Source organism: Papio anubis, chromosome 18 (genome assembly GCF_008728515.1).
Source record: "Papio anubis isolate 15944 chromosome 18, Panubis1.0, whole genome shotgun sequence".
In the NCBI taxonomy this organism is placed as follows: Eukaryota; Metazoa; Chordata; class Mammalia; order Primates; family Cercopithecidae; genus Papio; species Papio anubis.
Genome location: NC_044993.1, coordinates 44,026,512 through 44,098,600, shown reverse-complemented (window position 1 = coordinate 44,098,600; position 72,089 = coordinate 44,026,512). Strand labels below are relative to the sequence as shown.

Sequence of the window (72,089 nt, the reverse complement as noted above, 5' to 3'; positions counted from 1 at the left end):
CTTTAACAGCAGTGGGAGTGGACAAGGTTACAGTACAGGGCCCATCCTATATGGGTCCTAGAGAAATTAGATTTTACTTTAAACAGAGTCACTAGATTTAAAGGGGTGTCAGGCTTATAGACATTTTCATTTATTTAATTATGAACACTTTGGATGGCTACTTTTATAGCCTGCATTTGCTTTTTTTAAGGTTAATTCCTTTAGTTTCTGGAGGTCACCTTTAATTTGACCTATGATTTGGGGGTGACCAACCGAACAAAATCTTATAGGGCAAATATCTAGTTTGTTTGGTGTGGGTGCACCTGACTCGGAGGAGGACCATAGGCAAAAACCTGATTTGATCTTAAATGAATTTCCTGGCAATAATTTTTTTCAGTAGCTGCTCGAGTGTCCAGTTCATGCGTTCCACCTTTTCTTGAACTTTGTGGCCGATAGTTTGTGTGTAACTTCTATTTTATTTTTAACAGTCTTGTTAAATCTTGCAATATTTCAGCTACAAATGCTGGCCTATTGTCTGACTTTAAAGTTAGAGATAGTCTAAACCTGGGGATAAGGTCTTTTAACAGTACTTTAGTCACTTCTTGTACTTTTTCTGTCCTGGTGGAGAAAACTTTAACTTAAATTGAAAAGGTGCAAACAAGCACTAACATGTACCGACAGCCTCCAGCCTGGGGCAGTTCTGTAAAGTCTATAAACACATTTTCACAAGGTATGGCTCTTTTTCCTGTTTAAGTTTTTCAGAGGAGGGGTTCTTCCCCTCCAACCCACACTCCCCCTTTGTAACTCTATCTAGTGGCTTAGCTTTCAGTGAGAAATTGGAATCCAGATACAGCAGAATCTTGCTGCTTTTAACTTCTAATGTGACCATGGGCTCCTGGGAGCCTAATGAAAAGGTGCCTAGTCTGCCTTAGTCTTTACATTCTTCAGTTCCTGTCAGCCTGATCAGATCAGTATTTGGTTCCTCCAAGGTGAGGCAGCTGATGGCCTCTTTGTCTTGCGGCCTTGGCCATTTCCTTTATTGCCCTTTGAACATTTACGTTCTAGTGTCCTTTCCTTTTGCATCTCGCACATTGATCTCTCTCTAGCCTTGTCCAGCTCTTGAGTCCTTGCTTGAGTTCTTTCACATGTACATCCACGTCCACATCCTCTCATATTGCTAATTTTTCTTTTTATAAGAGCTGTTGCTAATAGATTGGCTTTTTTTCTTAAGTCTTTAATTTCCTCTTTGTCTCTTCCCTTCTGAGTTCTCCTGCTCTTACAGCCAGCTGGTGGGGCTGGGCAAGGGCACCGGCCCTGCCCCCGTGCACTGCTGTCTCTCTTGTTTTCTTCTGATTCTCTTTTTTCACACTTAGTTTTAGTCTTTCTTTTTCTTTTGCTCTTCCCCAGTTTTGTTCCTTGGTCACAGTTAACATACACTTTGGTGGCCACTTTTATAGACTCAGATACGTCTGCAAACACTGAAGCTGATGCTTGAAGTTACTCTGGGTCTTTTTCCCCCTTTTTCCATAGAGGTATAACAGGCCCTTTTCTTAATGTAATTTTTCCATGCAGCTTGGAGGGTTAAATAGGCATACTGAGAGTCAGTGTAAATGCTTTACAGAATCTTACCTATTTGCTTTTTTCTATCAACTCTTAGCCTCTGCAGAAGTGCTTCTCAGTACGTCTGCAAACACTGAAGCTGAGTTGAATTCTCTGGGTCTTTTTCCCCCTTTTTCCTAGAGGTTAACAGGCCCTTTTCTTAATGTAATTTTTCCATGCACTTGGAGGGTTAAATAGGCATACTGAGAGTCAGTGTAAATGTTTACAGTCTTACCTTTACTGAGTTCTAAGGCCCAAATTAAATCAATGAACTCAGCTTAACGACAGTGTCCAGGGTTAACATAGCATATTCTGCACATCTCTCTCCTTGTGGGTTGATGAAGCTGTTCCCGTCCAAGTATAGCTCCTAGTCTACTGATGCCCAAGGCTGGTCCTGGAGGTCAGGTGTGCTAGAGTAAACTTGAGTCCAACACCTCTACACAGTTATGCTCCACAGGGCTCTAGCTGTCAGGAGCAAGGTGGTGGGTTCAGGGTGTTTCCAGTTTAGTAGACCAGTGGTTGAAAAGGACTGATAGATGAAAGTCTGTTGCCCCACAGCATGTGGGCTTGGTCATTATAATAGACAGGTCCTCGCATCTCCCTGAGAGACAGGTCAAGCAAGGACAGATCTGAGATGGCCCACTTGACTATCTTAACTTCCTTCCTTGGCCTATCGAGGCTCCGTTCCTCCTCTTCAAGGCAAGACCTGGGGCGTGTTAGCTCCTGAATCTCGTTTCTGAGGGGACTGTTGGCCTCAGTAAAGGGGGGTAGGCTGGGACATATGGAGACAGAATTTCTATTATCTCTGGTGACTCCTGCAAAACTAGCTTCTCTTGCTGTTTCTGGGACTCCCTTTTTTTTTAACCCTGTCTACTGGTGAAGCTGCTCTTTTACGTTTGGCTTTTTTATGCAATTAGCTGTCAAACAGGGCTAAATTTATGCTGGTTTTGTCTATATTATATTTAACCATGAGGCAATATAAAGGAATTTAATCTAGGTACACTGACTGTCCTCCAACCCCTGTTACCACCTTAAATACATGGCCAATTGTTCTCTATCTGTAGTTCCTTGGTGGGCCATCCAACACCAAAAGAGGGCAATTCTAATTCACCCAGAGTTCTTAACCTCTAGGGGGTTAACTTAACTCTATAATCTCCAGCAAAACCTTTCTTAAGGTTCTGTAATATGCATTTTAATAGAGTAGAGTTTTGATGATTTGATGACTTTCCTTTTTTCTTTTTGAAATTTTTTTTAACACAGTTCCTAGCAGAGTGGGCTTACTTTGTGTCTGACCTATTTTTCTCCTAAGACAAAACAGCATTCACCCTACAAGAAGGAAAGGGTAAAAGGCCACTCACTCATCTAATTCACACTAAATCAAAATCAAAACTAAAACCAAAGCGTTGTTAAAGGCACACCTGTTCGTCAAGCAATTTAAGCCAAACCAAAATCAGGAGCAAGACCAAAGTGGCAATAAAGGCACACCTGTTTATCAAGCAATTTAAGCCGAGTCAAAATCAGAACCAAAACGAAAGTGCCAATAAAGGCACGCCTGTTTATCAAGCAATTCAAGTCAAGTCAAAATCAAAACTAAAACCAAAGTATCCAGCAGTTCAAGTCAAGTACAAAACAAAAACCAAAGTGCCGGCACAGGCACACCGTGGGTAATCAGGCCATGCTTTCACTCAAATGGAGAGGGCAAATTCCAAAGACCAGTCTTACCAAATTTCAGATGTCCGGACTTAAAGTGCCAGTTCCTTCCCGGTGTTCAGCCACTGTGTCGATCCTCCGCGGGGGTCTGCTGTGCACTGCTCTGAGGAGGCCTTCCACCAGGGCAAATGCCTACCCAGGAGCGCTCTCAGGATCCGCATAGCTCAAGCTGGCCGGAGTCCCCCCGCAGGGATGCGCTATAGGGCAGGCATAAGCTGCCTAAGGGGCTGCCTCGATCGTGCGTTAATCCCCTCGCTTTCCGGTCAGGGAACCATGAAATATAGCAGGACAAGCGGCAGACAAAACTCCTCAGACACCGGATTAAAGGAGGAAGAGGTTTTTATTCGGCCGGGAGTGTCAGCAGACTTGCATCTTAAGAGCCCAGGCTCTCTGAAAAAGAAATTCTTGGCCTTTTTAAAGGTTTACAACTTTAAGGGGTCCACGTGAAAGGGTTGTGATAAATCGAGCAAGCGTGGGAAATGTGACTGGGGGCTACATACATCAGCTAACAGAACAAAAAGTTTTACAACTCTTTTTTCATACTGTGTCTGGAATTTACAGATAACACAAGTAGTTTAGGTCAGGGGTTGATGTTATTATTACTCCTTTATTTTTTTAACTCCTAGGGCCGGGTGGTGGTGCCAAGGTTGTCTGGCTATTTATCTTTTGTTTCTTTCTAACTTTTTGCTTTCTCTCTTTCCTCCTGTCTTGTGAACTAGGCAAGGGGAGAGGAGGAGGGCAGCAGGAGTAGTAGTGGTGTCCTTCCTTCAGGGCACCTTCCATGAAGGCAGGAAAGGATAACAGGAACCGCATAGATGCAAGGAAGATTATGGATTTTATGGTGGAAGGTTGATGGAGTTTCCGTCTTTTCTGGTTTCGCTATAAGGTAGAAGATGTGAGCACTCATTGGATAGTCAGTTTTATGCTCTGTCTCCTGCACTTGCTACTGGGCCTCAATAAATGCTGACTGAAAGAATCAGTGAATGTATAAGACTGGGGGTATGTATCACAGGTTGACCTCTTTGCGGGGAGACTGAAAGAACAGAGATCAGTGTTCAGGACTTTACTGGAGAGTGCTGTGGGAATTAACACCTGTGTAAGAAAAGGGAAGGAAGCAGGATTGGGCAGGGGGAGAAGTTGAGCTGGAATCCTTTAAGCTGGGAAGATGCTTCAGAGCTGTCCTGAGTAGACGATGGGGGACCATTTGGTTCTTGCACCCCGGCTTCCCCTAAGGGCCCTGCACCAGCGCGGAGGGCGAGGGAGCACCGCTCTACTAGCTCTGCCTATCGGGCCTCTTGTAGTGCCTGGTCCTGCTCGGGGTATGAGTCGCACACCACCTGGCAAGTGACCTGCATCTCATGGTGGCTGTCCGGGCCGCCCACGCTCAACAGCAGGGGGATGAGCACCACCACTATCAGCAGCATCACCACGCCAGCGGCGGCGGCTAGCAACGTCTTCCGGCTCGCTCGGAACCCGGGGAGCTCCAGGCCGCCCGGCGGCACCCGTCTGCACAACGTTGCCGGTGGGCGGAGGTTGCAGAATAGGCGCCCGCGCTCACTGGCGGCCGTGCGGAGCTGCGAGCATGGCGCCAGGCCTCGGGCGCCACGCTGTCCAGGATGAAATGTCAAGCCCAGCCACCGGGCTCCGGCTTGGAGCTGCGAGCATGGCGCCAGGCCTCGGGCGCCACGCTGTCCAGGATGAAACGTCAAGCCCAGCCACCGGGCTCCGGCTTCCCGTCTCCACCCCAGCACCTCTAGCCTCCTGGCTCTCCGGCTCCACCCTCTGGCTTCAGGTGGCTAGGAGGTAGCAAGGGGCAGGGCTGCCGGCTCCTCGAGGTTGGGGGGCGCAGAGGGGGCGGGGCCACGGAGTCCCGAGGTGAGAGGGGCCGAGAAGGGCGGGCCGAGATGGAAGGGACAGAGAGGGGCGGGACCACGGAGACGCGAGGTGGGAGGGGCAAAAGGGGGCGGGGCTGAAAGCGCCGCGAGGTGGGAGGGGCAGTGAGGGCCGGGGCTGCGAAGCCCTGCGCCGGAGCCTGAGAGGGAGAGGGAGGCTGAGGAAGCCAGAGACTGAGACTCGGAAATGGGGAGGCAACTAGAACCAGAGAAACAGGAGGGGTTCTTCCAGGGAAGGGCAGAGTAGCGACCAAAGAGCGAACGGAAGAGAGGACCACCAGGAGAACTGGAGAGCGCCCAGGGGTTTGGGAAAGGAGAGGCCACGAGGGTCGGTCACGAGAAACACTGAGAGGGACAAAGGGAGGAGCCAGCGGCCTGACCCGCAGCTGATGGAAGCGAGGGATGGCGCCCGGGTCTGCAGCGGGCAGAGAAAGTGATTCAGGGGAGGACAGGGTGGACATCAAAAAGGTAGGATAAGGAAGAGGGCTGTGAGGGGAAAGAAGATAGGAACAAAGTTCGTGGGCCCCGCAGACCCCCGTCTGGGAGATCCAGGGATGGAACAAAAGCATGTCGGGGCGCCCAGCGGAGCCTGCGTACTGAGAGAAGCTGCCTCGGCATTTCTGGCTCCCACTGTTCCCGAGACCCGCCTTCTCCCAGGAGGGGCAGAACCTTCAACCCTCTCACGCCTCTGCCCCTCCCTCACAGAGCTCCAGCCAGGCTGCTTTCTCCTGGGGCCCTTTTCCTTCCTCCATCTTCCTCTGATCCATCCCCTTATCTCTGCCTCTAGACCAGGGAGAAACGGGGATCCTAAGAAGGTGGGCAACCACATGTTATTTCTCCATGCTAACAGGTACAAATATGTCCCTGGGCCATGGTCCCCTTCTCTAGCCTCCAGGATTGTTACATATATATGATTGTTACATATAATTCTGCCTAGCACCTAATTGATTTTACTTTTTTGCCCGTTCCCAGCAAATTTTTGGAATTGTGACATATACCTGAGCCAAGAAACTAGTTCATGTGACATCTCTGCCTGGGCCCCACCCAGAGGGTACATTGTAACATATCTCTTGGCTCATCACATAGGTGATGTGACACTACTTCTTCCCTGCCTTGGCCCTGCCTTCTGTGGAAATTCTGCTATGTCACTGGGCTCATCACATTGATTATATGACTCCTCTCACGCCTGGGCCTTGCTACTATGGGGTATTGTGACATATCCCTGAGCCCAGAACCCAGGTATGTGACTCTTCTTTGCTGCCTGGGCCTTGCCTATAGTGGGCATTGTGACTTATCACTGGACTTAGCATCCCGATGATGTGACGCTTCTTTAAGGCCCTGCTTAAAAGGAAAATTGTGACATATTCTAGACCTGGCACCCAGGTTGTGTGACTTTACTGCCTGGTGCATGCCTACAGGTGGGATTGCAACATATAACTAGTTACAGCTTACAGGCATGCTGATGACTTTCATACATGAACCCAGCCAATAAAACAGATTTTGACCATCCTAGCCAGACTTAGAGAAGCAGGAAATGTCCTCAGTAATGTGACTGTTCTTTTCTCTCTCACCTATTTCCAGCCAACAGGGCGCATTGTGACATTTCTTTGGGCCAATCCCCTAGGTGATGGGACTCTCCTCTCCTGCCTAGGTTGTTTCCCCTGTGGGAATTTTAAAATATCACTGAGTCCTGAAACCAGGTGATGTGCCTCTTCTGTCTAGGCCCTGCTTACAGGGAGCATTGTGACATATTTCTGAGACCATCAACTAGGTGATGTGACCCTCCTCTTTTGCATTGGCCTTGTCCACAGAAAGAATTTGACATATTGCTGAGACCTGTACAAGGTGATTTGATTTTACTGTCAGGGCCCTGTCCACAGGGAAAATATTGACATATCCCTGGCCCAGAATTAAAGTGATTTGATTCTCTTGCCTGGTTCCTGCCCACAAGTGAAATTGTGACATACCTAGCCACAGCTCAAAGCATGATAATGACTGTCATACATGGACCAAGCTAATGGGGAATATTTTGACTCTGAGCTAGGCTATGGCAATGGGTAAAGTCCTAAGTTTCCTATTTGTAAAGAGGTCAAAGAGGATTAAGATACTTATGCATATCCTGTAAAGCCTTTGGGTGATACAGAGAGCATAATAATAAAGAGAAGCTCACAGGTGAGATTGTGACTCTTATAGGAACACATAGCTGACAATTAAGATTGTCAACCTCACATGTAGACAGAACCCACTGTTGAGGTCCTTAATCTTAAATGCATATGCAGTCCACAGTTGGAATTGTGACTTTCATATGTGGATCTGGTCACAGGTCAGATGCTGAATCGTTTTTATTGCCCAGGGTTAAAGGCCTGATAATGACTCTCATTCCTGGACTTAGCCAATAGAAGAGATGTTGACACTTGTAGCTAGACTTAGGGCAAATGGGCAAAGTCCTGGGATTTCTACTTGTGCTAAGTTTACAGAGGACTATGACACCCTCAAATGTGGTATAATAAGGGCCTACCCCAAAGTTGAGATTGTAACTCTTGTATGCACATCCAGCCAAAAGTTACAATTGTCACCCTCAAAAATAGAGCCAACTGGTGACATCCTGAATTTGACTCACACATGCAGCCCACACTTGGAACTGTGACTATCGTATATGGATCTGGTCACAAGTGAAGCAGTGACTTATTTCTAAACCCAGCTCACAGGCAGTGTTGACTCTCATACCTGGAACCAGCTGATAGCAGAGATGTTCTTTCTCATGCCTGGGCTTCCATACCAGCAGGAAGGTCTGAGTGCGCATTTCCATTTCCAGGCATTTCCAGCCCTTGGGCTGTGCAGAGAGTACCATAACAGGACCCAGGACTCAGCCTGTTGAGGTTCTAAATTTTATATGCAGAGGCAGTTGAAAGTTCGTATTGTGACTTTTGTACTTGGATTTGGTCTACAGAAAGGATGATGACTCACAGACAAATATTCATCACACCTGTAATGCTATTACACCCCATGCCAGGACACAGTCTGTAGGTGGGCTTGGAACTTTCACACGGGAATCAAGTTTACCACTGAGACTGTGACTTGCATACTGGGAACCAACTCACAGGAGGTCTTTACTCTCATACCTGGGGTTGGGACATGTGTGGGGTGGTAAATTTTATCCCTAAACTTTCCTGCAGGTGTGATTGTAACATATATCTTTGCGCAGCAACTGATAATTTGATTATATTTCCTGGGTACAGACAATAAATAGGACTGTGGAGTATACTCGGGCCAAGCACCTTGATGATGTGACTCTCGTGTCCCGGCCCTTAAGAAGAATTTTGACATATTTCTGGGCCCATAAACAACATGATGGCCCTCACTTATTCTGCCTTGGCCTTACTTTCAGTGAGTATTGTGGCATATTGCTGGGGCCTGCACCCAAATGATGTGACTTTCCTGCCTGGACCTTGCCTACAGTGAACATTGTTACATATCTCTCAGTGCATCATCTAGGTGCTGTGACAATACACTCCTGCCTGGGCACTTCCCACATAAAACATTGTGACATATCACTTGGCATGGCACCCAAGTGGTGTGACTTTTTGCCAGGGTCCTGTCCACAGGGAGAATGCCGACCTGTCTCTGGCTCAGCACTCAGGTGATATGACTCCCCTCCCTGGTCCATGCCCACAGACGGCATTGTGACATACCTAGGCCCAGCTCACTGGCATGATGATGACTCTCATACATGAACCCAGCCAAAAGGAACAATTTTCATTCTCCTTGATAGATTTAGGGACATGGGTCATGTCCAGGGTCTCATTCTTAGTCACAAATGCAGAATATTGTGACACTAATACGTATTTATAAAGCCCTTTGGTAGTACAGGATGTCATAAAAAGGTGCAACATGTAGGTGAGACTGTGACTCTCATAAGCACACCCAACCAACAATTAGAATTTTCACCCTCACACCTGGACAGAGCCTACCGATGAGGTCTTGAACCTCACAGGCAGTCACAGTCCACAGTTGGAAATTTGACTGCCATATATGGATCTGTCCACAGGTTGGTTGGTGAGTCATTTTTTGAACTCTGTTCACAGGCATGGTGATGACTCTCCTACCTAGACTTAGCCAACAGAAGAGATGTTTAGTGTCACAACTTGGTTTACAGCAACAGGTATGGTCCTCAATTTCTCACTTGTACAAATGTTACAGAAAATTATGACACAGTATAATGCCCTTGGTTTGTAGAGAGAGTGTTATAATAGGGCCTACCCCAAAGTGGAGATTGTGACTTTTCTATGGACAGCCTGCAGATAGTTAAAATTGTCATCCTTACACATGAACAGAGCTGACTATTAAGGTCCTGAATCTCACTTACTAATGTAGTCCACAGTTTAAATTGTGACTGTTATATGTGCATCTGGCAACAGGTGGTATAGTGACTCATTTCTAGACTTTAATTCCAGGCCTGTTGATGACTCTCTTACCAGCACTCATCCAATGAGAGAGGTGTTGACTCTAGTGTCTGGGCTTAGGGCAATGGGTAAGATCAAATAACCAAAAAGAACTGTGAGTTTCTGGCATACCATATAAAACGCTCGGGTGATACAGCACATAGGTGAGATTGTGCCTCTTGTATGCACACCAGATGACAGTAAGAATTGTCACCCTGCCACATGGACACAGCCCACTGTTGAGGTTCTGAGTTTCACATCAGAAGCCAGTTGAAAGTTAAAATTATGACTCCTATTTGTGAATTCGAACCACAAGTAGGATGGTGACTGATGAACCAAGATTCAGCATCTCTGTGAGACTGTGATTCCACTTGTGGGACATTGTCTACAGATGGGGTTGGAGCTCTCATGTGTGGATTTGGGTCACTGTTAATATTATGACTCACACCCTTGGACCCAACTCACAGGAGGTGTTGACTTTAATACCCGGAGCCAGGAAATGTATGGTATTGTAAATCTTATCCCTAGACCTTCTGCAGTTGTGATTGTGAAATATACACTCTCACAGCACCTGATTAATTTTTCTCTCCTGCCTGGACCCAGCCTACAGTGGGGATTGTATCATATACCTGGGAAAATAACCTTGGGGATGTGATTCTCCTGCCTGAGTTATGTCCTTAGGGTAAATTATGACATATGCCTGGGCCAATCACCTAGGTGATGTGACTCTATTTTTCCACCTGATCACTGCTTTTAGGGAGATTGTGACATGTCCCTGGGGTCTATCCCCATAGGGGCCATTGTGATGTATCTCTGGGCTCATCAACTAGGTGATGTGGTTGTACTCTTTACCTGGGCCTGCTCCCATTGATAATTGTGGAGTATAAATGGGCTCATCACCTAAGTGATCACTGGGCCCATTACCTAAGCCTGAGCCATGTTTACAGAGAAGATTGTGACATATTGCTGGGCCAAGAACCTAGATGATGTGACTCATTTTTCCTGCCTGAGCCCTTGCCTACAAAAGAAACTGTGACATATCACTGGGCCAAGCACTTAGGTTTTGTGGCCCTTCTGCCTGAGCCCAGCCTTAAGTGGACCTTGTGACATATCACTAGTCTTAGCACTCAGGTGATGTGAACCCTCCCTCTAGGCCCTGCCCATAGCAGGAATATTGACATATTCCCGGACCAACATTCATGGGTGACTCCCCTGCCTGGTCCCTGCCAGCAGGTGAGATTGTGACATATACTTAAGCTCAGCTCACAGGCATGATGATGACTCTTATACATGGACCCAGCCAATACGAGAAATTTTGACCATCCTAGTTAGGCTTATGAAAATGGGTAGTGTCCAGCATATATCCTCAGTTGTTTACTTGAACAAAGGTCACAGAAAGGCTGGGCATGGTGGCTGACACCTGTAATCCCAGCACTTTGGGAGGCTGAGGCAGGTCTGGTGAGCCTGGTGTCATGGCTCACACCGGTAATCCCAGCTACTCGGGAGGCTGAGGCAGGAGAATTGCTTGAACCCAGGAGGTGGAGGTTGCAGTGAACTGAGATTTCGTCATTGCATCCCAGCCTGGCTGATAAGAGCGAAACTCCTTCTAAATAAATAAATAAATAAATAAATAAATAAATAAATAAAGTCACAGAGGATTACAACACCCAGGCATATTTTACAAACTTCTTGGGTGGTACAGAAAGTGTCATAACAGGGACCAGCACACAGGTGAGACTGACTCTCATAGGCACACACAGCCGACAGTAAGAATTGTCACTTTGTCATGGACACATACTACTGTGACAGATTCCTACGGTTTGCACCCAAATGATGTGACTCTTCTGTCTGAATCCTGCCCTCAGGGGACATTCTGACATATCTGGGGGCCCATTATCTAGTTAATGTTACTCTCCTTTTGTGCCTTGTCCTTGTCCACAAGTGTGACATATCACTGGGTCCAGCAGCAAGGTAATGTGACTCTTCTTCATGAGCCCTATTCACAGGGTGAATTCTTACATATACCTTGCCCCAGATCACAGGCATGATGATGACTTTTATACATAAACCCAGCCAATAAGAGAGATTTTTATTATTATAGATAGCCTTATGGGCATGGGTAAGGTTTTGGGGATCCAACCTGTAGAATGGTAACAGAGGATTGTTACATTTATGCCTATTGCATAGACCCCTTGGGTAGTACATAGACTGTCATAACAGGATCCATAACACATGTGAGATTGTACCTCTTATAGGCACACCATACTGACAGTTAAAATTGTCACCCTCAGTTGGGTGTGTTGTCTCACACCTGAAATCCCAGCACTTTGGGAGGCCGAGGTGGGCGGATCACTTGAGGTCAGGAGTTCAAGAGTACACTGACCAACATGGTGAAACCCTGTCTACACTAAAAATACAAAAATTAGCTGGGCGTGGTGGTGGGCTCCTGTAATCCTAGTTACTTGGGAGGCTGAGGCAGGAGAATTGCTTGAACTCGGGAGGCGGAGGTTGCAGTGAGCCAAGATCACACCACTGCACTCCTGCCTGGGTGACAGAGCGAGACTCTTTCAAAAAAAAAAAATTTATCTCCATCACATATGGAAAAAGCATAATAATGGGGTTCTGAATCTCACATATGGACACAATCCACAGTTTAAATTGTCTGTTATATGTAGATCTGGCCACAGGTTGGATAGTGACTCATTTTGGGACCCAGCTTACAGGCATGGTGATTACTCTTATACCAGGTCCCCACCAACAGAAGAGATGTTAACTCTTGTAGCTATGCTAAGGACAAATAAGGTCCTGAGTTTTTTACTGGTACTAAAGTCACAGAGCATTAAAACACTAACACATGTCATGTAATGTCCATGGGTGGTAAAGAGAATATCATAATGGGACCCAACACAAAGTTGGGATTATATCTGTTATATATACACCCAGCCAACAGTTAGAACATTTACCCTAACACATGAACATGTCTCACCGGTGAGGCCCTCAATCTGACTCACAGATGAGGTCTACAGTTGAAGTTGAGACTGTCATATGTGGATCCACTCACAGATGGGATGGTGACTCATTTCTGGATGTAGCTCACAGGCATGGTGATGACTGTCATGCCTAAACCCAGCCAATAAATAAATGTTGACTCTCATGCCTGGGCTTAGGGCAATGGGTAAGATTGTGGGTCCACAATAGCTTGAAGATCTCAGAGATCTTGCTCAATGCATAACATATGCTCAAGCATAACATATGAAGCCCTCAGGTAAAACAGAGGGTGTTATAACAAAGCCCAGTACAGAGGTGAGATTGTGACCCTCATATGCAGACTCAGCAAATAAATGGTATCTCAGACCAGATTTCAGCACACCTGTAGGATGTGACTCCTGTACCAGGACACAGTCACAGGTGGGATTGTGGCTCTCATGCACAGATTCAGACCACTGTTGAGATTGTTACTGGTGTACTTGAGCCCAACTTACAGGAGGTATTGACTCTCATACCTTGAGCTGGGACATGTGTGGGATTACGAATCTCATCCTTGGACTTTCTGCAGGTGTGATTGTTACATATACCTTTGTCTAGCACCTAACTGACTTGACTATCCTGCCTGGGTACAGCTCACAAATTGGAGTGTAAAATATAACTGAGCCAAGGACCTAGGTAATGTGATTCTCTTGCCTGGGCCCTGTCCTCAGGGAGGATTTTGACATATCTCTGGGCCCATCACCTAGGTGATGTGACTATCCTCTTCTGCCTACAGGGAAGTTGTGACGTATCAGAGGGCCTGTCACCTAGGTGAAGAGATTCTCCTCTTTTTCCTGGACCCTGAACCAAGTGAGGATTTTGGCATCTTACTGGGGCCTGCACCCAACTGATACAACTCTCCTGCCTGAGCCATGCCAAGAAGAGGCATTGTGACATATCTATGGCCCATCACCTAGGTGATGTGACTCCCCTCTTCTGCCTGGATCCTGTACAAAATGTGGATTGTGACATATTGCTTGGCCCAACACCTAGGTGATGTCTAAGACCAGGTTTCAGCACACCTGTAGGATGTGACTCCTTTGCCAGAACACAGTCACAGGTGAAAATGTGGCTCTAATGCATGGATTAGGATTATTGTTGAGATTGTTACTGGTGTACTTGGGTCTAACTCACACTCATATACACACTCAGCCAACAGTGACACTCACATGAGTCAGAGTCAGCGACTCTCTACCTCGGCCCTGCCCATAGCAGGCATTGTGACACATTGCTGAACCTAGCACTCAGCTGATGTGACAAACCTGCCAGGCCCTGCACACAGGAGGCATATTGACATATTCCTTGTCCAGCATTTAGTTATGTGACTCTCCTGCCTAGTTCATGCCCACAGGTTAAATTTTGAAATGTGCTTATGTTCAGTTCACTGGCATGATGATGATTTTTATACATGGACCTGGCCAAAAAGAGAGATTTTGACTCTCATAGCTAGACTTAGAGCAACATGTATGGTCTCCTACTTGTAGAAAGGTCACAGAGAATTTTGACACTCATGCATATCCTCTAAAGCCCTTGGGTGTTACAGAGTGTCACAACAGGGCACAGCACAGCTGTGAGATTGTGAATTTTTAAGGCAAAACCAGCCAACTGTAAGAAATGTCACCCACTCACATGGACACAACCCACTTTTGAAGTTCTGAATCTCACATCCAGAAATTGTCTGATGATGGAATTGTGACTCTCAGATGTGGATTCTGTCTACAGGTAGAATGGTGACTCTCTGACCAAGATTCAGCAGTTATGAAGCAGTGCCTCTCTTATCAGGACACTGCTCACAGGTGGAATTGAAGCTCTCATGCACAAATACAGTCCAGCATTAAGACTGTGAATCACATACTTGGACCCAACTCACAGAAATAGAGAACTCTCATACCTGGAGCTGGAATGTATATGGTATTGTAAATATCATCCCTGGACCTCCTCCAAGGTGTGTTTGTAAAATACAAAATTTTCAGTACCTGGGAAATTACTCTTTTGCCTGGGCCCAGTCCAGAGTTGGAAATGTGACGTATACTTGAGCCAAGCACCTAGGTGATATGACTCTCTTTCTTGGGCCCTGTCTTTAAAGGGGATTGTGACATATCTCTGAGTTAATCACTTAGAAATGTGACTTACCTCTTCTATCTGAGACCTGTCTACTGACAGCATTGTAACATATTTTTGGCCCTCTCACTTGCGTAATGTGATTCTCCTCTTCCCCTTTTGCCCTGCCCTAAGTATGGATTTTGACATATTGCTGGGCCCATTATCCAGGTGATATGACTGTTCTCACCTGCCTGGGCCTTGCTTACAAAGAAGATTGTGAGAAATCGCTGGGCTCAGCACTGAGGTAATGTTACTCTCTCTTTCTGACTGAGCCTTGCCTACAGAAAAGATTAACACATATCACTGGGCCAATCACCTACATAATGTTACTCAGCTGCCTGGGTTCTGCATACGGTGGGCATTGTGACATATCCCTGGCCCAGAACCAAAGTGATGTGACTCACCTTCCTGGTTTCTGTCCACTGATGGAATTATGACATATACTTAGGCCTAGCTCACAAGCCTGATGATAACGCTCATACGTGAACCCAGCCAATCAGAGACTTTTAATCTCTTAGTTAGGCTTATAACAACAGGTGTGCTCCTGGTTATCTTACTAGTCCCCTGGGTATCTTACTACTAGAAAGGTCATAGAAAATTACGGGACTCACGCATGTCCTATAAAGCCCTTGGGTGGTAGAGATGTTGTAACAGGCAACTGGGATTGTCACTCTCAAACATGGGCACAGCCCACTTCTGAGGTTCTGAAGCTCACACTTGGTGGCAGGCAAAAGTTGAAATGATGACTCTCATACCGGAATTTGATTTACAGGTAAAATAGTAACTGTTGGACAAAATTTTAGCACTCCTGTTAGGCTGTATCTGTCCTACTAAGACTCTGTGTGCAGGTGGAGTTGAGGCTGTCATGTACAGATCCTTTCCACTGTTGAGATTGTGAATTGCATGCATAAACATAACTCACAGGAGGTGTTGACTCCCATACCTGCAGCTGGGACATGTATGGGATTAGAAATTTTATTCCTGGATTTTCCTGCAGGTGTGATTTTGACATATACCTTTGCCTAGCACCTGATTGATTTTACTTTTCTGCCTGGGCCCAGCCTACAGTTGGGATTGTGACATATACATGGGCTGAGTACGTGGGTGATGTAACATTCCTGCCTCGGTCCTGCCTTCAGGAGAAATTGTTAAATATATCTGGGCCAAGGTGTTAAATATCACTTGGTGATGTGACTCTTCCCTTCTTTCTAGGCCTAGCTTACAGAAAGCATTGTGACATATCTCTAGGCTCATCACCTAGGAGATGTGACTCTACACTCTTGGCTGGGTTTTGCCCCTTTGAGGATTGTGATATATTACTGAACCCATCAACTGGGTGATATGACTTTCCTCTCTTGCCTAAACCGTAATTAAAGGGGGCATTGTGACATTTTGCTGTGCCCAGCATCTAGGTGATGTGAGTCCCCTTTTCTCTCTGGGCCCTGCCTATAAAAGGAATTATGACATATCACTGGGCGAAGCAGCCAGGTGATGTAACTCTCCCCCCGGCCCTGCCCACAGGGGAAAAATGGACATTTTTCTTTCCTGGCATTCAGGTGATGTGAACTTCTGCATGGTCCCACCCCACATGTGAGACTGTGACATATACCTAAGCCCAACTCACCAGCATGGTGATGACTCTCATACCTGGAGAAAGACAATATAAAACTTTTTGACTCTTCTACCTTGGCTTAAGGAAATGGGAAATTTACTTGGTCTTTTACATGTAGAAAGGTCACAGATTACAACACTCATGCATATTTTATAAAGTTCCTGAGTGGCAGAGAGAGTGTCCTAACAGGGCTCAGCACATAGGCGGGATTATGACTCTCATAGGCACTCACAACCAATGGTAAGAATTGTCACTTTGCCACATGGACACAGCCCACTCATTGCTGAGGTTCTGCATCTCACACCCAGAGGCAGTGAAAAGTTGGAATTGTGACTCTCGTATGTGAATCTGTTCCACACACAAAAAAAGATGACGATCAGACAAATACTCAGCACACATGTAAGGCTGTTACTCTCCTACCAGGAGAAAGTCTGCAGGTGGTCTTGGGGCTCTCATGCATGAGTCCAGTTCACCATTGAGATTTTGACTTGAATACTTGTACCCAACTCACAGGTGTTAACTCTCATATCTGGTATTGGGACCAATGTGGGATTGTGAATCTAATCTCTGGACATTCCTGCAGGTGTGATTGTAACATATACCTTTGCCCAGCTCCTGATATTTGACTATTTTGCGCAAATAAAGCTCACAAATGGGACAGTGATATATATTTGGGCTACACAAGTTGGTAATGTGACTCTCCTGTCTTTGTCCTATTCTTAGGAGAAATTTTGAGTTATCTCTGGGCCTATCATGTGGGTGACGTTACCATCTTTTTCTGCTTGGGCCCTGCCCACAGGAAAAATTGTGATATACCTTTAAGCCCATCATCTTGGGCTTAAAGGTTGACTCTCATACCTGAAGCTAAGGAATATGTATGATTGTGAATTTTATTCCTAGACCTTCCCGCAGGTGTAATTGTGGCATATGCTTTCACCCAGCACCTAATTTATTTTATTATTTTGCTGTGATGACATGACTCTTCCTTTCTGCTGGGCCTTGCTTCCAGTAGGAAATGTAACATTGCTGGACCCTGCACTCAAAGGATGTGACATTCCTGCCTGAGCCCTGCCTACAGTGGGCATTGTGATATATTCCTGGGTCCAACATTTGAGTGATGTGATTATTCTCTTCTGCCCACAGAAGGTGTTGAAATATATGCTAAGCCCAGCACCCAGGTGATGTGACTTTCCTGCCATGGCACTGCCCGCAAGAATACTGACATACCCCTGGCCCTGAATTCAGGTGATGTGACTCTTCTGTCTGGTCCAGAGGTGAAATTGTTACATATACCTAGGCCCAGCTAGCAGACATGATGATGACTCTCATGCATGAATCCGGCAAATACAACAGACTTTTTACTCTCATAGCTAGACTTAGGAACATGGGTAAGGTTCTGGGTCTTCCTCTTATATAAAGGTCACAGGAGATTATGACATAAATATTTTATAAAGCCCTTGAATGGTACAGGAAGTGTCATAACAGGGTCCAACACAGGTGAAATTGTGACTCTCATAGGCAAATCCGGCCAACAACTGGGATTGTCATCTTCACACATAGACACAGCCCACTGGTGAGGTCTTAAACCTCACATGTGAATGCAGATCACAGTTAGGATTGTGACTGTCATATGTGGATTTGGCCACAGGTCGAACAGTAAGTCATTTTTTGATTCAACTCACAAGCACAGTGTTGTCTCTTATACCTGGACCCAGTTAATAAAAATGATGTTGGTTCTTATTGTTAGGCTTGGAGCAATGGGTATGATTCTGGGTTTTCTACTGGTACAAAGGTCACAGAAAATTACAACACTGATGCAAACTATACAATGCCCTAGGGGGATACACAGAGTGTCATAACACAGCCCATTATGAACTTGAGGTTGTTATTCTCATATGCACAACCAGCTGACAGAATTGTCACCCTCACACATGAACAGATCCCACTGGTGAGATTCTAAATTTGACTTGTGGATGCAGTCCACAGTTGAAATTATGACTGTCCTATGTGGGTCTGACCACAAGTAGAATTGTGACTTATTTCTGGACCCAGATCACGGGCATGGTGATGACTCTAATACCTGGAGCAGCCAATAAAAAAGATGCTGACTGTGATTCCTGGGCGTAGGGTAATGGCTAAAGTCATAACAACATAAAGTTCTCAGTGTAGAATTCCACTCTCAAGCATATTGTGTGAAGTTCTCAGATGGCACACACAGTGTCATAACAGGGCCAAAAACACAGAGAAAACTGTGACTCTCATATGCATACATAGCCCAAAGGAAGGATAGTCACTCTGCCATGTGAACACAGCCCACTGTTGAGGTTCTGAATCTCCTACCCAGAGGCAAAGAAAAGCTGAAATTTTGACATGCATACATGCATCTTGTCAGGAGTAGAATAGTGGCTCTCTGAGACCAAAATTTAGCACCATGGTAAGGCTGTGCCTATCTTACAGGGACACCGTTTGCAGGTGGGGATGAAGCGCTCATGCACGGATCCTGTCCAGTGTTAAGACTGTGTCTCATGTACTTGGATGGAACTCATCAGAGGTGTTGACTCTCATACCTGAAGCTAAGGAATGTACATGATTGTGAATTTTATTCCTAGACCTTCCTGCAGGTGTAATTGTGGCATATGCTTTTACCCAGCACCTAATTTATTTTGCTATTTTGCTTGGGTCCAGCCAGCAGCTGGAATTGTGACATATACCTTGATCAAGTATCTAGGTGATGTAACTCTCCAGCCTGGACCTTGCTCACGGAGTGCATTGTGACATATCTTTGGGCTTATCACCTATGTGATGTGACTCTACTTTCCTGCCTGATCCTGACCTCCATTGAGAATTGTGACATATTGCTAGGCCCAGTACCTTGGTTATGTGATTCTTCTTTGGTGCTTGTGCCTGCATTTAGAAGGGATAGTGACATATTTCTAGGCCAAGAACCTAGGTGAAGGGACTCTTCTGCTTTGGCCCTGCCTTCAGGAAAAATTGTGACATAACTCTGGGTCTATCACCTAGGTAATGTGACTCTCATGTCCTGCCTGGGCCAGCCCAAAGGGGTCACTGTGACATATCTCTAAGAACATCACAGAGGTGATGTGACTTCTCTCTTTTTCCAAGGCCCTGATCCCAGTAGGAATTGTGACATAACACTGGTTCCATAACGTAGGTCACTCATGTAATTCACCTATCCTGTCTGGGATCTGCTTACAAGGAAGATTGTGACATATGGCTACGCCCATCACCCAAGCAATGTGATTTTCCTTTCTTTCCTGTGCCCTGCCCGCAGTGAAGATTGTGACAAATCTTTGGGCCAATCATCTGTGTGATATGACTTTTTTCTCTTGTCTGGGCCTTGCTAAAAGGGAGCATTGTGACATATCGCTAGGTTCAGCATCTAGGTAATGTGACTCTTCTTGCTGCCTGGGTCCTACTTACAGAAGGAATTGTGACATACTGCTAAACCAAGAACTCAGATGATGTGACTCTCCTGCCTGTGCTCTGCCTATAGTGGGCATTGTGATATAGCACTAGGCCTAGCAACCAAGTGATGTGACTCTACTGTCTTTTTCCTGCCCACAGGTGAAATTATGACATATATGTAGGCCCAGAAGACAGGCACAATGATGACTCTCATACCTGGACACAACCATTAGGAGATATTTTGACTCTTATAACCAGGCTTAGGGCCACAGGTGACGTCATGCATCTCCTACTTGGATAAAGTTCGCAGAGAATTACAACACTCAGGCCTATTGTATAAAGCCCTAGACTGATACTGAGAGTTTTGTAACAGGCCCCAGCTAACAGATGAGATTATGACTCTCGTATGCAGACCCAGCTGACACAATCTTAATTCTTACACATTAATAGAGCCTACTAATGAAGCAATTAATCTCACACACAAAAACAGTTGCAAGTTGGAATTGCTACTCTTATATGTGGATCTGGTCCACAGGTGGCTTGGTGCCTCTCGAGTGATAATTCAGCAGACTTGTGAGGCAGTGACTCCCCTACTGGAACACAATCTTTAGGTGGGATTGGGGCTCTTCCACACAGATCTTGCCCATTGTTGAGACTGTGACTCCTGTACTTGAACCCAACTCACAGGAGGATTGCCTCTTATACCTGAAGCTGAGACTTGTGTGGGACTGTGAAACTCATTTGTGTACATTCCTGGGTGTGTGATTGAAACAAATACCTTTGCCCAGAATCTGAGTGATTTGACTCTCCTTCTGAGACCCGGCTCACAGATAAAGTTGTGACACGTACCTGGATCAATCACCTAAGTAATGTGATACTTTTCCCTAGGACCTGCCTACTAAAGGCATTTTTATTTGTATCACTGGGACCAGCATTCACCCATGTATGTGACTCCTCTACCTGGACTCTGCCTATAAAAGGCATTGTGACTTACCTCCAGGTCCATCACACAGGTAATGTGACTTCCTTCTACTGCCTTGGCCCTGCATTTAGAGTGCATTGTGACAGACAGCTATGCACTGACCCCAGGTAATGTGACCCTCCTGCCTGGGTTCTTTCTACTGGAAGCATTGTAACATATCACTCAGCCCAGCACCTAGGTGATGTGATTCTGCTCTCTTGCCTGGTCTCTGCCCACTGAAGTGGTGGTGACCTATCACTGAGCCAAGCACTAAGGTAATGTCACTCTCCTGTCTTGTCTCTGCCCATGAAGGCCATTGTGACATATGTCTAGGCCAATCACCTAGGTGAAGTGAGCCTCCTCTCCTGCCTAAGCTCTGCCTACAGGGGAGATTTTGATAAACTGGACTCAGAACCTTCTGCCAGGGTCCTGCCCACAAGGGGGATTATTACATATCACTGGACCAGCACATAGGTGATGTGCCTTTCCTGCTCTCTCTCTGCCCACAGGTGGATATTGTGCCATATACCTGGGCACAAATCACAGGTACTATGATGATTTTATTATTATTATTATTATTATATTATTATTATTATTTTGAGACAGTCTCACTCTGTTGCCCAGGATGGAGTGCAGTGGATTTACCCTGGATCACCACAACCTCCACCTCTGAGGGTTCAAGTGATTTTTGTGCCTCAGACTCCTGAGTAGAAGGTATTACAGGCATGCAACACCACACCCGGCTAATTTTTGTATTTTTTTTTTTTTTTTTTTTTTACTAGAGATTGGGTTTCACAATGTTGGCTGGGCTGGTCTTGAACTCCTGACCTCAAGTGATCTGCCCACCTGGGTCTCCCAAAGTGCTGGGATTACAGGCGTGGGCCACTGTGGCTGGCCAATGGTGACACATACCTGGAGCCAAGACATGTACGGGATGATGAATCTTATCAATGGAACTTTCCACGAGTGTTATTGTGAATATACATACATTTGTCCAACATGTGAGTGATTTGACTCTTCAGACTGGGTCTAGTTGACAAGCAAAATTGTGACATATGCCTGGGCCAAGAACTTAGGAGATGTAACTCCTGTGAATGGGCCCTGCTGTCAGAAAGATAGTAACATCACACTGAATCCAGCACCTAGGTGATGTGATTCTTTTCTTCTACACGGCCTTGCCAACAGTAGGAATTGTGACATATTGCTTTCCCCAGCACACAGAGGATGTGAAAAGAAACCAACTGGCACCCTGAAGCTCCTGCTACATCTGGAACCGAGTCAGAAGATGACTCAAAATGGTACTGAGAACAAGAGGCCTAGGGGGTCAGCTATGGATCTTGTGCAGCCTTCTATCCCATGACTACCCTTCCTACCCTCCCCACTTCATCCATCTCAGCCCTGCCACGGAGCCGCTGTCTTTTTTTTTTGCTCTTCTTGCCTAGGCTGGAGTGCAATGGCATGATCTTGGCTGACTGCAACCTCCACCTCCCGGGTTCAAGTGATTCTCCTGCCTTAGCCTCCCAAGTAGCTGGGACTACACGTGCACCACCGTGCCCAGCTAATTTTTGTATTTTTAGTAGAGAATGGGTTTCATCATATTGGTCAGGCTGGTCTCAAACTCCTGACCTCAGGTGATCCTCCCGCCTCGGCTTTCCAAAGTGCTGGGATTACAGATGTGAGCCACCGTGCCTGGCCATCCATCATTTTTTAGAAGGACCACAGCCTGATTTCCAGGAGTGCAGCGCAGTCATCCTAGCCAATGCACATGTGGGAAGCACAGGAAGGTTCTCACATCACAGTGACCACCAACATCACCAGGTGGATGGGTCCTTGAGGTTGGGTAAAGCATAAGCCCTCCGTGGCAGTACGTCTCTATGGAGGCTCCATTTTGACCTCTCAAGGAGGTCGACAGGATGGCCTCGAAAGCCAGGATTCACTGAAGACCGACCAAAATGAAGAATGCTCAGGCAGAATCCAGGGGAACAAGCAGGGGATCACAGCCTCAGGCCTACCGGGACAGTGTGCAGATGAGTCTCCCCAAAAGTCATGACCACTGTGATCTCTAGGAGAGGGCTGCCTGTGTGCCCGTGGGCTGCTCTCTGACCCCAGGGTCATTCTCACAGAGAGCAGAACTCTGGCAGCCTCAGGGGCTGCCTGGGTGCTTCTGTGCCACTGCTGTATGTCTTTGTATGTGTCTTTCTTTTCGCTTTCTCCGTTTCTCTCTCTCTTTCTCTCTGTTTTTGTCTGTGTGTGTGTGTGTATCCGTGTGCATGTGTGTTGGGACAAATGTGACCTGTGTGCTGGGGCGGATGCTTGCATGTCGGCCAGTCTTCGGTGAGCCTCTTTCAGCACCTCTCTTTCGGCATCTCTGCCTGGGTCATTTGGCCTGTTGTCAGTCATTTTTCCAGCAGTTAACGTTGGGGTTTGTGAAGGCCTGGGCGACGTGAGGAGCTGCTTCTGACCGGCAGGGGTTGAAATCTCCTCCCCATCCTGAGCAGCCTCTTTTTTAGGATCAAGAGGAGCACACCACACCCAAGGACAAGAACCTCACAGGAGCTCATCGTTCTCCTGCAGGAGACTTCTACTGCAGCAGCCTGACTTCTAGAAGTGGAGCGCGAGTCGGCCTAGCCAATGCGCATGTGCAAGGGGCAAGCGCGGGTCACCGGGACCCCTACCGTCGTCCGGGAGATGAATCCCTGAGGCTTGGTGAAACAGGTAAAGCAGGAGGCGGCAGCGGCAGTGCGTCGGTGTCGAGGATCCTGCCTGACCTCTCCAGGGGGTTGACAGGATGTTCCTCCGATGCCAGGAAAATGCCAGGATTTGTGGAGGGCCCACAGCTACGAAGAAATCTCAGGTGGAGTCCTGGGGAACCAATGGGGGATCCCAGCCTCAGGCCTGCCGGGACGGTGTGCAGGTGAGTCTCCCCACAAGTCGAGGCCCCTGTCACATGGGCCACGTGGGGAGCTGCCTCAGACCCAGAGGGGTTAAATCTCCTCCCCATCCTGAGCGACCTCTTCTCTGGGATCAATACTGGCACACCACACCTAAGGACAAAAGCCTCACAGGAGCTCATTGTCCTCCCACAGGAGGGATGCAGACCAACGTCAAAGAAGATGGTTCTAGATGGTCCTTACTTCTCCCATCCTCTCCTCTCATTGAGAAATGTTGCCACACCCACACCATGACACAGGCTTGGAGAGAAAGCTGGGAACAGGATGTGGACTGGCCACTCCTTCTTCCCAGATGCCCATGGTGGTGGCATTATCCTTTATCCAGCCTGAGCTCTGGCCACTGCTCGGTCCTCCCTCTCACTCTGTCTGCCATGTATCTGAGGGGCCTATTTCTTCCTTCCTCTGGCTCAGTGTCTTCAACAAATAACACTTTTGAGTCCATCAGGTTGAAACATTTTCGAGTTCCGTTTAATGATTGTTTCCCTCTCCAAACATATTTCTATAGATTGGGTAGGCATGACCATCCTGGAGCACTGGTCTTCCATACCCATTTCAGATAAGGAAGCTCGTTTGGTCTCCATGTCCCAACTGATGGCTGCATGTTTCATCTAGGATGAACTGTCAGTGGCTGGCCTTTGCCTTATTTGAAAGGGGGTGTTATTGCCTTTCATCAGGACTTCCTGTCTCATTCTTGAGGGACATCCACTTCCTCTGCTCCTGGGTGGGACTGCCTCCCAACACACAATCTTTTGGCTGCAACAGACGTCAGGGAGCCAAAGGGACTGGGTTTTGGCTGGGTACAGGGGTGGTTGCCTCAGGGATACATAGTTGTTGCATTGCCCAGGGTAGGGTGTACTTTGCACAAATCTCTCTGCTCCTCTGGCAGGCATCCCTGAATGTGGCTTGGATTCTGGCACAGGCCCTCTCCTGGTTCCCAGGTGTGCTTTGCTTTTACTTTGCTTTCTTGGGGAGGTCTCCAATGTTCCCCCCAACCCCCCCGGGGTGCATGCCTGGACATCATTGACAGTCTCGCTATTACCCCATAGCCACGGGGACACATGCTCACTCCAACTTTTCTTGGGGGATGCCAGTGCCACGTGTGGTCACATTTCCTCCACCTCTGACTCGCCCCCTTCCCTGTTTGCACCTGTCTGGGAAAGGAGTGTAGGGATGCAGGAGCCCAGGGGCTTTGCGGACCAGAGCAGGCCACTGCTCCGCCCAGAGAGTAGGAGGGAAGAAGTGGACTCATGGGTCAGTGAATTTTCAGGTGACATCATGCCTTCAGTTACATGGAATCTTTCTGTGCCTCATCGAGAACCTCCCCGCCTCAGCGTATTATAACCCCATCCCTGCTGACCCAGTGGGGTCCAAAATTGGATCCGTGGAGGAGTCCGCAGATCCCAGCTGGTGCCCTAAAGCTCCTACTTCACTAGGAACCAAACCAGAAAACGGCTCAAGGTGGTTCTCAGGACCGGACTCTTAGTTGTCCGGTTCTGGGTCTTGCACAGTCTCCTTTCCCTTCTCCTCCTTAAACCCCCTCCCCCCCTTCCCCCGCCCCACTTGGGACACCATATCTCTCGCTGCCGCAGCACCGCTGCCATTTTTTAAGGAGATTGTAGCCTGATTTTCAGGAGTCGTGCGCGAGTCGGCCTAGCCAGTGCGCATGTGCCAGCCGGTTCTCACGTCACAGTGACCCCCACCTTTGCCCGGGGGATGGGTCCATGAGGCTTGTCGAAGCAGGAGCCCTCCATCATAGTGCGTCGTTTTATCCAGTCTCCATACTGACCTCGGATGTGATCTGTTTTCTGGGATCTTCCAACATAGGGCATGGTGACATATTTCTAAGTCAAGCACACAAGTGCTGTGACTCTCCTGAGTCCTGCCCACTAGGAGAATTGTGACTTGTCCGTTCCCTCAGTACCTATATCTTGTTAGTCACCTTGTTACCTAGGCCCAGCCCACAAGGGCAATTGTGACATTTCACTGCACTGAGCACCCAGGTGATGTTATTCTTTTGCCTAGGTTCTGAAAGAATGTTTTGTTTTGTTTTTTTGTTTTTTGTTTTTTGTTTTTGAGACGGAGTCTGGCTCTGTTGCCCAGGCTGGAGAGCAGTGGTGCCATCTTGGCTCACTGCAAGCTCCGCCTCCTAGGTTCACGCCATTCTCCTGCCTCAGCGTCCCGAGTAGCTGGGACTACAGGCACCTGCCACCACACCCGGCTAATTTTTTTTTGTATTTTTAGTAGAGACGAGGTTTCACAGTCTTAGCTAGGATGGTCTCGATCTCCTGACCTCGTGATCCACCCGCCTCGGCCTCCCAAAGTGTTGAGATTACAGGCGTGAGCCACCGCACCCAGCCTCTGAAAGAATTTTGACATATCCCTGGTTCAGCACCCAGGTAATGCAACATGTTTTTCGGTCCACAACCGCAGGTGTGATTTTGACATGCACCTTTGCCTAGCACCTGAATAATTTGCCTCTTTTGCCTGAGATAATCTCACGTACAGAATTTTGACATATACCTGGCAAAAGCACCTAGGTGTTGTAACTCTTCTGCCTTTGTGCTGTCCTTAATGGAAATTGTGATACATTGCTGGACCTGTCACTTGGTGATGTGACTATCTCTTTTCCCTGGGCACTGCCCACGGTGGGGATTGTACATATTCCTGGGCCCTGCACCCACGTGGTGTGAATCTCCTGCCTGGGCCCTGCCCACAGGAGGCATTGTGCCATATATCTGGGCCCATCTCTTAGGTTGTGTAACTCTCCTCTTGTGCCCGAGTGCTGCCCTTAGGTGGGATTGTGACATATGCCTGGACCAAGCACCTGAGTGATGTGACACTTTTGTCTGAGCCCTGCCCTAAGGGAATATTTTTACACATTGCTGAACTCAGCACCAAGATGATGTGACTCCTCTCCTGCCTGATCCTGACCATATGGGAAGTTGTGACATATCCATAGGCCCAGCACCTAGGTAAGGTGATTTTCCTCTTCTGCCTGGGCCCTACCCACAGAGGGTATTGTAACATTTTTCACCTGGCCCAGCACCAAAGGGATGTGACTCTTCTACCTGAACCTTTCCCACAGGGGATATTGCTATGTATTCCTGTCTCAGCACTCAGGTGATGTGACTCTTCTGCCTGGTCACTGCTCACAGGTGAGATTGTGACCTATGTTTGGATCCAGCTCACAGGCATGATGATGAATCTTACACCTGAACCTAGCCAAGAGGAAAGATATTGACACTTGTTCCTCCAAATGGAGAATCAAGTAAGATTGTGGGTCTATGCCAGAATGAAGGTCCCAGAGCTAACTGCAACTCTTATCCATATCGTACAGAGTCCTCCAGTGTCATAACAGGGTCCAGTGCACAGGTCATGAGTCTCACAACTGGAGAGAGTCAAAAGTTAGAATTATGACTCTAATATGTAAGTGCAGTCCACAGGTTGGCTAGTGGCTTTCAGACCAGAATTAAACACACCTGTTAGGCAGTGATTTTTCTACCAAGACACAGTTTGCAGTGTGATTGGGGCTCTCATGCACTAATTAAGTCGACCATTAAGATTGTGACTCGTGTATTTGGACCCAACTCACAGGAGATGTTGACTTTCATACCTGAAGCTGAGACATATGACACATTATGAATCTCATTTTTGGATTTTCTCAAAGGTGTGATTGTGACGTATACCTTTGCCAAACATCTGAGTGATTTGTCTCTCATCTGTGGGCCCAGCATGCATGTAGATTGGATTGTTACATACAACTCAGCCAAGCACTTAGGTGATGTCAGTGTTCTGCTAGGACAGGGCCCTGCTCTGAGAGAGGATTTTAACATATTGCTGGACTCAGCACTTAGATGATGTGGCTCTTCCTCCTGGTGCCTGCCTGCTCAAAGCTAACATTGTGACATGCATCTGAGCCCAAAGCACATAATAAGGTAATGACTCTCATACCTGGACAAAGACAATGAGAGAAATTTAGAGTCTTGTAGCTAGGCTTAGAACAACGTGTAAAGTCCAGGGTCTTCTAGTTGTACAAAGCTCACAGAAAATTATGACACTCACGGATGTTATATAAAGCACTTGGGTTGTACAGAGAGTGTTATAACAGGACTCAACACAGAGATAAGATTGTTACACTCCTATGTACACCCAGCTGACAGGACTGTCTCCTTCACACATGGACAGAGCCCACTGGGGGATCCTGAATCTTATTTGTAGATACAATCTACAGCTAGAATTACACCTGTCATATGTGGATCCAACCACAAACCAAATGGTGACTCATTTCTGAACCCAGCTCACAGGCATGGTAATGAGTCTCATACCTGGACCCAGTCAAAAAAAGAAATATTGACTCATGCCAGCACTTGAGGGAAGGACTAGTATCATGGGTTTATAGCATCACAAAAATCTCAGAGCAGATTGAAACTCTGAAACATACCCTAGCAAACTCTCTGTGGTACAGAGTATATTAACATGGCCTAACACACAGGTGAGATAGTTACCCTTATATGTACACCCAGCTAACAGAAAGAATTGTCACCTTCTCACATAAACGTGGCCCACTGCCGATGTTCTGAATTTCACATCTGAAGGAAGTTGAAAGGTGGAATTGTGACTCTTACGTGTTGATCTGATCTACAGGCAGAACAGTGACTCTCAAGCCAAGATTCAGCACAACTGTAAGAATATGGCTACCTACTGGGATACTGTTCCCAGGTGGAGTTGAGGCTGTCATTCATGGATCTTGTCCACCATTGAGATTCCATCTTACATACTTGGACTCAACTCACAAAAGTTGTTGACCCTCATATCTGAAGTCTGGAAATGTGCAGGATTGTGAATCTCATTCCTAGACCTTTCTGCAGGTGTGATAATGAAATCTATCTTTGCAAAACATCTGATTGATTTTACTATCTTGTGGAAACCTAGCTATCAATTGGGAGTTAAGATTCTGACATATACCTAGGCCAAGTCCCTGGGTGATGTGACCCTCTTGCCTAGGCTTTTCCCACAGGGGACTTTGTGAGATGTCTCTGGGCCCATCACCTAAGTGATGTGACTCTACTTTCCTGCCTATGTCCTGCCTCCATTGAGGATTTTGACATATCCCTGAGCCTACCACTTTGGGATATGACTCTCTTCTATTGACCGGGCCTTGTTAAGAGAGAAAATTGTGACATATTACTGATCCCAACACCTAGATAGTGTGACTCTTTGCTGCTGCCTGTGCCCTGACTACATAAAAAATTTTGAAATACTACTGTGCCAAGCACCCAGATAATGTGACTCTCCTGCCCGTGCCCTGCCTACACTGGACATTCTGACATATCGCTGAGCTAGCATCCAGGTGATGTAACTTTTTTGGGGGACCTGTCAACACAAAGGTTTGTGAAAAATCTCTAACCCAGCACCCAGGTGATGAGACCCTCTTGTCTTGTTCTGCCTACAGGTAGAATTGTAACCTATACCTAGGCCCAGCACACAGGCATGATAATGTCTCTCAGATGTGGAGCCACCCAATTGGAGATATTTTGACTCTCATAGATAGGTTTAGGGCAATAGGTAGGATTCTGAGTCTCCTACTTTTAGGAAGGTTACAGAAGGCTCTGACACACACACATACATTATGAAGCCCTTGGGTGGTACAGGGAGTGTCATAATACAAACCAGAACACAGGTGATATTGTGACTCTCATAAGCACAATCTATAGAAAATTAGGATTGTCACCATCATATATAAACAGAGCCCACTGGTGAGCTCCTGAGTCTCACATGCAGATTAAGTCTACAGTTGGAATTGTGACTGTCATATATAAATCTGGTCATAGGTAGGATGGTGACTCACTTCTGGACCCAGCTCACAGGCACAATAATGACTCTAATACCTGAATCCAACCAATAGAAGAGATGTTGACTTTAGTAGCTAGGCTTAGGGTAACAGGTTTCTTACTTGTACAAAGGTCACAGAGTCCTACAACACTCAAGCATATTGTACAATGCCCTCAGGTGCTAAAAAGAGTTTCATACCAAGGTCAATCACACAGATAAAATTTGGACTCTTGTCTGCATACTCGGCTAACAGTAAGGATTATCACCCTCCCACATGAACGCAGCTCATTGTTGCAGTTCTGAATCTAACACCTGGAGGAAATTGAAAGTTGGAACTGTGACTCACATACATGGATCCAGGCCACAAGTAAGATGGTGAGTTTGGATCAAGATTAAATGCCCCTGTGAGGCTGTCTTTCCTTTTAAAGCACTGTTTGCACATGAGGTTGGGGCTGTCTTGTACAGATCCAGTTTACTGTTGAGATTTTGACTCGTGTACATGGACAGAACTCACAAGAGGTATTGACTGTCATACTTGGAGCCAGCCCATTTGCAGTATTTTGAATCTCATTTCTGGACCTTTCTGTGGGTGTAATTTTGACATACACTTTTGCCCAGTACCTGATTATTTTTACTCTTGTTCCTGGGTCTAGCATAGTATTGGGATTGTGACATATACCTAGGCCAAGCACATAGGTGATATGACTTTTTTGCCTGGGCCATTCTGTCAGAGGGAATTTTGAACTATTTATACAGCAATCACCTAGTTGATGTAACCTTCCTCTCCTGCCTGGGTTCAGCCCACAAGGGGGATTGTGACATATTTCTGGGCCCATCGCATAGGTCATATGACTGCTGTCTTACCTTGGACCTGCTTACCTGAGGGATTGTGACATATTACTGGGCCCAGCACTTAGTAGATGTGACTGTTCTTCTTTGCCTGGACCCTGCCTACAGAAGGGATTGAGACAAATCAATGGGCCAAGCACCCATGTGATGTGACTCTCCTGCCTAAGCAATGCCTATAATTGAGATTGTAAATATACCTGGGCCAAGCATCCAGGTAATGTAACTCTCCTGCCTAGATCCTTCCAGCAGAGGGCAGTGTGACATATCCCCATGCCCCTTACCTAGGTCATGTGACTCCTCTTTTTACTGGGCTCTGTACACAGGATAATTTGTGACATATTGCTGGGCTCACGCCCAAGTAATGTGACTCTCCTGCCTTGGCCCTGCCCACAGAGGGCATTGTGACATATCAGTGGACTCAGCAGCTAGGTGATGTGACTTTCCTGCCAGGGTTTTTCTCACAAAAGGATATTGACATATCTCTGGCTCAGTATTCAGGTGATGCGGCTCTCCTTCCTGGACCCTGACCACAGGTAGTATAGTGACATATACTTAGGTTCAGCTCACAGGCATGATGATGACTATAATATATGGACACAACCAATAAAAGAGATTTTTGATTTTTTTTTCTTTTTTTTTTTGAGATGGAGTCTTGCTCTGTCACCAGGCTGGAGTGCAATGGCATGATCTCGGCTCACTGCAACCTGCATCTCCTGGGTTCAAGCGGTTCTCCTGCCTCAGCCTCCCAAGTAGCTGGGACTACAGGCATGCGGCACCATACCCAGCTAATTTTTGTATTTTTAGTGTAGATGGGGTTTCACCATGTTGGCCAGGAGGGTCTCAATCTCTTGACCTCGTGATCAGCCTGCCTTGGCTGTGAGCCACCACACCCAGCCTGAGATGTTTGACTGTTATAGCTAGGCTTATGATGATGTGTGTTTCCGGTCTCCTACTTTTAAAAAGGTCACAAAGTATTAGAAATTTTATGCATATTCTATAATGTATAAGATTTCTAATGCTCTTTGATGGTAGAGAGAGTGTCATTACATGGCCCAGTGCACAGGTTATATTGTGCCTCTCATAGGCATACCCAGCCAACAGTTGAAATCATCAACCTGACACATGGAGAGAGCCTACTCTTAAGGTCTTGAATCTCACTCATGAATGCATGAATTTTGACTGTCATGTGTGGATCTGGCCGCAGGTGAAATGACAACTCATTGCTGGACCTAGCTCACAGGCATGGTAATGACTTTCATACCTGAACCAGACAAAAGGAGAGATGTTGAATCTCATCTCTGGGCTTACAGCAATGAGTAAGATCATAGGTTTATACAAGCACAAAGGTCTCAGAGTGGATTGCAAGTCTTACACATATAAAGTCCATAGATGGTACAGAAAAAAAAGTAATGAAGCCCAGTACACTGTAGTGATTTTGACTCTCATATGCATACACTACCCAAAGTAAAGATTGTCACATTCCCACATGGGAACATTCCACAATTGAGATCATTAATCTCTTACCCTACAACAATCAAAAGTTGGTATTTTTACTCTTATATGTGGATCTGGCCTTCAGGTGAAATGATTAGTGTCTGACCAAGATTTAGCACCTATGTTAGGCTGTGACTTCCCTTCCCCTTCTTTCTTTCTTCCTTCCTTCCTTCCTTCCTTCCTTCCTTCCTTCCTTCCTTCCTTCCACAGGGTCTTGCTCTGTCATCCAGGCCTAATGCAGTGGCACAGTCAGGGCCCACTACAGCCTTGACCTCCTAGGCTCACTCGATCCTCTCATCACAGCCCCTCAAGCATTTGGGACTAAAGGGGCCCAACACCACAGCCGGCTATTTTTTTTTTTGGATTTTAGTAGAGAAGAGGTCTCGCTGTGTTGCACTGCCTGGATTTTCTTTCCTTAAAACTGACGTGCAATGGCTGCAGATTGGAGTATAAATTCAAAACAATTAGAATCCATTCTCCCTGGTGGCCATCCTCATCATGTGCCATTGAACAAACTCTTTTGAAACTATATTCTAACCTTTTTGATTATTTTAGGTTGACCAGGGCCTGGCCTGGAACACCCCACCTGGGCTTAAATACATCTTGAGCGCCCTGCTCATCAGAGGAGGTGGATGGACAGCAGGGCCCAGCATAGGTGGAGACACACGTGGGTTAGCTCTCCTGAGGCTGGCTCCTCCTCACAAGGGCAGTCACACAGGTGCCCCTGAATGCGCTGGAAGCCTTCCCTACCCACCACGGCTTTTACAAGCACAAGTTTGCTTCTGCTTGTTCTGTGCCCCGGGAAGAAAACTCATCTTTAGGGTGGTCTCCAACAGGAGAGGAAGATAAGGTTCCTCAGAACCTCAGGAACAGAGATTGCAGATTAAGTGTGCCCTTTTTAAGGATGGCATTCATGGAAAGGCCCTGACTAATTTTGGAAGAATACACAAAAATAGCCCATTCTAGTCTCCTTCAGCCTCTTCAAGATCACATCTCCTGCCACTCGGGACCGGCGTGGGCGTGGCCTGCAGCCCTATCCAATCAGTACTGGCGTGGGAACTGTCCAATCAGGCGCGCAGCCAGAGACGAGGGGTCGGCTTCCGGGATCTGGCGGGCGTGTGTCTCTCGCAGGAACGTGGCGTTCTGTTTTCTCCGCTCACTGTACTGGGCTCTGAGAGGCCCGGGTGACTTTCTGGCAGCCTCTCTCTCCCTGTGACCTGCAGGTGCTGGGAGTGCCACAGCTAAGACACCAGGACACTTCGGAAGTTGGAAAATGGTGAGTGTGCGGGACAGGGTGTCCTGAGAAGGGGCAGGGAGCTGGTTGGAACCGGCGGGAACCGGCTGTGGCGGGATCTGGGACTCCCCGCGGTGGGCTCTGGAGCCTGAAGCCCCGAGTTTCACTGGTGCAGCTCAGACCTCAGTCCCCTGTGGCGCAGGATGGGGCTGGGCCGGCTGCCTGGAGCTCCCAGGTTCCGTCCTGTCTGCGTGGCACCTTCGTTTGGGTCCAGAGCCCTCTCGGGGCAGCTCTGCACCGCAGCCCCGTGTCTCAGATTGTGGGGGCACGACGAGACCGTCATAGGGGAGTCCCCCGACTCGGGGTGCAGGGTCGTTGGTGAGAGATGAGGTCCATGGGGTTATCAGTCTGTTTTTTCTTCTGTTAAAAATTAAAAGGAGTCACTGTTAAAACGCTAGAGTTTGAGCAAACAGCAATTTGTGAATGGAGACACCCAGACATTGTTAGTGGTTTGTGGGTTCAGGGTAGGGTGGGGGTACTTGAAAGAAAGGCTTTTTATAATGTGCACTAGGAAGCAAACAAAATTGAATAATTGATTGCTTACAGTTATGTAGTCGCCGTATCTGGACTGCCTAGGTGGAAATTTTCTGGTTATGTAATTAGAGGTTAACTGGAGTTGTGTGGTTGGTTAAGCCTGAGTGTTGTTTCCCCCAAGCTAGTAATTTACAAGAAATGCATTTCATTTACATTTTTTTCTTATATTTAGGAACTCGGGGCACTAGAGCCACCTTAGTCTAATTGCCTGCCGTTTAATTTTAACACTCCACAGAGGACTGGTTTTCTTTTGCATTTTCTGAGTGCATGTATGGCAAGCAGGATCTCAAATCCACCACCTTGTTCCCCCAGACTAACTCTGGCTTGCAGTAAAATCTTAAAGTTTTCAATTACTTCCCGGCGTTCTGAAACAGGAGCTTCTCTCCTCTAATTCACAGCATTATTAACTATTTGTCTTTTTTGTACATTTCAAACACAGTATTTTAACCATTTGTTTCCCCACAGAGCATGAGATGTGACTCTTTTTTTTTTTTTTCTTCTTGAGACCGAGTGTCGCTCTTGCTGCCCAGGCTAGAGTGCAGTGGCGTGATGTCAACTCACCGCAACCTCCACCTCCTAGTTTCAAGCGATTCTCCTGAGTAGCTGGGATTACAGGCATGTGCCACCACGCCCGGCTAATTTTGTATTTTTAGTAGAGACGGGGTTTCTCCATGTTGGTCAGGCTGGTCTCTAACTCCCAACGTCAGATGATCCGCCCGCCTTGGCCTCCCAGAGTGCTGGGGTGGATGTGATTCTTTAAAATTTGTTTTGTTTGTGAGCATTTCACATGAGAGAAAAGCAGAAAATAACTGGCCCGCGCCGACACTCTACTGCAAAAAATATTTGTGCCCAGGAGCTCGAGAGCAACGTGGGCAAGATGGTGAAACCCCTTCTCTACTAAAAATACAAGGATGAGCTGGGTGTGGTGGGGGGCGCCTGTAGTCCCAGCTACTTGGGGTGCTGAGGCAGGAGAATCGCTTGAATCCGGAAGACGGAGGTTGCAGTGAGCCGGGATCGCGCCACTGCACTCCAGCCTGGGCAACAGAGGGAGACTCCGTCTCAAAAAAACAAACAAAAAAATTTTATCTCTCCTCCTCTTACTTTATCTAGGCACAGATAACCTTATCAAAGTGTCTTTGGGTTTAGGTTCCACATTGGAAGCTTTCAGGGCCGTATGTCCTCAGTCTTTCTTTTCCTGGTCCTGAGTTTCACAACTGTCTAGGTATGACCAAGATGCCCACAGTGGCCATGTCTCCTGGAGTGTCTATTGACTATCTGCACCTGGGTTATCTCCCAAAGGACAGGCTGAGGTATGGTGGTGGAACCTCTTAGGGCAGCATCTGGATGTGCTGGGGCTGAGAGGAATCTCCTGGTGCGCTCTTCATCTAAAAAGCTGACCCCTTGGGACATTAAGATTTTCTTCCCCCAACCCTAGTTTCCATTCCTTGGAGACACATTGCTAGTCAGCAAATTGGATGCTAGTATGGAGGGGGAAAAGACAGAAATGAATTCCTGACCTCCAGATTCTCTCAGACTTGTGACAGCAGAAATTCTATCCAAGAGGGCAAGAAAAACCCACTCCAATGAGGCAGTGTGAAAACCTGCAAAGCAAAATGCACATGGGGCACATAGTGGAGCACAGTTCAGGGTCTCATGGAGGGTGGTCATTGAGCATGTCAGTGAGCAGGTAGAAGGTGGGAAAATATCTGAAGAGATAGAATGGCCTGATTTGACCCTTGAATCAGATATGTCTGTGCTCCAGTCAGCTCTACCACTCATTGGGTTTGTCACCTTGAAAAGATGTGTTCACTTACTTCACTTTTTCTGTTAAATGTAAATTGTATTTTATTGGTAGATCTTGAAGGGTAACCAAAAAAAAAAAAAAAAAAAAAATTGCAAAGGGCGTGAAAGAGGTGGACTTTAGAAATAAAATCTGGTCATATATTCCATTTGTTAAGAATTTTTATTTTCTTTTTCATATGCAGAGTGAGTGTAGTAAGTTTCTCAGGCATGTTCCTTTTGAGGAGTGATTTAAAACAGAATCCCAGGGTTTAGCTTTGGGAATGCTTCGAGGGAAAAAAATAGGGAAAATTGCTTTTCCATTATGACTTTAGAAAATGAATACATTTTCACAAGAAACTGGGGTAGATAAATTGCTGAATAACAAAGATTCATCAAAACATCGGTTCCTGTTTGTTTCAGGGTGGAGAGTCTGTGGCAGTGGGTATCTGTTCTGTATCTTGTTATCTGTATATCCAAGTTTAATGCTATATTTTATGAGAGGGGAATTGTCATCTGCTAGAAGTGTTCATATATAATTCTTTGCTAAAGTATTCATTATGAACATAATTAAATGACTTTTTTTAATCTGAAAGGGATAGATACTTTTGCTTTTCCTGTTGAGTTGTAAAGTGTAAGTGCTTTACAATTTCCTTCCCTTCTCTAAACTGTGATTGAGTGATTTTGCTGGATTTTTCAATCATTGGGTATTTTCTCATTTAAAACTAAGTGATTAAACCTGACTAGGCAGTAGAAAGAAGCCCAGGCCTATGGACTCCCAGTTAAGGCCACTCTTGAGGCTGCAAAATGAGGTCATTGAAGGCCCCAGTAGTTCTTCCTGGAGAGCTTCCCCAGTAGGTGTCCCAACTTGCTCACCCCAGCCATGGAAGGAGCTTTTCTACTGAGAGAAGCCATGGAGCCCTGGAAAGCTGAGGATCACAGGCAGATGCAGTTGGGGTTGGAATAGAAGGGGGCTTGGGAGGCTCTAAGGATGGAATTGTTACTGTCCTGGTGCTCTTTCTAGACTTGGTCAAATAAAACAAATTCAGATGTAGGTAAGAAGTTACCTAATTTTAAAAGAGTGTTATAATGGGGAAAATACCAACCATAAGATCTTAGAGGATCCCAGAGGTTAGGCAGAAAACGGCTTTCCTTCATAGGGAGGAGCAAACAAGATTGGAAAGAAGGTAGGTGGGGGATGGGGAGGGTAGGATTAAGCTTGGCAAAGTTAGATCCTCATGAGAGAGAATGTTTCACCCTGAAGTCAACTTGTTCTTGGGAAGAGCATAAGGAGAAGTTATTTTTGGCTCAGGCTGAGGGTGAGTTAAGAGTCGAGTGCCCTAGGGAAGGAGAGAAACTGAAGCAAAGTTTGGTTAACAAGTATTCTGTTACTCTGTTCTGACCACTGAAGACAAAACTATTTAACTATGTATGAGGCCAAAAATAAAAAAAAATTAAAAACATAAAGTGTGGGGAAGGGAGGAATTCAGACAGTCTATGGTTTTTGTGATAACTAAAAACGGGGAGCATCATCTAAGTCATACTGGAAAGGATGTTTGCAGTAAGCTGCTCTTGCAAAACACAAAGGATGGGGAATTTTTTTAGTCATAGCTGTTTACTAGGATTACCTACCTACCCTGTAATCTCCCACCACTTTCCCTTGCCCTATACATCTCTTCCGTTGACTGTTTCTGAGTTGTACCTTTTCTAATAAACAGGTAGACCTCAATACAATGTTTTGGTGAGTTCTGTGTTAGTAGTTTTATCAAATTGTTGAACTTGAGGAGGAGTTTATGGGAACCTCTAATTTATAGCCTGTTGCTAAGAACTATAGTTGGGCTCACTGGGGAAATGTGCCTGGCCTCTGCAGTGGAGAGAGTGTTGTGGGACTAAGCCCTGAACTTATGGGGTCTGTGCTAATACTGGGTGGTGTCAGAATCAAGTTGTTGGACACCCAGGTGGTGATGGAGAATTGGTTGTTGTTCAGCAAACTCCACACATTTGTTGTTGGAGGAAAGACATCATAGGGGCTTGGGCTGGAGAGAGACTCTGGGGTCTGAGGAAAGGAAGTTGTGTACACATGCTGTCACACTGCACATTGTCCTGTGATTCCAGGTTTCCCAGGGAGAGAGGGGACTGAGAAGTTCAGTGGAATTGTGAAAACAGACTCCCTTCCCGACCCTGCTGCCAGCATAAGATCCCCACGCACTCAGGGACCTACACACTACGCGTTGATGTGGCAAGGGCCCTCTGTGGATAAGGCTGTACCCTCAATAATTGAACCCACTGTTGCTTCTAGAGTTTTCCAGCCAAAACCTACACAGGTACCCAGAGCACTCCTGGTTTATCCCTTCACCCAGACACTCAATCTGTAGGAGCAACCTGGTCCCTCCACCAACCCGGGGTCTGGACCACCTGATCGTGGTCTCATTTCTCTGCGTGGACACAGGAATAGCCCAGAGCATCGCCCTGCCTGAGCCAGTGCCTACCACTAACCAGTCCTTCTACCAGCTTTGCATGGGTCTGCCACCTATGGGTCAGAAGAATGAACCTGCCCTAGTAGAGCAGCCAACCCTGATCAAGATGTGATGTTACCTGTCTCTATTTAACTATTGTGTAAGGGAAAGGACAAGGTACTTTATTTTATTCATAGGTATTTTAAAGTAGATTCATTTCTTGATTTCTTTTTCAGATTTTTTTTTGCTGTTAACATGTACAATTACTGATTTTTATGTGTTAATTTTGTGCCCTACAACTTCACTGAATTTATCAGTTCTAATAGGTTTTTTTTGGTCAGTTATTTAGGTTTTTCCAAATATAAGATCATATGATTCATACAGAAGGATAATTTCACTTTTCTTCTTTCAATTTGGATGCCCATAAATTCTTTTTCTTATCTGATTGCTCTAGCTAGGACATCCAGAACTATGTTGCATAACAGTGGTGATAGTGGGCATCCTTGTTGGGTTTCATGTCTTAGATGTAAGGTTTCAAGTTTTCCCCATTCAGTATGATACTAGCCATGGGACTGTTCTTTATGGTTTTTATTATCTTCAGGTATCTTTCTTCTATACCCAGTTTTTAAAGACTTTTTATCATGAGGGGATGAGTTTTATTAAATGCTTTTTCAACTTTAATTGAAATGATCGTATAATTTTTTCTTTTATTCTGTTGAAACGATGCCTCACATTGATTGATTTGCATATGTTGAACCATCCTTGCATCCGTAGGATAAATCATACTTAGCTGTGATGAATATTTTATTTTATGTGTTTTTGAATTTGGGTTGTTTGTATTTTGTTGAGGATTTTTTGCATCAGTGGTCATCACAGTTGTTGGCTGGTAGCTTTCTTTTTTTATGTGTCTTTGTCTGATTTTGCTATCAGGGTAATACTGGCTTCATAGAATGAGTTTGGGAGTATTCCCTCATTCTGTCTTTTTTTCAGAAGTTTGAGTAGGATTGGTATTAGTTCTTCTTTAAATTCTTGGTAAAGTTAAATCATTAAGCCAGCTGGTCCTTGGCTTCTCTTTGCTGGAAGACTTCCTTTTTCTTTTTTTCTTTCTTTCTTTCTTTTTTTTTTTTTTTGACAGAGTCTCTGTCACTCAGGCTTGAGTGCAGTGGCAGGATCTTGGCTTACTGCACCTTCACTTCCTGGATTCAAGCAATTCTCGTGCCTCAGCCTCCTGAGTAGCTGGGATTACAGGTGTGTGCCACCACACCTGACTAACTTTTATTAGTAGAGATGATGTTTCACAGTGTTGGTTAGGCTGGTCTCTACGGAGACCAGCTCGGTCAGGGAGACCCTAACCCAGCGGCGCTAGAGGAATTAAAGACACACACACAGAAATATAGAGGTGTCAAGTGGGAAATCAGGGGTCTCACAGCCTTCAGAGCTGAGAGCCCCAAACAGAGTTTTACCCACATATTTATTAACGACAAACCAGTCATTAGCATTGTTTCTATAGATATTAAATTAACTAAAAGTATCCCTTATGGGAAACCAAGAGATGGGCTGAATTAAAGGAGTAGGTTGGGCTAGTTATCTGCAGCAGGAGCATGTCCTTAAGGCACAGATCACTCATGCTATTGTTTGTGGCTTAAGAATGCCTTTAAGTGATTTTCTGCCCTGGGTGGGCCAGGTGTTCCTTGCCCTCATTCTGGTAAACCCACAACCTCCCAGCGCAGGTGTTAGGGCTGTCATGAACATGTTACAGTGCTGCAGAGATTTTATTTATGGTCAGTCTTGGGGCCAGTTTATGGCCAGATTTTGGGGAGCTTGCTCCCAACTTGTCCCCCTTGTCTGATTTGTAAATCAATAAAAGGAAAGGCAGCTTTGTCACACTGAGCTACTACTTGCAGGAATCAGGATCCGCATCTGCAGACTATACAAAGACAACACAGATTAAAAGTGCAATCGTCATTGAAACCACAGAGCTTCCAAGTATTTTTGTCCATTTTAATGGGTTACTACCTGCTAATTTGTCTGCAGCTCCTTTAAGCACTCCAGTTCCTGGCATTAAGGTCAGGTGTGCCTGGGATGCTCTAAATATTTGTTCTTTTAATTTTTCTATATCCACAAATCCTTATTTTAAGTTCCTAGAGTGGGCCATATCATTTGAGGTTGAGGTGCCACTATACTGCCATGGTTCCAGATAATAGGAACTTTTGCCATACTTCTTATCATTTGTACCATCTGACCATTTTGTTCAGATCATCTGAACATAGTGTGGCCATGACACACAGACTGAGAGGTGCAATTCAACCTAAATATCCCCTTAGGGGACCAGTTAATAATGATTCCATAGGAATCCTTGTGCAGCACTTCTGCTTGTTATGCAATCTTCCTCAACAAGTACATTCATTTTTTCTAACTGGGTCCAATCCTGTTTACAAATAGGTTTTTGAGGATGGTATTCCTCAATTATAGGAGCAGATTTATTATGGTAAATACTGAGATCAGAAAGCGTGTATAACTGTGTCATAGAGTGATTGTATCTAGGCATTATTACCAGCCTTATTGAAGAAATACTCATGGCAGTGGTGATAACTGCTATCATAGCTGCCATTAAATTATTCATTGTGACTGGTTGTCCCACGTTCCTCAGGTTTTCTTCCGCCATCTGTGACAGCTTCTTGGTCTGCCCCTAGGTGGGTGGCTGTGTTTGACGGGTGTTGCTAGTGACAGCTGGGGTCCTCCTCAGAGTTAGTCTTGACATGGCTACAACTGGGGGGTCCTTGGGATCCTCCCAGAGTCTCTTCCTCAGCATCTGGCTCATGATAAGGTTTCAGGTGTCTTGATGTTATCCAAATCAGCTGTTGATTTTGGACTGGAGAAACACAAGCATAACCTCTACCCCAAGTTATTTTACCTATGTTCCCACTTTTTGTTATTGGATCTCTCCACCAAACCAGGTTTTCTTCTTCTGTCTTTGCAGCTAGTTTCTGTAGATGCTGTTCAGCTGCTGATAACATCTGGCCTTTGGGCAGGCTCAAAAAATTTAAAGTTAATAATGCTAGGTTCAGTTGCATCTGTGGGGTTCCATATTCTCTGTCTTCTTCTTTCTGCTTTTGCAACTGCTGTTTTAGGGAGAGATTCATTCTTTCCACTATGGCTTGTCCTTGAGAGTTGTATGGGATACCAGTAATGTGTTTAATATTCCACATGAAGAAAAATGTAGCTAGAGTTTGGGTAGTATAGCCTGGGGCATTATCTGTTTTAAGAGAAGCTGGAATGCCCATCACCACAAAACACTGCAAAAGGTGATGTTTAACATGGGCAGAAGACTCTCCTGTTTGGCATGTAGCCCTGACAAAGTGAGAAAAGGTGTCCACACATACATGTACATAAGCTAGTCTCCCAAATAAGGGAAGATGTGTGACATCCATTTGCCAATGAGAGTTAGATTCCAATCCTCGAGGATTAACTCCTCCTGTAAAAGATGAGGAATGTACCATTTGGCAAGTCAAGCATCACTGGATAATAACTTTAGCTTCTTTCTAGGTAATGCCATGTCTGCATTTGAGACCAGAGGCATTAACACGGGTTAAATTGTGAAAGTGTCTAGCATTAGATACTGCATTGGCAACTAGACGATCAGCCATTTGATTCCCTTCAGTCAAGGTCCTGGAAGAGGTGTATGAGTTCTAATGTGAGTGATGTAAAAAGGGTGAATTCTACTTCTAACTGCTGTTTGCAGTTGGGTAAATAAAGTCATCAGTTGTTCATCTGTATGAAATCATAACAGCATTTTCAATTAACTGTGTGGAGTGAATCACGTATGAAGAATCAGAAATCACATTAACAGGCATATCAAAAGCAGTCAGTACCTCAATTACAGCTACAGGCTCCGCTTTTTGAGCTGAAGTATAGGATGTCTGAAAAACTTTACTTTTCGAGCCAGAATAAGAAGCTTTACCATTACTAGACCCATCTGTAAAAGCATTCTCAGGACCTTCAATTGGTTTAAATTTAGTTGTTTTAGGGAGAATCCAATTTGTTAATTTCAAAAACTGAAACAGCTTCCTTTTAGGAAAATGATTATTGAGAATACCCACAAAGTCAGCTAAATGGGTTTGCCAACTAAGACTAATTATAAAAGCTTGCTATATTTGTGCCTTTGTGAGAGGGACAATAATTTCTCCAGGATCATATATATGTAATTTAACAATCCGAGTTCTCCCAATCCCTATCACAGTAGCAATTTGATCTAAATAAGGAGTTAGAGTCTGTGAATTAGTATGTGGAAGAAAAAGCCACTCTACTAAGTACTGTTCTTGGACAATAACACCAGTAGGTGAATGCTGACTTGAAAAGATTAGGAAATCTAGAGTCTTCTCTGGATATGTTCTATTTATTTGAGGTTTATGGACTTGCGTCTCAAGTAGTTGTAACTGCGTCAGCCTTCTTTGTTAATTGCTGAGGGCTAGTGAGACTAGGATTTCCTTTCAGGATAGAAAACGGATTACACATGGCATAGGTAGGAATGCCTAGAGCAGGTCGTATCCAATTAATGTCCCCTAGTAATTTTTGAAAGTCATTTAATGTTTTTAATTGGTCCCTACATATGGTTACTTTCTGTGGCACAATGGTAGTGTCATTTACTAACGTCCCCAAGTAGAAGTGGGGAGTAGTAGCCTGAATTTTGTTAGGAGCTATAATTAAACCAACGTGAGAAATCGAATTTTGCAAGTGATCATAACATTGGAGTAATATTTCTCAAGTGAGGGCAGCACAAAGTACATCATCTGTATAATGAATAATATAACACTGTGAAAATTTTTTATGAGTAGGTTCAGTTGCTTGCCCCACATACGTCTGGCAAATAGTCTGGCAAACGTTTAACATGCCCTGTGGCAACACTTTCTAATGATAACGCTTCCTAGGCTGCAGGTTGTTTACTGCAGGCATTGTAAATGCAAACCATTCACAGTCTTTCTCAGCTAAGGGGATAGTAAAGAAACAGTCTTTTAAATCTGTGACTATTAAAGGCCAGTTTTTTGGAATTACAGCAGGAGAAGGCAATCCTGGCTGTAATGCTCCCATAGGTTGTATAACTGAATTGATAGCTCTTAAGTCAGTTAACATTCTCCATTTACCTGATTTTTTCTTAGTTGCAAAAACTGGAGAATTCCAAGGGGAAAATGTTGGAGCTATGTGCCCATTTTCTAGTTGTTCAGTAGCTAATGTCTCTAAAGCCTCCATTTTCTCTTTACTTAGTGGCCATTGTTTATCCAAATTGGCTTATCTGTTAACCATTTTAAAGGTATAAGTTCTGAAGGCTTAACAGTGGCTGCCATCAAAAAAAAATTATTTCCTAATCTTTGGCAGAAACTTTGTTTTTCCACTTGAGGTGGTTCTTGGAAACCTTGCAAATTTTTTTCTAGTCCTATACCAGGGACATACCCCATTTCATATATCATACGTTGACTTTGAGGGCTATATAATTGTTCTGGAATTATATTGTTGTAATAAATCTCTTACCCATAAATTTATAGGTACAGAAGTTATAATTAGTTGAATAGTCCCGATGCAAAATGTAACTACTGTGATATACTTCAGCCACTTTGCCAACTCCAACTATGTTGAATTGAGTGGGTTGAATTGGCCATGCAGACGGCCTGTGCTTTAGAGAAATGATTGAAATGTCCGCTCCTGTATCTACCAAACCTTTAAATTTCTTTCCCTGAATAGTTACTTCACACGTAGGATGTTTATCAGTAATTTGATTTACCCAATAAACTGCTTTGCCTTGTTTATTTGTGCTTCCAAATCCTCCTGTTCATTTAATTTCCCCTTTTCCTGTTCCCACCTACAGCACAATCAGGAGCTGTGCTATGCACTCTCCTGGCTCTGCTTTCCAGGGAACAGAAATAGATAAAAAAATTTGAATTTTTCCATTATAATCTGAATCAATGACTCCTGTATGTATTTGTACACCTTTTAAACTTACTCTAGACCTTCCTAAAAGTAATCCTATTGTACCTGCTGGCAACGGTCCACAGACGCCTGTTGGGACCTTTTTTGGGGGTTCCCCAGACAGAAGACTCACAGCTTTTGTGCACCAGTGTTTTCCTTTTTTACATTATGGACATATTTCAGTCTCAACAGTCTTCTTTTTTCCCCTTTCTGGTGGCCTGACTTGCTGATTTTTTCTACATTCTTTTTTAGTATGACCATGCTTCCCACAGTTAAAACAAGCTCCAGAAAATGGAGTATTTCCTTTGCCTACTCTCAGTCCTGCCATTACCTGTGCCAACAAAGTAGCTTTATGCAGATTACCTCCGATACCATCACAGTCCTTGATATAATCAACTAAATGTGCTTTCCCTCTAATAGGTCACAGAGCAGCCTGGCAATTGGGATTAGCATTGTCAAAAGCTAATAACTGCAACATTATATCCTGAGCAGCTGAATCTGCAATCATCTTTATAAGAGACTCCTGTAACTAAGCTATAAAATCAACATATGGTTCTCTTGATCCCTGTTTCATAGCACTAAAGGAAGGGTATTGTTCTCCACCTGAAGTGATTTTTTTTCCCAAGCTCTAATGCACACTCCTCTAAGCTGTTCTATGGCATCATCCTGCATAACCAGTTTTGCATCTAAACCAGCCCAGCTACCAACCGCCAAAAGTTGGTCTGCAGTTATATTAAATGAAGTTGGGCCTGGGCATTGTGAGCACCGTGTATGGAAGCGTCATCTGCCCACGAGGTTTTAAATTGTAAAAACTGAGCAGGAGTTAGACAAGCTCGAGCAAGAGCGTCCCAGTCAGTGGGTATCATTTGACCGGAAACAGCAACATTCTTTAACAGTCCCATTACAAAGGGAGAACCTGGTCCGTACTGATTTATAGCTTGTTTAAATTCTTTGAGTAATTTAAAATGAAAAGACTCAAATGCAGCTATAATATTTCCCTGTTGATCTGGGGGGTGTATTCTAACAGGGAACTGCCAAGCCTCTAAATCACGCTCTTGTTTAGCTTGCTGAATAATAGAACTAAGAGTAGTCACTTGAGGCGCTGCTCGGACAGTTATTGGGGGAACTACTTTTCGCCAAGTGTCCTCTGGAAAAGAAGGATCTGGAGGGTCTTTTTCTTCAAAATAATAATCAGGGGATATAGAAGGGTAGGGAAGAACCGCTCCTTCCTTTGCCACTTTAGCTTTAGCTGGCAAATAAACCTGCTTTGTAACCTCTTCTGTTACTTTGTTATACTCTTGTTTCTCCTAATCATCAGTGTGAAAAAGTTCCAAGGTAAAACGAACCAGACCCCACACCTGTCCCATTGTTACCCTGACGCTTCCGAGCTCCCCTTTTTACTCACCACGGGGATTGCTTTAAGAGTACTTGGGTGTCCTCCAGCTGGTTTTCTGTTCCAACTGTCACTCCGGCAACCCTTCGACCTGGATTCAAGCCCCCATGAATGGACGTCACTTGCTGAGACAGTTGGGGAGACCCTAACCCAGTGGCACTAGGGTAATTAAGGACGTACACACAGAAATATAGAGGTGTCAAGTGGGAAATCAAGGGTCTCACAGCCTTCAGAGCTGAGAGCCCCAAACAGAGATTTACCCACATATTTATTAACGGCAAACCAGTCATTAGCATTGTTTCTATAGATATTAATTTAACTAAAAGTATCCCACATGGGAAATGAAGGGATGGGCCAAATTAAAGGAGTAGGTTGGGCTAGTTAACTGCAGCAGGAACCTGTTCTGAAGGCACAGATCACTCATGCTATTGTTTGTGGCTTAAGAATGCCTTTAAGCGGTTTTCTGCCCTTAGCGGGCCAGGTGTTCCTTTCCCTCATTCCCATAAATCCACAACCTTCCAGCATGGGCGTTAGGGCCATTATGAACATGTTACAGTGCTGCAGAGATTTTGTTTATGGCCAGTCTTGGGGCCAGTTTATGGCCAGATTTTGGGGGGCGTGCTCCCAACAGGTCTAGAACTCCTGACCTCAAGTGACCCACCCGCGTTGGCCTTCTAAAGTGCTGAGATTACAGGTGAGAGCCACCAAGTCCAGTCCTTTGCTGGGAGACTTTCTGTGACAGTTTTTATCTTATGACTTGTTATTTTTCTCTTGTGGTTTTGGATTTCTTCATAGTTTCTTCTTAGGTTGTAGGTGTCTCAGAATTTATTCATTTCTTCTAGGGTTTCCAATTTATTGGCATATAGTTGCTCATAGTCGTCCCTAATGATCATTTTAGATTTTGTGGCATTAATGGTTATGTCTGCTTCTTTTTTTTTATTTTTATTTTTATTTTGCTTTATTTTTTTAAAATTTATTATTATTAATATACTATGCAGTTACTTAGGGTGCATGTACTTCGCGGTGTTTGGGTTTATTTACATATGTATGCTTGTGCCTTGTTGGTGTGCTGCACCCATCAGCTGAAATCATTTTACATCAAATTATAACTCCCAATTCAATCCTCCCTCCCCTCCCCATGATGGGCCCGGTGTGTGATATTACCTTCCGAGATCCAAGTGATCCTCATTGTTCAGGTTCCCACCTATGAGTGAGAACATCACGGTATTTAGTTTTTTCTATTCCTTGTGATAGTTTGCACTTTAAGAATGGTAGATTCCAGCTGCATCCATGTCCTACAAGGACACAAACTCATCCTTTTATTGGCTGCATAGGTATTCCATGGTGTATATGTGCCACATTTTCTTAATCCAATCCTGTCACTCTGATGGACGTTGATTTGAGATTCAAGTCTTTACTGCTGTGAATAGTGCTGCAATAAAACCATCACGTGTGCATGTGTCTTTAGAGCAGCATAGTTATCAATCCTTTAGGTATATATACCCAGTATTAGGATGGCTGGGTCATGTATGGTACATCTAGTTCTAGATCCTTGAGAGGGAATCGCCATGTACTGTTTTCCATGATGGTTTGAACTAGTTTACAATCCACCACCAACAGTGTAAAAGAGTGTTCTCTATTTCTCCACATCCTCACCAGCACCTGTTGTTTCTGACTTTTCTTAATCGCCAATGCTAGTATAGAATGAAATTATCATTAATAGATTTTAATTTACATTTCTCAAGTAGCCAGTAGTAATGAAGCATTTCATGTATTTATTGGCACATAGTCTCTGCAATATCTATTCCTTATCACTTACCCACCACAATCAGTCCTGGGAGGATTTGTTTGGAGTTCTTTTTTTGCTTAGGTTCTGGATATTGGCCACGCTGTCAGGATGGGTAGTTGCAAGAAATTTTCTCCATTCTGTAGGTTGCCTGTTCACTCCTGATGGTGGTTTCTTTTTGCTGTGCGGAAATCTTTACGGATAATGAGATCCCATTTGTCAATTTTGGCTTTTTTGCGCGTTTGCTTTTGGTGTTTTTGGACGCGGAAGTCTTTGCCCATTGCCTATGTCCTGGATGAACACCTAGGGTTTTCCTCCTAGGATTTTTACATGGTATTAGGTCTAACGTTTTGAGTCTCTAATCCGTCTTGCAGTTAGTTTTTACATTATGGAATTGGGAGGGATCCAGTTTAAAGCTTTCCTTGCTTTGCCAAGCTGGCCAATTTCCCAGCACCATTTATTAAATGGGAATGTTCAACTACACGACTCTTACATTTCTCTCAGGTTTGTCAAGATCAGACTTGTAAGATGTGGTATTATTTTGCAGGACTCTGTCTGTTCCATTAGTCTATATCTCTGTTTGGTACAGTACCATGCTGTTTTAGTTACTGCTTAGCCTTATGAAGCCTCGTTTAGAAGTCAGAGTAGCGTGATGCCTCCAGCTTTATTCTGGCCAGAAGTTGCTCCTTGCGGAATCCCCAGGCTCTTTTGGATTTCCATATATGAACTTTAAAGCAGTTTTTAATTCCTATAGAAACTCATTGGCCAACAATGGGATAGCATTAGATCTCTAGTGCAGCCAGGGCGTGTGGTAGGTGTTAGGTTTGTCTATCGCGGGCACGTAGGTATGTTCTTCCATTTGTTTTGTGTCCTCTTTTATTTCCTGCTGGAGTGCGCACGTGGTTGTAGTTTACTCGCCAGAGAGGTCCTTTACATCCCTTATGGTTAGTTCCTAGATTATTTGATTCTCTTTGGAAACCAGTTTGTGGATGGGAGTTCATTTCCTTGGTTGGCTCTCCTGTTTGTCTGTGCGTTATTATAGGAATCTTGCTGATTTTGCACATTAGTACATAATAGAGACTGCTTCGGTGCTTATCAAGCTTAGAGAGATTTTAGGCTGAGACAATTGCGGAGTTTCTAAATATACAATCAGCCAATAAATCTGCAAACAGGAATGAATTGACTTCTTCTTTTCTAACTAGATACCTAGTTTAACCATGGTGGCACCTAGCCAGAACACCCAACGCTATATTTGAATAGGAGTAGGTAGAGAGAGAGCATCCCTAATCATATGCACCAATTTCAAAGGAATTTCAATTTTACCCAATCCAATTATGAAATGTGGCTGTAGGTTTATCATAAATAGCTCTTATTATTTTGAGTCACGTTCCATCAATACCAAAGATTTATTTGGCGTTTTTAGCATAGAGGGGCTGTTGAATTTTGTCAAAGCATACTTTCTGCATCTAGAGACATAACCATGTGGTTCTTGTCTTTGGTTCTGTTTGCATTATATGGATTATGTTTATTGATTTCTGCAGATATTGAACCAGCCTTGCATCAGGGATGAAGCCCACTTGATCATGGTGGGATAGGCTTTTTTGATGTAATTTGCTGAATCAGTTTGCCAGTATTTTATTGAGGATTTTTACTTCGATGTTCATCAGGATAGTAGTCCTAAAATTCTCACTATTGTATCTGCCAGGCTTTACATTATCAGGATGATGTTGAAAAAGCCTCCTCCCTTTTGAAATAAGTTAGGGAGGATTCCTCTTTTCTATTAGTTGGAATAGTTTCAGAAGGAATGATACCAACTCCTCCTTGCTTTCCTCTAGTAGAATTCAGCTGTGGGAAATCCCATCTAGTCCTGGACTTTTTAGTTAGTAGGCTAATATTGTGCCCTCAGTTTCAGAGCCTGCTATTAGTCTATTCAAAGGGGTCAACTTCTTCTAGACCACAAAATCTTAGGAAAAGAATTAATAAGTATCCAGAAGTGCTCATTCTTCTAGATTTTCAATTTATTCATGGGGTGTTTTATGGTGTTCTCTGATTGGTGGTTTGTGTTTCAATGATTGGGTGGGTGATGTCACATCCATTTTTGGTGTGTGGGTTGGTTCTTATATACTTGACTTTTGCATTGGTCTTGCTGGTGGTCTGTCAGTTTTTGTTGCAGTCTTTCCAAAGGCCAGCTCCTGGTTCATTGATTTTTGGAGGGTTTTGTATCTCTATATCTCATTTCAGTTCTGCTCGGCCTTTTGTTGTTTCCTTCTGCTGGCTTTAGATGTGTTTATCTTGCTCTGGCATTTCTTTTGAATTCGATGTTGGAGTGTCAGTTTTTGGATCTTTCATAGCTTATAGCGTAGATGTTTGAACCTTTCTCATTTTTCCCTCTACACTGCTTTAAATGTGTCCCCAGAGATTCTGGTATGTTGTATCTTTGTTCTCTGTTGGTTTCGAAAGGAACATCTTTTTCTTTCACCTTCATTTAGATTTATGTACCCAGTAGTCATTTCAAGGGCAGGTTGTTCAGTTTCCATGTAGTTGAGCGGTTTGGATGGAGTTTCTTAGTCCTGAGTTCTAGTTTACAATTGCACTGTAGTCTAGAGACAGTTTGTAATAATTTCTGTTCTGTACATTTGCTGAGGGTGCTTTGTTTGCAGTTCAGGTCCGGTTTTGGGATAAAGTCGTTAGTGGTGCTGGGAAGGGATGTATGTTCGGCGGTTTGGGGTTGGGTTTATGGATTATGTATTCCAGGTCTGCTTTGCGCGAAGGATGAGTTCAGTTCCTGGATGGCCAGCCATTGGCATATCTCGTTGATCTGTCTAGTGTTGGCAGTGTTGGGAATCTCCCATTATTATTGTAGCAGAAGTCTAAGTCACTATCAAATCTCTAGGACTTGCTTTATGAATCTAGGTGCTCCTGTAGTGGAATTGCATATATATTTAGGATAGTTAGCTCTTCTGTTAGATTGATCCCCTTTACCATTATAATAGCCTTCTTTATCTCTGCAATGTACAGTAGTTTTAAGTCTATTTATCTAGAGACTAAATCTTACAACCTTTTGACTCTCCATTTTGCTTAGTAAATCTTCCTCCATCCCTTTATTTTGAGCCCTATATATATATCTCACGTGTGAGATGGGTCCTCCTGAATACAGCAGACTGATAGATCTTAACTGCTATCAGTTTGCCAGTCTGTGTCTCTTCTAATTGGAACTCATTTAGTCCCATTTACATTTAAGGTTGGTGTGTAATATGAACTTGATCCACCTACATTATGGTCGCTTCAGTTGCTTTGCTCAATCCAGTTGATATAGTTTCTTCCCTAGCCTCAAATTAGTCTTTGCAGCATGTTTTTGGGAGATGAAGTAGTGCCATTTGTTTCCTTTCCATGTTTTAGGTGGCACCATTGGGGTCTCTTGTAAAGGCGGGCCACAAGTGGTGACCAGAATCCTCACAAGCGTTTGCTATCTGTGAAAGGTTTTTGTTTCTCGGCTTTCCTTGGAGCTTAGTTTGAGAACGGATTGAGTTAAGGTTTAGAATTCTTCTTTGGAGATGTTGAGGTGGCCGAGCTTGCTCCTCTTCTGGTACGTAGAGTTTCCTGCGAGAGATCTGCTGTGAAGGTCGATGGAAGCTGCTGTGGAGTAACCCGACCTCCTCTCTGGCTGCCCTGAGATTTTTCCTTCATTTCCAGCACAGGTGAATCCTGGCAATTATGTTGGAGTTGCCTCTTCTCGAGAATTATCTTTGTAAACGTTCTCATATTTCCTGGATTTGAATGTTGGCCTACCCTACTGATTCTGGGGAAGTTCTCCTGGATGATATCTGGAAGAGTGTTTTCCAACTTGGTTCCATTTCCCCCCCTCACTTCAGGCACCCCAATCAGGCGTAGATTTTGGTCTTTTTACATAATCCCATGCACTTCTTGGAAGCTTTGTTTCATTTCTTTTCTTCTTTTTTCTTTTGGTTTCTCTTCTGTTCATTTCATTCATTCCAATCCTCAATGTGGTAATAACAATTTCCGGTTGATTCGGTGGGTTTGCTGGGGCTTGTGCATTTAATCCACACTTATTTCTCATTATCATACTTTTTCATCTCTTTCATTTCGATTTACGGCCCAGCCTACTCTACATTAATTACTCTAGCCATCAATTCACTTCACTTTTTTTTCAAGATTTTAGTTTCACTGCGTAGATACGTAATTCCTCCTTTGAGGCTCTGGGAGAGTTTGATGGACACAGAGCCTTCTTCTCTCATCTCGTCAGAGTCATTCTCAAGGTCAGCTTCCAGTCCGTTTGCCCGATGGGCTGCTTGGCTCACTTTGCGGGGATCGCGGCTCTGTTTTAGTTTCCGGCTTTTCTGCCCTGCTTTTTCCCCATCTTTGTGGTTTTATCTGCCTCTAGTCTTTGATGAGTGGTATTCCAGGTGGGGTTTTGGGGTGGCGGGTGATAAATGCCACCGATGAGGGTGCCAGCTACATGGTCCGGGACCTCGGCTGTCAGGTCATTGGGGATTGCTTGGGGTCCTTCCCAGACCCACCGGCCTGGGTATCAGCAGCAGGGGCTCAGTTGAGTAGAATCACCGGTCTTCTGTGTGCGTAGGCTGGGGTGAGACTGGAGCCATCCTATTCGGTATCGCCCGACTCCACTCCGTAATGTCACCTTTTCAACTCATTTATTCTTTAGATCTTATTCCTCTTTTCTTATTAAGGTGCTTCTAGGTTTACATCAATTTATTTATCTTTATAAACAACTTGCATTTCTTTCATTTTTTAAAATTCCTTTCTTCATTACAATGTCATTTATTTTGGCTCCGATCTTTATTTATTCTCTTTCACATTTTTTTTTTTTTTTGCTTTTGATTTTCTGGTTCTTTAAGATGCATCGTTAGGTTTTTTTTATTTGAAGGTTTTCTTCTTTTTTCTGATGCAGGCTCTTATATCTATATTATTTTCTCTTAGCAGTGCTTTTGCTGTATCCCATAAGTTTGAGTATGTTGTTTCTATCATTTGCTTCATGAAGTTTTTCAAATTTCCTTTTAATGTTTTCATTGCCCCACTGGTTGTTACAGAGCATCTTGTTTAATTTCTATGTGTTTGTACAGTTTTCAAAATTCCTCTTGGTATTGATTTCATATTTTGTTTCCTTGTGGTCAGAGAAGATATTTGATATCATTTTAATTTCTTTGATTGTCCTAAGACTTATTTTTTTTTGCCTAACATGTGGTCTTTCCTTTGGAATGATCCTTGTGCTGAGAAAACGTATGTGTATTCTGTAGCCATTGAGTGAAATCATTTGTAAATATGTATTAGTTTCATTTATTCTATAATGTAGGTGAGGTCTGATGTTTGTTTATTTTCTGTCTACATGAACTTTCTAATGCTAAAAGTAGGGTGTTTAATTCTCCACTTATTATTGTATTGGTGTCTGTCTCTCTTTATCTCTGATAATTCCCTAGTTCATATCAGCTTTGCATTTTCTCCTTGTTGCAGTTTGAAATATGGTTTGAGGGAATGAAAATCTACTGATACACCATAAGGTTACTGCACTATTCCATCAGTCCTGGGCTGCTACCTATTCATAATGTAGATAAGACAGACAAAATACACATATTTTTAATATCTGATACTATACAATGTCTTTTCTTGATACCTGAACACAAACTAATAACTACAGAATGGGATGCAGTTTTACCAATGTTAAATGTGTGAGAATAACCTGCTATCCAACATTGTATCCATTTCCACAGTGGACAGTGGACTTTCAACTCTAGACAGGCTGAGTGAAAGGAGAATATGGGCTGTGAAGGAACTTAGCCTAAGAGCTGGGTGGAGTCTTGGATGTTGAAATGCTGCCTGCATCTGACTGGCCAGCACTTCCCCCAACTTTCCCAGTGCCTATCACAGAACTAGGGCCCCATGACTACACTGATCAGTGGGGTGAGTGGTAATAACAGATAGTTCTTTGTTACCACCCCACACACCTTGCTCATTCTGCCTAGTACAGTCTCCCAAAGATATCATTTTCAACATTTTGTCTGACAATCTAACATTTTAAAGCTGTGTCCACATTTGCTTTAGATACCACTCACGCTTCTCATTGCCATTTATCTAGGCCCTGGCAAGTATGACAATCTCTATCTTCCAAAAGCAGCTGGTCTGCACTACTGCTCAGTAATTCCTCTAAACCATAAGACATAATCCTACTTCCCTGATCCCCAGAAATTGACAATATTTTCCAAATCTGCATCTCATCTCTCATATTTGTCCTTGAAATGATACCACTTGTAGCTACTCTAAGACCTTAGAGTGATTAAAAGGAACTCATTTCCAGTTTTCTCCCTACATTTCAAAAGTGTTCCCCATGTTTTTTAGTCAGTTATATCTACTTCTCTGAGAAGAATGCCATTATCATGTTGTATTTGTCTCCACACCAGCCATCATTCTGTCTTTCTTAATCTCCTGGACCATGGAACTTTTGCCCTCATCTCAAGTGGTCAGAATGTTGTATTTAACACTTGTAAATAGACTCCAATCCCCAGTTAAAACTACTTCTCACATCAGACCCAAGAGAGTCCTGTGTGAGGTGCCATGGGGTGAGGAGAGCAGTGAGAAAACTGCAGCCATAACTGACAAAGAAGGACAAGGGTTTTAATGCATGTGCAGCTGGGGATAAAACTGAGGAGACAGAGAGGAAGTGGAAATAATTACAAAATGAAGCAAGCAGAATTATGCTTCCTAAATTCAGAGTCAGTTGTGCAACCTGGGAACAGGTGTCCTCTCTCCACCTGTAGAATCAATGCCACTCTTCACCTGAATGTTTCAGTCTCTTACCTTAAGCTAGAAACGCATTCCAGTTGTGAAACACCTATTAGCCATCCAGCACAATCTTGTATGTTTATGTAAATACCGCAACAACCCCTTGACTTATGAGGCCTCACCAGTTTTTACCTGATTAAAAAACTGTTACAGTATAGTCAAAAACATTATGATTAGAATTACAAAAAGAAAAGAACAATAACTACAAAAAATTGGCTGAAGTAGAGTTGTCCAATTGAAAAAAAAAATAAAATGTACAAAGTGAAATGTAACTTACACACTCTCTGTGGAATTACTCATATCTTTGAATTAATTTTTGAACACCATTAAGTTTCATGAGCAACATTCTTAAAAGCCGTGAGCAGGTTATGTAAAGAAGACTTTATGAGTGTTGGAATAAGTAAATTATGCAATAGTTTTTGCATGAGTAATACGTAAGAAAAGATAGGATTTGCAGAAAGAAAGAAAGGTTTTCTGGATCAGAAACAATCATATTTTAGGGAAATTAATTCAATACCAATTTTCTTTTATAGTCTGTGTGGTTTCTAGCTTGCAGGTATTTCCAGCTTACTAGTAAAACATCAGCAATTTGGAAATAATGTTTTATTTCAATATTTATTTTCTATTCATTCTCACGACAAGTATTTCTTTCTCCCTCTCTGTTTGTGTCTCACACATACAGACACACATATTAGTTTCTCCACAACTGTCATACTCCTAAACTTCCCCTTTGGGTTGACATATTTGTATTATTTGGTAATGTAAATCAGAAATAAAACTCTCTATGTGTTTTGTAGGCCCTGAGGAATGGTGTGTGGAAAATAAATTATAGAGTAATATATTGTAAATGGTAATTCAAGAATTCAAGTTTAAGAAAGGCATAATTTATTATTATACTTCCATGAAATCTTTGTTATAGCCACCATAATGTCTCAACAGTGACAAAAAATAGAATAAAAATATAAGTTATGGAATCAGTGTTCTCCAAATTATTTAAAGTTTAATACCACTGGAAATAAGAATTGCTTGAAATGGCATTTTATCATATATTACCTGGAATCTTGAATAAGGCTGAATAAGTTAACATTTTTGGTTGGATAATAGCACATCATCAAATATACAATTGTTAGCACATTTTAAAAATTGTTTTATTTACTAAAACAAATTCACACATTGAATAAAACATTTCAAAATCCACCATATTCTCAAGGGGCAAAATACATATTACAAACACTCATAAAGTATTGTTCTTCTGATACCATAATCTATGTGAAAAATTTGCTTCCTTTATTTATTTATTTATTGTTTTTAATCATTAGTTTCCTTTTGTTTTCTTTTTTTTAAAAATTATACTTTATGTTCTAGGGTACACGTGCACAACATGCAGGTTTGTTACATATGTATACATGTGCCATGTTGGTGTGCTGCACCCATTAACTTGTCGTTTACATTAGGTATATCTCCTAATGCTATCCCTCCCCCCTCGCCCCACTCCACAACAGGCCCTGGTGTGTGATGTTCCCCTTCCTTTGTCCAAGTGATCTCATTGTTCAATTCCCACCTATGAGTGAGAGCATGCGGTGTTTGGTTCTCTGTCCTTGCGATAGTTTGCTGAGAATGAGGGTTTCCAGCTGCGTCCATGTCCCTACAAAGGACACAAACTCATCCTTTTTTATGGCTGCATAGTATTTCATGGTGTATATGTGCCACCTTTTCTTAATCCAGTCTGTCATTGATGGACATTTGGGTTGGTTATTTGTGAATAGTGCCACAATAAACATACTTGGGCATGTGTCTTTATAGCAGCATGATTTATAATCCTTTGGGTATATACCCAGTAATGGGATGGCTGGGTCAAATGGTATTTCAAGTTCTAGATCCTTGAGGAATCGCCACACTGTCTTCCACAGTGGTTGAACTAGTTTACAGTCCCACCAACAGTGTAAAAGTGTTCCTATTTCTCCACATCCTCTCCAGCATCTGTTGTTTCCTGACTTTTTAATGATTGCCATTCTAACTGGTGTGAGATGGTATCTCATTGTGGTTTTGATTTGCATTTCTCTGATGGCTAGTGATGATGAGCATTTTTTCATGTGTCTGTTGGCTGCATAAATGTCTTCTTTTGAGAAGCATCTGTTCATATCCTTTGCCCACTTTTTGATGGGGTTGTTTTTTTTCTTGTAAATTTGTTTGAGTTCTTTGTAGGTTCTGGATATTAGCCCTTTGTCAGATGAGTAGATTGCAAAAATTTTCTCCCATTCTGTAGGTTGCCTATTGACTCTGATGGTAGTTTCTTTTGCTGTGCAGAAGCTCTTTAGTTTAATGAGATCCCATTTGTCAATTTTGGCTTTTGTTGCCATTGCTTGTGGTGTTTTAGACAGGAAGTCCTTGCCCATGTCTGTGTCCTGAATGGTATTGCCTAGGTTTTCTTCTAGGGTTTTTATGGTTTTAGGTCTAACATTTAAGTCTCTAATCCATCTTGAATTAATTTTTGTATAAGGTGTAAGGAAGGGATCCAGTTTTAGCTTTCTACTTATGGCTAGCCAATTTTCCCAGCACCATTTATTAAATAGGGAATCCTTTCCCCATTTCTTGTTTTTGTCAGTTTTGTCAAAGATCAGATGGCTGTAGATGTGTGGTATTATTTCTGAGGGCTCTGTTCTGCTCCACTGGGCTTCCTTTATTTTTTAAACAGACTAATTATTTAGAAAGTTGAATTCACAATTTATATCCTATCACAGAGGACAACTTATGTCCTATCTACTTTCTCTGATATCTCTGCTGATTTCTGTATTGCTTCCACACCATTTAATTTCAAGACTTTTTGATAGTGCTAATAAGGAGATGCATCAGCATATCAATAGACTAGCAGACTTGATTATTTATTTCTAAAAATTAGAGTGTTCAAATCTCACATTTTAATGGTAAAGAATAGTACCCTGAACACATAACTCCTCATGCATGACTTATAGTGCTGACATAAGTCAAACAAAACGAGCATCTCCATTTAGATTTTCATCGTACATCTTATATTTCAATGCCTTTAATCTTCCAGGAGAGAGTTGACGTAAATGCTCCTCAGCTAATATAGAAAAACCTCTCTCTAGTTTGTAGGTTGCAGCAATCAACCATGTTCTTTTACACAAATATTAGTAATGAAGGAATAGCATTGAGTAATGTGAGTTTCATTACATCAATATTTACTTAACCTTAAGTATTGTCATTACAAAAAATGTATACATTGAATATACCTGTTGAGCCACCAATCTCTTTTTTTCATTGAAAGATACAATTATCTAATACTTTGGACTTGTGATTATTCACTGTAATGAACACTCCAGTGTAATGTCTAAATGTTAGTACCTGAGTCCTTTCTAGCGTGATTCCTCTTATTTTTATTTAAACTTGATTTTTGATTGAATGAATACTTTCCCAAATGTATTGCACCTGTAGTTTCTTTCCAGTATAAGCTCTCTGGTGTCTTGTAAAGTGTATATTTTGGACAAAAGTCTTTCAATGTTTATTATATTTGGAGGGGCTTTTATTTTTGTTGGGTAGGATTTAAGCAACAGTTAAAGCCTTTGCTCATTGGTTTACATTTGTAAGAATTATTTCTGGTATAAATACTGTGGCGTTTTCCATGATTTAAATTTTGGACAAAAGTCTTCCCAAAATTATTACATGTATAGGGTTATACACATATGCCACATATGCAAGGATATTTATGTGCTCTATTATGCAGATTCTCTAATGTTGAGTAAGGTGTGAGCACTAGTTAAGGGGTTTGCCACTGTCTTTTTTCAGAATATAATGCTGAAAGAAAAATAGTACGTTGTTCTACTTACTAAGTTTAGTTACATATACTTTCCAAATCTAATGTAGAATTATACCAAGTGAGAACACCAGAATGATGGCAGAACAGAAAACAGGTAATCATTTCTTCATAGATATATTACCATAACCATAGTGATCAACTTTTCTGTGGAAATTCCAGAAATTAAGAGTTTGTGGCAACCCAGTGGTATATGTTGGATGACAGGTATGCAGTTTTTTGCATAAATGTAAAGATAATGATATGATATCTAAAGGGACCAGAAGAGCAGTTGCTAAAAGAGAAACAGTTACTAAAAGAGAAACAGTGTTGGAGGCATAATACTTCCTGATTTAAAAACATAATATAAAGCTATATAACAAAAATAATTTGGTACTGGAATAAAGGAAGACAAATACACCAATGAAACATAATAGAGCACATAAATAAATCCTTGCATATGTGGCCAAATAAAGAGTTATTTAAACATCCATATCCATTTTAGTATTATTCACAAAAGCCAGTAAGGGGAAGAGATTTTACTTTTCCTCAATATATAAATAATTGAATATTATTTAACTTCTAAAATGAAGAATATTTTATTATAAATGTAATAATTATAAAAAATTTGAGGGCATTGTGCTAAGTGAAATAAGCCAGGCAAAAAAAGGTACTTTATAATTCCACTTATATGAGATGTCTGAAATCAAATTCCTAGAAACAGAGTACTAATCTACTGGCAGTAACACAAATGGATGATGGAACAGTATACAATACCCCCAAATAAACCCTTGTATGTATGATTAAATAGTCTTAAACATGTTTGCTATACCTACGCAATAAAGAAAGGATAGTTTCTTCAATAAATGGTGTTGAGAAACTGGATATCTACATGGAAAAATTTAGTTTTGACCCTTCCCCTGCACCATATGCAAAAACTGTCTTGAATGGATTAATTCTTGCACATAAGAACTATAACTCTCAAATTGCTACCAAAAGTATAGGGAGAAAGATTATGACAATGGTCTCTATACTATCTTCTTGGATATGACATCAAACCCATATGCAACAAAGAAAACAAATAAATGGGACTACTCTAAACTTCTATATGTCAAATAAAAATTCAGTGGAATGAAAATTCCACATAAGAAATGAGACAATATATTTGAGAATCGTATATTTGACAGGAGTTATTATGATATCTAGAATATAAACTCGAAAAACTAAACAAGAATTAAATAACATGATTTTTAAAACAGACCAAAGATTGAACAGACATTTCTCCAAAGATACACAAATAGCCAACAATCATAAGAAAAATTACTTAGAAAAATGCAAAGGAAAATCACAGATATTACCTTGGCCATTATGATAGCCACTTTCAAGCAAACAAAAAATAGTAAGTATTATGAAAAGTATGGAGGAATTGAAACCCTTGTACACCATTGGTGAGTATAAAATGATGCATCCATTATGAAAATAGTGTGGAGATTTCCCTGCAAAATTAAAAATGAAGTTATTGTGTAATTCAGCAATTCCACTTCTAGAGCTCTGTTCTAAATATGTAAAGCACGACCTGGAAGATATATTTGCACACTGATGTTTCTTGCAACAAAATTAACAAAAACTAAAATGTGAAAACAACTCACATGTCTCTCTATGGATGAATGAATTTTTTTAAATGACCCTTATACCTACAATGAAATATTCTTCAGCCTCAAGAAAATCATGTCATGTGCTAAGTAAAAATAAACCTTGAAGATAAGTAAAATAAGACACTAATGAAGTGACAGTGCATGATTTCACTTACATAAGGTATTTTAAGTATTAACCTTATAGACAGAGGAAGTAAAATGGTACTTGCTAATTATTGGGTTTGTGAAACCCTGGTGGAACCCATGACCAAGGAGGGCCATTTTGAGAGAGCAGTCCTTCACATAGGTAGCAAACTCAAGAACCCGTAGACATGACTATAGACCAGGGAATAGTGCATCAAACTTTGTCTTTCTGAGGATCCTGAAGCAACCCTGTAACCTGTTACAAACGCTTCTCAGCCATGGTGCAGAAGTGTTCCTGCCCACTGAGAGACCTACAGAAAGACATACGCAGCCATGACTCTGGAGACAGGCCTGCAGACTTTGGCCTCAACCTTGTTTCCTTGCAGCAACCCTGTGACTTAGTTCCAACCCTCACAGCCATAGTCCATGGCCAGTTTTGCATACCCAGGAACCCACATGGTGACTTGTAGGGAATCCTCCTGGGTACCCAGTGGGTGCCAAACTTATTCACATACCTGGTATTAGTCCTACCATATTTAAGCCCAACTGTAGAACCCTTTCATAGTTTCTGTATTATAGGTCAAAGTCCTCAAGACAATCAGACAATCCATGACTTCCTTAGTCTCCGGTACAAGACGACCAAAGACACACCCAGCAGAAGCCATGTGATCCATCTATAATTCCTCTTTTCTACAGTTCCAGAGGGGATCCCATCAGCCTGGGGGCTGAAGAAGAGAATACCTTTATTTGCTAAACCACTTTATAAAAACTGGAAGAGGCAAATATGCATACACCAATGCAAGACTACATCATGCCCACCCACAGTGCTTCTGTCTTAACATGTTTGTGGAAGTTTGCATCAGAAGAATTATACAAAAAAAAAAAAAAGAGAACCATCCAAATTGGAAAGAACAAAAGTAAAAATCTCACAGTTAGTAGATGACATAATATTTTATATAAAAATACCCAGAACAAAAAACATGTTTTAACTAACAAATGCATTCAGTAAAGTAGCAAGACACAAAACTAAAATTTTAAAAATATTAGTTGTATTTCCATACACTAAGAGCAAACTATTCAGAATAAAAAGCCAATTCCATTTTCAATAGTCTAAAAATAAACAAATGCAAACAAATGGGACTGCAGCAAACTAAATAGCTTCATAGCAAAGGAAACAAAACAAGAAAACCTACAGGATGGGAAAAAAATACTTGCAGATCATATATCTGATAAGAGGTTACTGTTCAGAACATAAACTCATGCAATTTAAAACAGAAACGATGATAATGATAATGATAACAGTGATAACCAGGTTGAAAAATAGACAAAAAACTGAATAGATTTGTATTTTTCAAAGAAGACTTACAAATGACCAGCAGGTATATGAAAAGCTTTTCAACATCACCAGTCATCAGGCAAATGTAGGATGAGATATCATGCCACGCCTGTTAGGATGGTAGATATTGAAGAGAGGTAAGTCTTATCAAGAGTGTGGAGAAAGGTAAACTGTAAAATCATGGTTGAGTTGTAAGTTGGTAGAGTCATCATATCTGATCAGTAAACAAGGATAAGAGCCTTCATTTTCCAAAGCAAGTTTTAAACAAAGAGATACTAAGAAGAAAGGGGAGCTTCTTAGTGTCATGAAACGTGATAGTTTATGCACATCAGTCAGTATGACTCCTAGCTGTTTGTGAGAGAGCCGGCAGTGACCCTGGGCTGATGCCCCCATGATGATCCAGGTAGAGAGACTTCAGATATTTCTGTTGGGCCAGAGTGGAAAATGAAACTGCCCTGGGGGAGCTGTAGATCCTGGATCTAGGTGTGAGATCATCTGTCCCTGGTTAGCTAACTCTTAGGTAAAAGAAAGGACAAGAATACTCTACTCTGATGGTCATGGATCTGGATATTTTGTGGCTCTGACCTCCTACTGCTGAGCTGCTTATTAACAATGACAAATTCTGCCACCAGGTTTTGTTTACACCAAGAGCCCTTCAGACAACTGCATCAGGAAACTAGATAAGATCTAGAAAACTTGAAAGCCTCACTATCAATGGGGAGAGGACTTTAAGTTCACCTTTCATAATGCCAAAAAAAAAAAAAAAAAAAAGGCTCCCATGGGTTTTCTGTACATTCTCAATCCAAATTCGGGTCCCGTCTTGTGAATCTTTGTTGGAGGCCAAACCGGCTCTGTGTCATTCGGTGTTACACCAAGGAGAGAAAAATTAGAGCAGAAATTTTCTCATGGAGGCTGCTCTAACACATGCTGAAGATTCCCAGAACCTCAATTCAGAATTTGAGGCTGCAGATTTAGGTCTTGGATGGGGGAAAAAAAATAGCAGATGCCTCTGCACTTTGGTGGTCACTGAGAAAGAGGAAGAGAAAGAAGCTTCAAATCTCACGCCTAATCAATACACATGTGGAATTCTGATTGGGTTTCTGGGCCCATGGTGTCTGAATTAATTTTAGGTCTGAAAATGCCAGGGGTATTGAAAAAGGTGAAATGGCTGATTAATACTCTGTGAAGTTTTTTTGTAGAAATCTTGTCTGACTGCTCCAGAAGGGACTATAGATAGAAATAGGAAGAGAGATCATTCTGTTTGCAGATGTTGGAGTGTGCACTTCACTGCATAATTGTGGGTTGTGACTGGAAGACCAAGAGGGAAAGTGCTTTAGAATGAAGCTTGCTGTTCACTTTGTATGTTTATATCATATTTGGTAACTGTGGACAGTGCTTGGATAATATAATTTTTAAAAATTATCTTTAACTTCCCCTAAATCTCTGCAGTGGTAGAAAAGAAAGCAAACTGGTTTATTATGCAAATAAACCAGAAGGTGATATGCATCAGAGGCGATCTGCTAAGACAGGGATCCCCAGTGACCAGTTGGTGGCCCATTAGGAACTGGGCCACACAGCAAGAGATGAGCAGCAGGCTGGTGAGGGAAGCTTCATCTGTATTTACAGCCACTCCCAATCACTCACATTACCGCCTGAGCTCCACCTCCTGTCAGATCAGCTGCTGCATTAAATTCCCCGAAGAGAGCAAACCCTATTGTGAGCACACATGCGAGGGATCTAGATTGCATGCTCCTTACCGGAATCTAATGCCTGAAACTGTCACTATCTCCTGTCACCCCCAGATGGGACTATCTAGTTGCAGAAGAACAAGCTCAGGGCTCTCACTGATTCTACATTATGGTAAGTTGTATAATTATTTCATTATATGTTACAGTGTAATAATAGAAATAAAGTACACAATAAATGTAATTCACTTGAATCATCCTGAAACCATCACCCTCCACCCCTGTGGTCTGTGGAAAAATTGTCATCCATGAAATCAATCCCTGGTGCCAAAAAGTTTGGGAACCACTGTGCTAAGAGATGGCAAACATACAAAAAATGTTACTATAATTAGTCCTCAAGTTAAAGTCTTGAAAGCACCATTTTCATACATAGTTCATCAGCAAACAAGAACGATTTTACTTCTTCCATTTCAATTTTGATGCCCTTAATTTTTTTCTCTTGTCCTCCTATTGCTTTAGCTAGAATTTCTAGTGCTATGTTGAATGACAGTGGTGAAAATCGGCATCCTTGTTGTGTTCCAAATCTTAGAGGAAAGGTTTTCAGTTTTTCCCCAGCTAGTATGATACTAGCCTTTTGGCTGTCATACATGGCTTTTATTATGTTGAGGAATGTTTTGAAGGTTGTTGTCATGAGGGGATGTTGAATTGTGTCAAGTGCTTTTTCAGCTTTAATTAAAATGCTATATAGGTTTTTCATTTCTACTGTGTTGATATGATGTATTACATGGATTGATTTGAGTATGTTAAAAAATCCTTGCATCTCAGGAATAAATACCACTTGGTAATGATGAATGCTCTTTCCAGTATATTGTTGAATTCAGTTTGCTAATGTTTTGTTGAGGATTTTTGCTTAGTAGTCACTAACAGTCCTTTGAATTACTTTAGTATCAGTTGTAATGTCTCTTTTTCCATCTCTGGTTCTATTTATTTGGATCTTTTTTTCTTAGTCTAGCTAAAGGTTTGCCCTTTTGTGTAAGTTTGCAAACAACAACAACAACAACAAAACAACTTATTGTTCTATTAATCTTTTGTCTTTTGTCATTTCAAATTTATTTCTACTCCAATCTTTATTATTATTTTCTTTTAATTTTGGATTTAGTTTGCTTTTCTTCTCTAGTTTTTTAAGATGTATCATTAGGTTTTTTATTTAAAGTTTTTCTTTTTTTAATGTGGGCACTTACAGCTATAAACGTTTCTTATGGCACCGCTTTTGTTGTATCCCATAAGTTTTGTTACATTGTGTTTTCATTATCATTCGTTTGAAAAAAATTTCAATTTTTCTCTCAGTTTCTTCATTGAGCCACTGGTCATTCAGGAACATATTGTTTAATTTCTACGTATTTGTGTACTTCTCAAAATTCCTGTTATTTATTTCTAGTTTTTTTCTATTGTGGTCAGAGAAGATATTTAGTTCTTTTTAATGTTTTAATACTTGCTTGTGACCTTACATATGGTCTATTCTTGAGAATGATCTATGTGCTTAGAAAAAGAATGTGTATTCTATAGTCATTGCGATAAATGTTCTGTAAGTATCTATTAGATTTGTTTGGTATATAGTGAAGATTGTGTCCAGTGTTTCTTTTTAGTTTCTATCCAAAAGATCTGTCCAATTCTGAAAGTGGGGTGTTGAAGTCTCCAGCTATTATTTTATTGGAGTCTCTTTTTAGCTCAATAATATGCTGTATATATCTGGGTGCTCTAGTGTTGGATGCATATATATTTAAAATTGTTATATCGTCTTGCTGAATTGAACCTTTTATTATTATATAGTGACTTTTTTGTCTTTTTTAGAGTTCTTGTCTTGTAATCTGTTTTGTCTGATATAAGTATAGCTGACCTGACCTTCTTTTGTTTCCATTGGCATGGAATGTCTTTATTAAGTCTCTGTATTTTCATTCTATGTGTGTTTTCATAGGAGTATTTTTCTTGTAGGCAACAGATCCATGGTCTATTTTTTAAAAAACTGGGCTGGGCACAGTGATTCATGCCTGTAATCCCAGCACTTTGGGAGGCCGAGGCAGGTGGATAAGTTGAAGTCAGGAGTTCGAGACCAGCTTGGCCAACATGGTGAAACCCCATTGCTACTAAAAAGACAAAAATTAGCTGGTCGTGGTGGTGGGTGTATGTAATCCCAGCTACTTGGGAGGCTGAGGCAGGAGAATCACTTGAATCTGGGAGGCAGAGGTTGCAGTGAGCTAAGAGGAAGCCACTGCATTCCAGTCTGGGCTATACAGTGAGACTCTGTCTGAAAAATTAAAATAAAGCACAACAGAAAGTATATTCACCCACTTCATGTCTTTTGGTGAGAGAGATTAGTTATTTACATTCAGTGCTCTTATTGATATGTGTGGACTTCTGATATTTTAATATCTGTTTTCTGATTGTTTTTTGGTCTTTCCTTCTTTCTTTTTTTCTGTTTTCTTTTTAGTGAAGGTAATTTTCTCTGGTGACATGATTTAGTTTCCTGCTTTTTTTTTTTGAATTGTATGTTTTATGCTGTTGGGTTACCATAACACATGCAAATACTATCTTATAACCCATTATTTTAAGCTGATAATAACATCACTGTTTGCATGAAGAAAAATGAAGATAAATTGAAATGTATTGATACAAATATATAAATGTTTTGATATAAAATGAAGAAAAATAAAAAGTAAAATGAAATGAAATAAAATAAAATGAAGAGAAGTGACAGAAACAACAGGGAAATTAAATGAGGAGAAATGAAATGACCTGAAGATAAATAAAATGAAGAAAAATGAAAATAAAGTGAAATAAAAAGAAATGCAGTGAGAAATGAAATGAAACATGTAAATAGAAATAAAATGAAGTGTAACAAAATGTAGAGAAAAAAATGAAAGACAATAAAGAGGAGTAAATAGAAATGAAAAGAAGAAATACACAGAATGATGTAAAGAGAAATAGAAAAAGACAAGTGACATGAAAAGAAATGAAAACAAAGGAGAAAAGAGAATAAATGATGAGAAATTTTAAAATGGAAAAGAACAGATATAAGTAAAATGAAGAAAAAATAATGGGAAATGAAATGAACCGAAATGGAGATAAAATGAAGAAGTGAATAGAGTAGAAAATGAAATACTATGAAGTGAAATAAAATAATGCCAAATAAAAACTAATGAAATAAAATGAATAGTAAAATGAAATGAAGAGGAATGAAATGAAGCAAAAAAGTGCAAAAAAAAAAAAAAAAATCAGGAGAAATGAAATAGAGAAATTTGAAGAAATGAAATGAGAAGATAATCTTAAATGAAATAAAATTTAATGAAGATAAATAAAATAACAGTAGTGAAATGAAATAAATTAAGATGGAGAAATGAAATAGCTCATAGAGAAATGAAAAGGAAAGACTTTATAAATAAAATGAAGGGACATGAAGAGAAAAACAATACAATGAAAATAGTATTTAAATAAAGTGAGAAATGAAAAAGGAATAGAAATGAAGAGGAGTGTGGAGAAATGAAATAAAAACAATATGAAAAATAATGTGAAATAAAAAATGAAGATTAATGAAATTTTGTTATTAAAGAGAAATGAAATGAGATTAAATAAAGAGAAAGTAATTAAAACAAAATGAAAGATAAACTAAAAAGATATAGTTTCAATATGCCAGATTGGAGGACTTTGGAAATAGCAAAATAATACATAAAGATAAGCTCTTTAAGAATAAGAAGTCTATCAATTAAAGTAATAAAAGACACCCAAAATCCCAGGTAGAAGAAAGTGGGCAAATAGCCCTAGTCACGACGTTTTTCTGGTAAAAGTGAGTGAAGCCCCAGAATTGTGAGGAGGGAAGAAAGTCTCTAATTCTCCAGCAGTAGGCACTGAAATTGTGTTTTCTCTTTTCACAGATCTGTGGTGGGAGTAGGCCTGCTGCAACCACAGTTTCTCCTGGGCTATAATAACTGCAACCAGGGCCAGCTTGGTGACATGTAACCAGTCTGCATATACCACTGCTGGGTTTCTTGTCCTCCTTCCTGAAATGTGCAGAATGGCCATCTCTGTTTCACACATCAGATAGATCTCCAGGCAATAAAGCACCCACTTATCTACAACAGCAGCCTAAGCCATCTCATGCTTTTTGTGCTGATATGGTGCAGGGGATCCTGTTTGCATCATGGCCTAAAAAATATCCAGGTGTCTGGAGCACCTGATCACCCAGATCATCAGCCTGAGTCACCCCACTATTCCTGTGCAGGGGTCTGGGTACAGAGTAGTCCTCATTGGACTACAGGCAGATTTTCAGGGTATTGGAGCACTCAATCAGATAAGTAGCCTAAGCTGTCCCACCCTTTCAGTGCAAAAATTATGATGCAGGGGGTCCCGTCTTTTCTATGCCCAGGCTGATTTCCGGGTAGTTTGAGCACCATCTTACCCTAATTGGCGGCCTCAGTTGCCCCTTCCTATGTAGAGATCTGGGTGCAGAGGAGTCCTTTGTGCTTTACACTCAGGTAGATCTCTAGGCATTTGGAGCACCTACTCGTCTGGTTAAGTCGCCTGTGCTACCCAACCCTTGCTGAGCACAGATTAGGGTGCAGTTGGTCTGTCTACACTCTATGCTGAGGCAGATCTTCAGGTATTCAGATCATCTGCTCACTTGGATTTTCAGCCTGACTCACCTCACACTTGCTGTGCAGAGATTTGTAATCCCATAAATATGGGATTATGTAAAGTTACCAAACCTATAAATTATTGGCATTCCTCGAAGAGAAAGAGAAAAAGTAAAAAACCTGGAAAACATATTTGAGGGACTAATTCAAAATAATTTTTCTAATCTTGCTGGAGAAGTAGTCTTCCAGATACAAGAAATCCAGAGAAGATTTAATCAGAGTCTATACAAAATGAACATCATCAAGGCATATATTCATCAGGTGGTCCATGTTCCATGCTAAACAAAAATCTTACAGGCAGCAAGAAAAACCCAGATTTTGTACAGAAGGAACCACATTCAGCTAAGAGTGAACTTTTTAGCGGAAACTTCACAAACCAGAAGAGATCAGGGGCCTATTTTCAACATTCTTAAATAAAAGAAATTCCAACCAATAAATTCATATCTCACCAAACTAAACATAAATGAAGAAGAAATAAAGTTTTTCCTGACCAGCAAGCACTCAGGGATTACCACTAGACCAGCCTAAAAAGAGATCCTTAGAAAAGTTCTACACATGGAAATGAAAGAACGATATCTGCTAACAAAAACACCTTTAAGTACATAGGCCACACACCATATAAAGCAACTGCACAATATAAATATTACAAAGCAACCAGCTGACGACTTTACCTTAGGATCTAAACCTCACATATCAACATGAGCCTAGAATGTAAATGGTCTAAATGTCCCACTTAAGAGGCACAGAATTGTAAATTGGATTAAAAAACCATCTCCTCTGCTGTCAGGAGACCCATCTCACACATAACACATGTAGGCTCAAATTAAAGGGTAAAAGAAAGATTTGTTGTGGAAATGGAAAAAAAAAAATACAGTAAAAATTACTGTTCTTTTTTTTTTTTTTTTTTGAGACCGAGTTACCCTGTTGCCCAGGCTGGAGTACAATGGCACGATCTCGGCTCACTGCAACCTCTGCCTCCTAGATTCAAATGATTCTCCTGCCTCAGCTTCCCAGGTAGCTGGGATTACAGGAGCCCGCCACCATGCCCAGCTAATTTTTGTGATTTTTAGTAGAGACGGGGTTTCACCATGTTGGCCAGGCTGGTCTCGAACTCCTGACCTTGTGATCTGCCAGCCTCAGCCTCCCAAAGTGCAGGGATTACAGGTGTGAGCCACTGCACCCAGCCAACAATTACTATTTTTTTGAAAAAAAAATTACATTATGAAACAAATATATGAAAATATATCATGAAAACAAATATTTGCCTCTGCATTGTAACATTGGTTATCTGTTACATTGAAGAGTGGCTGTTGCTGATATTAACAAGCATAGAATGTCTTCTCATTAAAGGGAAATATTTTTGGTAGAAAGAAGTTGATTTTTACTTCACTGCTTGGAATTACGAGATGTTTTTCCTTTATTATTTTATTTTATTTTATTATTTATTTTATTTGTCTTAGTCTATTCTGGAGTTACTGGACCACAACCTGCATCACTTTACCCACTGAAAATTGGGGAAAAAACAACTAAACCTGCATTGCAACTTGCCGTCTGCTGATTTCCACTATATGGCATCTACTGGGCATCACTGTTGTCCTGGGCCTCATCACAGTAATATACTGACTCATTCATGCAGCTGACATTCAGTAGCATGGAAAAAGCTTTAGAGTTTACATATGAGGTAGGAGGGATCTGCTCTCAAACAGTAAAAGAGCCCTTGAAATTCATGTTACTCTTTGCAAGTCACCTGAGATTAATGATCATAATATGTCTTAAAGCAAGTAAATGTGTGCCTTTTATATTTATTGTTGTTAAATCAGACATTCACTTATACACGATACCAGGAAATGTCAGCATTGATAAGTGCCTGCCTCCATTAAAATTGTGGGACAGTCATTTGGGAAGTATCTCTTCACTAGATTTTTTTTTTTAGGATGTAGGAAAATAATTTAATTTTACCCACTCTCCTTCCCTCTCAACCCTCACGCCTTATTCACAATGGGTATAGTTATTTGAGAATCATGGGCTAGAGAAAAATGGTGTAGTCTTACAGAGCAGTCCTGTTGCCTCATAGGTGATGAGCACTTTTCGTATTAGGGGTCTTGAATCAGCCTCTTCATTGGCAAAATGTCATGAAAGCTTAAGATTCTAGGGATCCAGGCTCTGACTGAGCCTTGTTCCAAGGGACAATGGGCAGTGTACACCTCCATTTTTTCACCTTCTTTCTCTAGTCCCTAACACCTCTGAAATATACTATCATCTTTATAGTTTTGAATTATAACTTTGACAGTATATTTATGTGGTCTTGGTACTTCCTATATTATTTCTGTAGGTTTTCAAAATTTTATGGCACATATTGAGTTAGGATTCCTTTTGTATAGTAAAAATGACCTGTGAATCATTCTCTTGGTGAGTACCTTTCCACTGTAGCCACAGAATCTAGAACCTTCTCCTAAGATCCAGACTGTAAATTATGGAGAAGTTTACTTCTTACAAATGCATCCAATCATGAGTTAAAGAACTGTTATTTCACCACTCCTGCCCACAAGGATTACCTTGTATACCCTTACCAACCAGTGTTTGCTGCTGAATACAGCCATGGTGAAACTCGTAACTCTTGGCCTTGAGCAGGGAAAGTGCCCTGGCTGAGAAGTCTGAGAGAGAAAACATCCTTGCATCAGGCCTGCAAGGTTAGAACATACCTTTCCAAAATGATCCTCTTCTATGTGGTAGATAGTTTCTGTGGTAAGAGAATGCTATGTCTAAGTTATACTGTGGTCTGATTCATTTCCAAGCACAAGGGTGAGCATTGTTTGTACAAAATTTGTATGGCTGGCAACAAACCTATAAAGAAGTTGGTAGAAGGTAAATATTTTGTAAATTGTGGCAGACCACTTGGTACAGTATTTTCAAGTTACTGATTGTTTTGAAATGTCATTTTTAAAATTTTACATCAATTTCTCTTGATCTCACAGTGATAATTTGAAATTATGAATAAGTGGAATCAAGAAAGAATTCTCCAGTATCTTTGAAATGACTGTTCTTACTACCTTGCCATAAATTTGATGTTTTTGAGTCCTTTATTCAGTCTTATCCATCAAGATTTCATTCTTCTCTGTGATTTTCCCTGCTTTGCATGTCTCTGTGACCTACTTAATTAGACTCTGACTTGTCCTATTTTTTTGTTTGTTTGTTTTATGTCCTGAAAAAAGTCCCTTGAGGTTGCAGGGAATATATTTTATACTGCTTCTGCACTGGCAACTGTCTTATGTGTCCAAAGAAGAAACTATATTTTTCTTTTATTTATTTATTTATTTATTTATTTATTTATTTATTTATTATTATTATACTTTAAGTTCTAGGGTACATGTGCATAACGTGCAGTTTTGTTACATATGTATACTTGTGCCATGTTGCTGTGCTGCACCCATCAACTCGTCAGCACCCATCAACTCGTCATTTACATCAGGTATAACTCCCAATGCAATCCCTCCCCCCTCCCCCCTCCCCATGATAGGCCCCGGTGTGTGATGTTCCCCTTCCCGAGTCCAAGTGATCTCATTGTTCAGTTCTCTCCTACGAGTGAGAACATGTGGTGTTTGGTTTTCTGTTCTTGTGATAGTTTGCTAAGAATGATGGTTTCCAGCTGCATCCATGTCCCTACAAAGGACACAAACTCATCCTTTTTTATGGCTGCATAGTATTCCATGGTGTATATGTGCCCCATTTTCTTAATCCAGTCTGTCACTGATGGACATTTGGGTTGATTCCAAGTCTTTGCTATTGTGAATAGTGCCGCAATAAACATACGTGTGCATGTGTCTTTACAGCAGCATGATTTATAATCCTTTGGGTATATACCCAGTAATGGGATGGCTGGGTCATATGGTACATCTAGTTCTAGATCCTTGAGGAATCGCCACACTGTTTTCCATAATGGTTGAACTAGTTTACAATCCTACCAAAAGTGTAAAAGTGTTCCTATTTCTCCACATCCTCTCCAGCATCTGTTGTTTCCTGACTTTTTAATGATCGCCATTCTAACTGGTGTGAGATGGTATCTCATTGTGGTTTTGATTTGCATTTCTCTGATGGCCAGTGATGAGCATTTTTTCATGTGTCTGTTGGCTGTATGAATGTCTTCTTTTGAGAAATGTCTGTTCATATCCTTTGCCCACTATTTGATGGGATTGTTTGTTTTTTTCTTGTAAATTTGTTTGAGTTCTTTGTAGGTTCTGGATATTAACCCTTTGTCAGATGAGTAGATTGCAAAAATTTTCTCCCATTCTGTAGGTTGCCTGTTCACTCTGATGGTAGTTTCTTTTGCTGTGCAGAAGCTCTTTAGTTTAATGAGATCCCATTTGTCAATTTTGGCTTTTGCTGCCGTTGCTTTTGGTGTTTTAGACATGAAGTCTTTGCCCATGCCTATGTCCTGAATGGTAATACCTAGGTTTTCTTCTAGGATTTTTATGGTATTAGGTCTAACATTTAAGTCTCTAATCCATCTTGAATTAATTTTCATATAAGGAGTAAGGAAAGGATCCAGTTTCAGCTTTCTACTTATGGCTAGCCAATTTTCCCAGCACCATTTATTAAATAGGGAATCCTTTCCCCATTTCTTGTTTCTCTCAGGTTTGTCAAAGATCGGATGGCTGTAGATGTGTGGTATTATTTCTGAGGACTCTGTTCTGTTCCATTGGTCTATATCTCTGTTTTGGTACCAGTACCATGCTGTTTTGGTTACTGTAGCCTTGTAGTATAGTTTGAAGTCAGGTAGCGTGATGCCTCCAGCTTTGTTCTTTTGACTTAGGATTGTCTTGGAGATGCGGGCTCTTTTTTGGTTCCATATGAACTTTAAAGCAGTTTTTTCCAATTCTGTGAAGAAACTCATTGGT

General features: G+C 42.4%; 1 protein-coding gene across 11 annotated transcripts; it reads left to right on the top strand.

The window, feature by feature from the left end:
* The first annotated feature begins 21,554 nt into the window (after positions 1 to 21,554).
* Positions 21,555 to 66,639, top strand: LOC103881435. Of its 11 annotated transcripts, none has more exons than XR_002519962.2 (5): positions 21,555 to 22,049; positions 23,262 to 23,665; positions 26,483 to 26,674; positions 32,433 to 33,153; positions 66,436 to 66,639. XR_002519962.2 is itself a non-coding variant. In XM_021933530.2 (4 exons), the coding sequence occupies exons 1-4, from the start codon at positions 22,047 to 22,049 to the stop codon at positions 66,450 to 66,452; spliced, it is 333 nt and encodes a 110-aa protein (XP_021789222.1). In that variant the 5' UTR covers positions 21,555 to 22,046; the 3' UTR covers positions 66,453 to 66,639. The 11 variants fall into 11 exon arrangements, 6 of the variants coding, with proteins under 6 accessions (XP_021789222.1, XP_031514139.1, XP_021789219.2 ...); XR_004179796.1 differs by lacking the exon at positions 66,436 to 66,639 and having other exon boundaries at positions 23,262 to 23,466; positions 23,558 to 23,665; positions 32,433 to 34,256; XR_004179797.1 differs by lacking the exons at positions 32,433 to 33,153; positions 66,436 to 66,639 and adding exons at positions 26,788 to 26,857; positions 28,347 to 31,046.
* Positions 66,640 to 72,089: the final 5,450 nt, after the last annotated feature.

Bases quoted from the DNA above. Each gene is read 5' to 3' on its own strand.
- LOC103881435 (XM_021933527.2), top strand. The intron at 23,467-23,557 runs GTAAAGCAGGAG...CTCCGATGCCAG, and splicing joins CCTGAGGCTTGGTGAAACAG to GAAAATGCCAGGATTTGTGG. The intron at 23,666-23,837 runs GTGAGTCTCCCC...GTCCTCCCACAG, and splicing joins CCTGCCGGGACGGTGTGCAG to GAGGGATGCAGACCAACGTC.